Source organism: Chelonoidis abingdonii, chromosome 6 (assembly GCF_003597395.2).
Source record: "Chelonoidis abingdonii isolate Lonesome George chromosome 6, CheloAbing_2.0, whole genome shotgun sequence".
Classification (NCBI taxonomy): Eukaryota; Metazoa; Chordata; order Testudines; family Testudinidae; genus Chelonoidis; species Chelonoidis abingdonii.
This window is the reverse complement of record NC_133774.1, coordinates 67151500-67211473: the sequence shown is the minus strand read 5'-3', so window position 1 is coordinate 67211473 and position 59974 is coordinate 67151500. Positions and strand designations below refer to the sequence as shown.

The following is a 59974-nucleotide window of genomic DNA, read 5'->3' as shown; positions in this document are numbered from 1 at the left end:
AGTAGAAATAGCAACATTATTGTGGATCATGTATGTGCTTTTTAGGATTTACTTGCCAATTGTTTTCTGACCCCCAGGGATCGAACAGAGACAGAGTCCACAACTTTAATAAATAACAATTCACAAATGTAAAATGATAAATAAGCAAAGTCTTTAGCACAATGGGGTAGCTGTAACCAATCATCCTGATTACGTCACACAATGATTTAGCTTCCCTGTCAGGGAAAGAAGCCATCAAGACAATTTTAACCATCTGGGCCACCCAGAGCAGGACCCAAGCCTTAAATCACAAGCCAAAATCTCTAGCTTCATCATGAAGGAATTAGAGTTGCCATTAGGCCAAGCCATGGCAATCTCTACTGGTTGATACCGCTATTGCATGATGAAGCTTGAAAAATAGCTCAGAATAGAGTCCCTGTTTAGTGCACTATCCACTTGGCCACACTTCCTCCCTAGTAGTGATATTTGTTGAATTAAGCTTATACACCCAGAGCATAATACACCCAGACAGTGACACTTCCTGTAGGGAAAGATTTAGAAAAGTCTTCCCCCAAAAAACCCTGAAAGGACCTCGCAAATGAAACTTCTACATTGTAATGGAGCTGCACCCCGATGAATTGTGAGCAGCACTCTTTTTTGTTTGACACGCCAAACTAGCCTTAACTTGAAATCTAATCTTTCATTTAGCAAGTTTTACATCAGGAGAGGAGGTATTTCTATATATGTGCGCATAACTCGTATTCAACCTTTTGTTTTGTTTGAACTACAGAGCATCATATCCTTGTCTGGTAAAATGTTCATTAAAAAAAAAAAGAGGACTCTTTAAATAGCACATCAGACAAATGATATGGCTGAAATGCCCCATCAGAAAGCAATATATTCACTGCACAACTGCTTTCTAAAACTTAACTTGCATCATAAAATATTGTATTCCAGTGCTAATGTCAATACTTGCCCTAACAACCTCAAGTTTTTAACCAATATGTTTTCTAAGCCTTCCTACAAACCTCATCACTAAACAGTGGCTACCAGGCAGTATAAGCACCAACAACCACACTGGCAATTTACAAGGCCATACTTAAATCACATAGGATTTTAAATGTTGATAAATGCATTTATTGTTTGTTTATAGGGCACTCTTGATGTGCACAGCACTTTACAAAACACAGACAAAGTATGCTTTGAAGGCTGCAGGAGATGTTTCTATGGGAAGATGGGTACTGCTTCTCACAAGGGTTTTTAATTTGTTGGTGACTCAGTTGTGTGCTGTCTTATGTGACTAGACAAGGTGATCAGAGAGACAAGGTGGGTGAGGTAATATCTTTTATTAGACCAACTTCTGTTAGGGCTTGGCTACACTCGAAACTCCAAAGCGCTTCTGCAGGAGCGCTGCCGTGGCAGCGCTTCGAAGTACGAATGTGGTAGCAGCGCCAGCGCTGTGAGAGAGCTCTCCCAGTGCTGCATGTACTCCACCTCCCCGAGGGGATTAATTTACAGCATTGGGAGCCACGCTGGTCTGGGAAAAGTAGGGCTTCACAGCACAATGCAAGGTGTAGTTAGCACATATTTTAAAGGGTCATTCAAGGTAAAGTGGCTTGTTAACACCTCTGCAGTTATAGAACTAAAAGGGGATTACAGATTGTTTTAATAAGCCATAAATCCAGTGTGTCTGTTCAGTTTATGATTTTTTTAGTGTCTAGCAGAGCTCACAGGCTCGTCTTTTGAAAGTGTTGTGCAAGTTTCCTTTGAAGATGAGGATTAATGGGTCATATATGGAATGATCGCTTTGTGAAAAGTGTTCACCCACTGGTGATAGGATGTTTTTTTCTTTTATCATTTTCCTGTGTGAGTCCAAAAAGGGTTATAACTACACTGCATACGCACACGGTGATATAAGTTGTTCTCTTGTTCCCTTGCGTGGACTACCCACATTGTGGGTAGCAGCCTTTGTGGGAGAGCAGCCTCCTGTCTGGTCACCCTATTAGGGCAAGGAGTGGATGGAGCTTTGGCTCAGCCCTCCCACCTCCACTGCACCCCCAGCACTGATGAGGAAGTAAGCTGCATCAGGTATGAGGCTGTTGGGAGTTATTTCCACCACACATCCTAAAACAAGGAAGGAACCAGGTATCAGATTGTGACTTTGCCTCTGAAAATCCAACTAGGCCCTATCTGCATCCTTAGCATCTAATAGGGTGACCAGACAGCAAGTGTGAAAAATAGAGATGGGGTGGGGGATAATAAGAGCCTATATAAGAAAAAGACCCTAAAATTGGGACATCTGGTCACCCTAGTATCTAAATAGATTTGAAAATCTGGCCCTGAATGACCAAGTGAAACAGCTAGATGCTCAAGCTCCTGTTTCCAATTCAGAATTCCAGTCAGTGGACTTATGGACTCAGGAAGAGAAGCCAAGTTAGAGAACAGAAAGCAACCTTGCAGTTGAATAGGGAATAATTTTAATGATTCAGTGGTTTTTATTTTTATTTTTTCCCACCAAGGAGAGTAAAACTCTGGATGTCCTCAGGTTTCAGAAATGAGCAGAAAAAGAAGAAAAAGCTGCAAGGGCCGAAAAAGCTCAGATGTCAAAGAATGTAAGTTCATGAAATGGTTAGTTTGAATGTATAGCACAAGCGTCTCAGCTGGTCATTTTCCAGACATTTTCTAGAAATACTTGAGTTATAGCAACATAATTAAAACAAGATTAAAGACAGAATATCAGTACATCTCAGTTCCCTAAAACTATTTCCTGCCTGGGCTATTAGTTTTCTGCTTATGCCAAGACATCCATATTAAATAATTATAAACAGAGGTGATTGCTTCCTGAGACTTGATTTCTTGTTGTGTTGCTAACCTGTCTCTTTCTGGGAATGTACAGGCATAAGTGGTGGTGTTTAAATATCCCAAATTTATTTCAGACTTATTGTGTGTAGAAATTATAGTATGGACAAAAATGAGAACAATATATTTCTGAAAATTAATGAAGTATAATAGCTGAACTAATCCTGGTTAAGTAGATGTTACTATAATCTATTGTCCTTGCTATTTAAAATCTATTAGAAAAGGGCTCAAACAAGACAGATTTTCATGTAATTTACACATTAAATCTTGCACAGTACAACTTGCACAGTACAACTCCCATTGGGAAACAATATTATCTAATAGTTAGAACATTATAATGCCTGGTACTTTGCTACTGACTTGCTTGACTAAATTAATTAATCTCCTTGTTTGCTCATCTGTAAAAGGATTATAATAAGTACAACTCTCATGTAATGTACCCAGAATTGCAACCATGCAATAGGATATTGATTGTTCCAGTGTGTGCTGAGAAGAGGAACAAATATCCCAGGGGGAGAGAGAAAGAAAAGTAGATCTTTCTAAATAAGCATGTTATAGCATAGTACATTTGTACTGTGTAAAATCTCATGTTTGAGCATTTTAAAGACAAAATTGTATGGTTCTTACTAATTTCATGTGGGTAGGCTGATTCTTAGTGTGAGATACACTGTTTACTTGGCTTTATATTATAAAACAATTAACAGTTAAATAAAATGTGTAGTCAATCGATACTAAGAAGAAGAAATATAGGTCAGTTCTTATAGTGTATACAGTATTTCTAAAGTATAGTCTGTCAGTGACATAAACATTAAATATGAAAAACACTGTAAGGCCTTATAATGCATTTCAAGATGCTGCTTACATAAACCACTGCAAAAGCCTTTCTTCCTTTTTTCCAATTTAGATGAACATTTGCCAGCCATTTGTAAATGCCAGCAAAATGTAAAAGGCCTTAAAAATAAAGCAGATGAGGACCTAGTGGACATGGAGAGGTCCGAAGAAAACAGGAAAGATCACTCTTGTACACCAATGGCTGGGCAACAGAATAACTCAGGTGCATGTGAAGATAAAGAACAAGAAAATACAGATGACAGTGAAAAAGAAGGAGGGAAGGAAAAAGATTGCCCTCCACCAGCATTCTCTCATCAGCAGGAAGAGGTCCTAGCAGTGGTAACCTTCAGTGAATCAGAAGCCTTATCAACAGGAAAAATTACACTGAAGCACAACTCAAGCTCTGCAGCGCCCTTTGATTTGGCTAGTGAAGTAATTACTGCAGAATTAAAATGTAGTGATTTTAATATGAATGTAGAAATTAAGACGGGCTTATTTGATTCTGGAACAAGCCTTGTAATTGAGAAAAGGAAATGTCCAAAGAACAGAAAGTGGTATCGTGACAAGAAATATCAGAAAAGCCACTACTCTAAGTGCCATAAGTGTCAGGATCCATCAACTGACCATTCTATAGATGACAATGAGAATTACAAGGCATCTTCTAAACACAAAATACAAATTGCCAGCAACAAGAACACCTCATTGAAAGTAAGCATTGTAGGAAAGGAAATTAAAGTGAAATACAACAATAGAAAGCAGGATCCAATAATTCATATAGAACCAGGGGAACACACACAGTCACGTGGCAAAACTTGCAGCAGGAAATATGGAAACATTTATTCCAATGATACAGACTATTCTGTAACAGAGATATCTTGCAGCACTGATTATGAGTCAGATTTTAGCCTTCACGAAAAGGAAGAGTCGTTTACAAACTATACATGTCCAGACTGGTATCTACTTCTTCCTCCACCTGAAGAGTTTGCTGACAGCAAAGAAATATGTTTAGATACCACTACAGAGGTTGCATCCTTACTCCCAGTTAGTAATAGAAAAGAGCCTGACACCTTGACTGCAGTCTTACCAGCTTGGGAGGAAGGAAATCATATCTGTAAACAGAAGGAACCTGGGACTGAAGATCTTGCCAGTGAAAAGGAAGATTTCTGTAAAGACAAGATAATTTTCTCAGAATTTACTTATAATGGGGGTTGTCATTTAGATACTAATGGTTCAAGTGAAAAAAGCTTTGGTAAGGAACCTATTGATGAGACCAGTGAAGCAGGGCAAATAAGAAACAACAGTCTTGTTGACATAAGGAATACTATGTTAGCATCACACCTGGAGACAAAAGCAGTTAGAAGAAAGTCTTTTCCAGATGCCACCATTGATGTATTGTCACCAGTTGACCACAGAAGGGATTCTGGCTTTTATTCATTGCCATCTTTATCCTTAAAAGTACTGCCCAAGCAGGCCAAAGCAGTAGATGGTTACAGCAAGAATACTCAGATTCATACCAGCTGTACAGAACTTTATAAGTGTTCCAGCTTCACATCATTCAGCAGTCTGGGAGCTCTCAAATCTTATCAATATGCCTTCACCTCCTACAATCATGACATGACCATTTACCATTCTGAGCCAGAAGGAAGTATAGATGATGCTTTCTTCTTGACTCACTATGAAGACTATATAGGGGACTGTAAAGAAATAGAAGAGACATTAGTGGAAACATTTCATTCCAGCATCAATTCAAGTGTAGAACAGAAACTGGAGCATAGATACTCAGAGCCTCTGCAGAACCTTGCTCTATGTGATGAACACACTGAGTTTACAGAAAGTGGTTTTGATGAGGAGACACTAGAGAGTGATCATCACTTTGCTGTACAAGGCCATGTTGAAGTACAGAATAAAGCCCTGATATTTCAAGTCCCTTCTCCTTCCAGAAGTCCTTCAAATGACCATGTTAGTGACAAAAGCATGGCTAATACAGTAGCCATAGACTGTGTCCAAAGCCAACATTCAACTTTACAGCCAAGGAAGAATGTTCATCCAGCTACTACAGAGCCTGGGGTGACAATAAAGAAACGGAAAGGATCAGTGATGACTGTAATAACTGGAGAGCGAGAACGAAGGCTTATCATTCAAGGCAACAGTAAGGGGACAGCTGATTCCTGTGGCTCTGGGATAAAAAATGAGCCTAAGCTACCCTGCAACATACGAGAAAAATCATTTATGTCCCCTTTGTTGGATGCTGAGGAGTCAGATATAGATAATGAATTACAGAGTTTTTCTGAGATTCGAGACATATCCGGGAATATTCCTGATGAAGCCAATTTCCGTGATGATCCCACACATATTACTTCAATGTCCAGCTCCTCAATGCATCCTGAAGATAAGCAAGTTTTCACTGAGGGTACATTTACCAAAGAAACAAAAGAAAACCTTTGCAGTGAACAAGAGATAACAAGCCAATTATCTGATCATTTAAGAACAGAGCCTGTAGCATGTCAGATAGAGCAATTAGTTAAATCCAGCTCTGAAGAAATGGAGGAAAAATGTGAGACAAAGGATTGCTGCCAGAACACAGACACACCAATGTCACCAAGAAAGCAGATTAGTCAAAAAGGTAGGCATTCCAGAATTCTCTGCATAATTAATACTTTTGCATATGCTGCATATGCTAAGCCCTTTGTGTTTTGGTGACTGATAGCTTGGAAAAAACAGAGGTGAATTATTAATATACAAGGATCATCCTGCTTCTTAATCCCATTCTGTCATCTCCCTGGTGGTATGTTTAGTTATTTGATTGTACTCTGTTCACTACTCCCTTTTCTGTAGAATCAGGTAGGCCAGTAGTTTATTAAAAAAAAGACCCCTTTATAACAGCTTTGCTACACAGAGTTTGACATATCCTAACAAAACAGTGTACCAATGTGATCCTCCTAGTGAGTAAAGCAAATACCAGAGCAGGATTAATATAGGTGCCATGAGACATGTCCTCAGAGCTCTGTACTGTATTTAGAAACCATGTAAGTATGTTTAAGAATGCATGTGGTCTAGTGACCTCAGCAAAAGACTGAAAGCCAGGCACATCCTGGTTCTAATCTTGGCTGAGCCTTCAGCACATTAGATGACCTTAATCAAATCATTTGACTTCCCTTCTGCCTCTCTCTACCTAACTGAGAAAATGGGGTACAGAGAAATATTTTTTTAAACAAGATGCTGCATCTGTTCTGAAATTTCCTATTTATCTTCCTTTCTACCATCCATACATCCCATAAGAATACCTAGGTAACAATTAAACAATTTAAACATAGCAATGTAAAAGTGAGTTGTCTAGTTCCTTTCCTTAACAGTTTTGAGTTGTTACCAACTATATATAGAGCATCCTTAGGAAATTCAGCTGACATTTATTTTTGTTTAATTTTATAACTTCCAATGTGGTTACCATGGTCTCTCCTTAATTCTGTTTTAAATTTTTCTAGATATATATAACGTTACACACTTAAAATTAGATTTTCAAATGCTCAGCATTGGTCTAATTCTGTGCCCATTGAGAGTTTTACCATTAACTTCAATGGGAGCAGAGTTAGATCAGTGCAATGCACTGTTGAAAATAGTGCCCTATATAAAATTAACATTCCATTACAGACCAAAACAAGGGAGGGGGCCAAGCGATTGTTTGGTGACAAGGGTAAATCAGGGAGCTTGACTTTTCATAGGCTTATGTGTTCCAGCATGTCTTCCACCACCCTCCAACCCAGTCTCCCAACTTTGCAGGATACAATGTAATGTTCTATATGCTGACACAACTTTGCCCTCCCTTGAATTTGTTTGAAATAATGCCCCAGAAACACAGGCAAAATTGCCTCAGGGCCACACATTCGATTGTTAGAAGTCCTTTTGAATGGCCTGAAAAGCGTGACCTTTTCTTTCTTCTCTGAATCCAAAATAATTCTTAAGATCCTGATTCTACCACATACGTTTGCGAGGAATAGTATGCTAATCTGCAAGTGCTCCCATTGATTTTACTGTGGAGTAAGATACTATATAGCATAAATAATGGTCACAGAATCAGGCACTTAATCATGTTAGGATATGGCAACATCCTGCTCCATCCGGCAGCTGGCTAAGTGCAGCCATTTCATTGAACAGTCTGCAGATAGAGAGGCAGTATGTCGCCTGCCATACCCACAACAGAATGGTACTTGAAAGGGACACATATGGCAGTTTCAATTAAAAAAATTAGAAAAGAGGGAGGAGAAAAAAAAGTCCAGGCCATATAAAATTCCAGTAATATGTTTCCTCTAGTTTTATTAACTTTTCCTGGTAGCAGCAGGATTTTATTTATAGATCACCATTGAAACAAAGCAGCAGTTCCCATGTTTCCTGGCAAAACTTTGAATAGGTGAATTACTATATTTGTCCTTAAACCCATGGTGGCCTTCCAAAGTTAAAAAAAAAAAAAAAAAGAAACAGCCCCCCAACACCGTAATCTAGTGCTGTTGTACCTCCATGACATAGAAAAGATACCACCATCTAATGTTGTAATAAGCACTAATGAAGAGTAGCATGTGCAACAATGGCTAGGTAGAACAAGGTCTGGTTATGGGGAAATATCCTTGTTTGTTTGTTTAATATTAATATTTAATCTTTCGGCTTCCATTCTGTACATGAAAACCAAGTTGTATCAATTTTTATAACATAAATAATAAAGCTGCTTGTGAATGTTCCATTAGAAAAAATTTCAATGGAAATTATGGTTTCTGCAAAATCAAAATTTTCTGTAGGAAAATGACATTTTGTGCCTCCCAACCTTCTCCTCCAAAAAAATAAAAAAATTCCGTTGGAAAAATTGAAAGAAAATATTTAGTTTCAGATCAGATTATTCAAATCAAAAAATTTTTGTTTTGTCAAACTATATCAACACATTTCATTTTGGGTCAATTTAACATTAATCTGTGTCTGCCTGCCTCAACTGCCATGGTAACTCATACCCCTATTCTCCTTCTGGGGTGGGATCTCAGGTTGGAGATCATATGACGCAATGTAATCTTCCCTCTGAATGAGCTGCAACAATGTATCATGGGATATCAGTGATTTCAATTCATCATGGAACATATAGTCTGGCCAGGGAGACCAACTCAGAGAAGAGAATAGGGGTGTGAAGCACATAAAGTATAGCTGACATGACATACCACAATGGCTCAGGCAGACATAGTTTAATATTGAATCGATCCAACACTAAACATTTTGATTTGGTTCAACAAACCAAACCAGTTCAGTTCAGGAATATCAAATCATCCCATTTCAATTTAAAATGTTGAAATGAAATGATAGCTCTAACAAATATTTCTAGCGTCAGCGTTCCAGATAATATGTTATCTTTAAAGTATGCCACACAGAAAAAAGCTTTCTTAATTCGAATAGTTGTTTTCAAAATGTAATTGAAACTAAATTATCATTTTAAGGATATAAAATGTATGGAGGAAAAGTTTTTTCAAACATTAAATTATATCAAAAATATTCCCATCATTTGCCACTAAACAAGCTACCCTAGTAGAATTTAGTTTCCTGCCACTCAGCAGAATGTCTGTCTGGAATAGAGGCACAGTGGCATAAACCTTGATCATTCAGGGATTTAGAAGCGTGTAAAGAGGCTGTTGGGACAATGATACTTGGAAGAGGCACTCATTCAGCTCATCTCCAGTGGAGTTACAGCTAGATCAAGTCTCCCCAGTGCTACCCTCTCCTGGGTAATCCTACCTGCCCTCTCTGCTCAGGCATCTTTGTCCTCCCAGGTGTAAATGGATGCAGCTAGCACCCTTGCACTTATGGAAATGAATCTACCCAGGGTCTTTATTTCTAGATTTGTTTTTAATGTCTGAGATAGCAATAAAGTAGTACTACTACATTTATAATTTGCTTAGAAATAAATTAATTTGGAAGTATTTTAATGTCAGTTTTGTATCATCTTCCTAAATGCTTTTCCTCCTAGTTATATTTTTAAGGCCAAATTTTTAAATAAGGGCACCTGAGACGTGCTTTACACATACACATAAATGCAGAGATCTCTTTGCACGTGCAATTAACATGCTTGTATTTGCAAATTGAGGGATTATCCAGGCAGATGGCTATGTAGGTATTTAACTAGCTATCTGCATGCACAATCTGCTTTTACAAGCATGACAATTACGCACACACGTTTTTTTTCATATACACCTTGGATATCTTTTTTTAAATGTGGCCCATGACTATTTAAAATCCTATTTGCTATTTTTATTTTATGTCTCTCATATATTTGCAAATAGAGTATTGTTATATACATTATTTCATCATTTATAATGAGGAAAAGCTCAGTTTTTAAAAGGTATAATTGACGGAACATTTTGTAGAAGAACTGTCATATCTCACATATCTAGCTTTCAGATAAAATCTGATCTTAATTTAGATTTGAAGTCAGAAGTGAATAAGACCATAGAGCTACCCGGTGAACCAGTGCTAAAAGATACAAGAGCCAGTGACAGCTCCCAGGAAGAAGCAATTGACCGATGGGCCAGGCAACGGAAGCAATTCAAAGACAGTAAAAAGTGCAGTTCAACTGGAGGGAGCTCCATAAACAGCACTATCACTGAGATATCAAGTAAGTACATAATGGTCTTGCAATTGTACCTCTTCTCTTATATGACTGACACTGCCATCAGAACTGTCAGCCAAGGAGATTTCATCTTCAGATTGCACAGCCCATGTACCCCATGAGAGGTTCTGTTGTTCACTGCTGAAGAATACACTGCTGAGTGTATTGATACTGTCCTCAAAATTGAATTTTTCATTCATTTTGGATGTCTGTCTAATCCTTGGGTACACACTGTAAACCAGAAATAACTTCCTGATCCTGAGGCTTTTCTCTAGTTCTGTTTTGACTAGGATTATGACTGAGGTTACAAACATAAATCATATTAATAGACACAAGAAGTATGCCTTCCCAAACTTCTTGTGATTCCATCTGATTCAAATGAGCTATGTTTCCTTCTTCCCCTTCATATGAGGTAGGCGCCTCTGTCATTCCTCTGAATGACAGTGGAACAAAAAGCCTGTTTAAGGGCCAGATTTTTCCACCCTTTCTCACATTGAGTTGAAGTGTAAGTAGTCTTATTAAAAAGTCAGTGGGGCTTGCTCCACAAGGGGCATGGTAGTAGAGCTGGTCCTAAATGTATAACGTAGAATTCTTGCTCTTGTCCTCTTCCCATCACTATAATCCTTATATTCATTCATCAAGCCCTTTTTCCTAAGACCTGCTACCTGGATTGCCTTTCATTGACCCTCTGCTCTTGGAACAGCTATTCCTGTAACTGGGGGATATACCAACCCTACACTGGGGAACAGGGGAACAAGGAGCAGTTCTGGTCACAAGAGTCTTTGCCCAGCCGTGCCTGCTAGGTATGCTTTCAGTGAAGGCAGAGCTTAAAAGGGCACAGCACAGCCCAGTTAGGGCAGTCAGTCCAGGGGAGCAGACCTGCACTGGTAGGTCCTGCAGGAATCCAGTGGGAGACCCACACCTCCAGAAGCAGACCTCAACTCAGAACCACAAGCATGGCAAAAGAGACAGCAGAGTATCTCCTCATGAGAAGGGAACCTCCTGACTCCCCTCCTGGGAGGACAAGTTGTGGGCTGTAACCCAGAGATTAGTCTGGGTCATACCCTGGTCCAGGTTGCACACCTGAACTTGCATGCCCTAGGGCCTTGGGATGAAACCTGGAGGAACAGGAAGGCCTGGGTTCTCCTACCACCAACCCCTGGACTTAAACCCACAAAAGCGGTATGACTAACCAGTGCTCTGACCATTAGGAGATATGGTGTAGGAAGACAGTCTCCCATCACACTGTCTCATTAAGAAATTTGTCACCTTTTCACATGTTTCTGAGTACATCAAACTCATTGGCTCTTTGTTTCAGAATTTTCTTTGGGCAGAATTTTCAAATTGAGCTGTTTAATGAATTTATGCTTCATGCAGATGGATTCCGCAGCTAGGAAACAACATATGTTGTACTTCTCACACTACACTGGCTTTGCCTCTGTTTGTCATATTAGCTAATTTAAACAAACTGTCTTAACAGGTAAATGAACTTTTTATCCTTTTAAAGAACAGAGAATTTTATCCACGTGCAGAACACACTGCTCCACTTCCAGCAGAAATACTTGTCACTGGGGTTGTTTTGGTTGCTGGCTTACTACAATGAATTTACTGAAAGTACTCATAAAAGATTGATAGCCCTTGGACTGATGTCTTCAGTTTATTCACAGAATGATTACAATTCACTCTGTCACTGCTTATGTTGTATCTACAAATCTTGTACTGGAGGGATAATTGCTGGAGGTGAAAAGTCAGTGAGTCTTAGATATCTACTAAGAACTGGACTGAGATGACTAACTGATTTTACATAGACCACCAAAAGCTGTCACACAGAAGCAAGCTGCAAGCTGTTACCAACCTAAGCTAGATCCAAACTAGCTCTGAAGATACGTGAAGGTATCTATTACAAATCTCCTGAGTAAAAGAACCACAACCATCTATAAACACACATAGCAGGGCAAAATTTGCCAGCAGAACTTTCGTTGGTTTCAATGGGAATTGATCATTTGTATATTGTAATGTTCCATAGATCAAATACACTCCAATTTCAAGAGGAACAAACATCCAAAACTGCAACTTACTGGAGCCGGGGTTGCAGGAGCCTTGCACTACTGATGCTTCCCTCCAGGCTAATTTTTTGCCATCAAGTGTCCTGACCTTGGTTCTCCCTGCCTGTTGCCTGTGGAACCCATGAGTGACTCTGACCCACTTAATTATGAATTATGGTATTTTTAGACTGACTGTTGTCGGCTAGAGTCTATTAATCCCAAACTCTACTTGGTTCAGGAATAGATTTAGTGGGAGAAATGTGTCATTAAGCCATCATTGCACTTCACTGTATTCTTAGCCCATTCTCTGGTGTATGCACTCAGAACAATTCTAACTTGTACTTGTCTGTGATGTACCCCAGTGGCCGTTTCAGTAGTTAAGAGCCAAAGTGCAGCATGCTCTTGGATCAGCCCCGCCTCCTTCCTTAACCCACTCTTGGTATGCTGTGATGGAGAGTGGTGTAGATCCATTCCTGAATTTCTCCCAGGGCTGGTCCCCTCAGGTATATAGCCCATTTACTACCATCAGGGTAATGTGAGCGGGACAGGAATGGAACACAGAATATGGCCTTCGTCTTCACTATGTCTTCACTTGTGTTTGGAAAGTTTCTAGTGCACTTTGAACGCTACTACAATCTTAATAATTAAATATGAACTATTGTCAAAAATCTACATAACACATAAAATATCCAGTCCAGCAGGTAGGGCAGTTGTTTAGTGTGTGGCCTAAGTTATCCTTCATTTTTAGACAGGAAATGATAATAGCCTAAGATGTGCTTTAAAATGACAACTTTACAGTCCAGAGTTACATCTGGTGCTCTTCAAATTGTTAGTCTTGCTCAGCTCAAATTTGCTGCATAACAAGACGGTAGATATGATGCATTTACATCTGTAAACATAGTTAATCTATCTGTCAGAGCTAAAGAAAATGCTGAGTAACATACATCTGATAAATAACTTGCTGAACATGAACTGAGGAAGAAAAGTCTAACTTTTATATTTTCAATTCTGAAATGACAAGTGCATGTAATGCTGCCCTCAAATACATGCTAAACAAGGCAAACCCTGCCCTTATCTCTTAAATATGCCTGAATTACTTCAGCTGTTTTCTGCTGGATGGACAATGGCTCATTGTCATTTTACGTGGGACTATTCCATAATAACATCTTTAAATATACAGCCCAACATTGTATACAGTCAGTGAGACTGTTCTAGAATGCAAATTGTTTTGTGGCACTTTGTTATCTTACTGAAGAAATATGAAACAATCCTTCATACAGAAGCATTGGATATTAGCATGTCAGTGGTATTGGTGCAGATATGGGATATTGCCACTTGTTAAAAAGGTTCAGTGGACAAACTGCCTGGTATTTGAAAGAGTAAGGGTTGAGTGTTCTGCACATGACCTTTCTATGTGAAAACTTCCCAATGAAGTCCATAGACAATTGAATATTTGGGGGATAGTCAGTTTGTACAACATTTCTACTACCTCCTCTGATGGCTGTGCAGGTGTCTCTGAGAAATGAGTTAGTTGTCTCATTACCTAGTAGATAGATGTCCACTTCACAAAAATCACTATCACAGTTTGCACTAATTGGCAACTTTTTGGCAGGTTCAGTAGAGAAGCCAAAGATAGAATTAGCATGCTGATTATCCTTCCATCCTGTGGGAATACCCTCCAGGTCACAGCTAGCATTTTCACAGATGTATAAACTATCAGGCTAGAAGGGACCATTGGGATTGTTTAGTCTAACCTCCTATATAACACAGGCGACCAGACTTCCTTGAATTAATTCCTGCTTCAAGGCCAATAGTTGCGGTAAACTAGAGCATGGCTTTTAGAAAAACACCCAATATTGATTTTAAAATGTCCTGTGATGCATAATCCATCTCAGTCCTTGATAAATTGTTCCAATGCTTAATCAACATCACTGTTAAAAATTGCACCTTATTTCTAGGGTTAATTTTCTAGCCTCAACTTCCAGACATTGAAGAGTCCTCTATTATCAAATTTCTGATCCCCCTGTAAGTACTTCTAGGCTTTGATCAAGTCATCCTTCAACCATTTTTCTGTTGAACTAAACAAATTGAGCTCCTTAGTTCCTTCACAATAAGATATGTTTTCAAATCCTTTAATCATTCTTGTGGTTCTTCTCTGAAACTTCTACAGTTTTTCAACATCCTTCTTGAAGTGTGGACATAAATACTGGATATAGTATTCTCAAGCCAGATACACAAGTAATATAACTTCCCTAGTCCAGATTCCCTCATTTTGATGTAACAGTTTGGTAAAGATTGCTCTCTGCTGCCCATCTTCTCCCTGTTTTGTGACTAAAACTACAATTTTCAGAGCTGTCCCATTCTGGCATCTTTCACAAATACTGAATTCATTTTTTAATCCAGACCCCTAACACACACAACTCAAATCTATTCTGTAAAGCAGAGAGGCACAACTTACCCCACCTTGCTCTAGGCTGGCTCTTTGCAGACTGACTTCTGAAGCCCTGGTTCATACACTTCCCTACAGAGTCCCCTAGCCTGCAAGCAGGACCAGGAAACCTCCTGAGAATTTAAAGTGATAGTTTATGATTTTAACATTGTTTTCAATACACCACAATCAATAGTCCATATTCTACCATGTTAAAGAAGTTAAGCACAGTCCTGTGTATGCAGCTATGCCATATACATAAATAATATCTTGCTGGTTCATAAGACTTCAGCACAGATTTTATGTTGCAGCTTATGTAACAATATGCTGATTAGTGCTGTCTTTGTAACTGAATGACCAGTGAATCACTCATCCATATAATCAGATCTGTTCCTAAGAAACTCCCTATTTTAAACACATTATCCAGTGGAACATAAACAACGATCACTATGCTTTAAAGGCTCAGAATCTCAGGATTTTCACAGAGATAATGTACTGATTACACATGGGAAATCAGTGGTCAAGAGGAGAACACAAAGGTAAGTCGGTGTGTACTTGTGGGTCAATGTGTATTGTTATTTTTGGCATTCCACCGTCAAAGTAATGTTGTTGTGTATTACTTAAGAGAAGGCAACAAAAATCTGAAACAAGAAGACAGTCACAAAAAAAAATACTGTGTACTGTAATACGCCACTTACAATATATATTTATAAATCTGCGGTGTTTTTTAATAAGAAGGATCAGCAGAAGTCATCATAGAAATGTATTGACTTGGAGTGGGATATACTATGTTTGAGAGTCACTAATTATAATTTTATGAACCTGCACGAGTACAAATGTAACACTGAGTCCAATTAAAAACTTATTCAAATTTGGACTAAAGTGTAGCAGTCAGTAAATATACAGAGTATAAACCTATATGTATGGGACAAGTAAATATAATGATTTATCTGTGTAAAAGAGCCAAAATTATAATAGCAAGACAAGGTGAGTGATATATTTTTAAAATATCTTTTAATGGTCCAACTTCTGATGGTGAGGGAGACAAGCTTTTGCCCTTACACAGACCTCTTCTTCAGGTCTCGGAAACTGAGTACACCCTGAGTACATTTCCCAGACCTGAACAAAAGGTCTGTGTAAATTCAAAAGCTTGTCTTTTCCACTAACAGAAGTTGGTTCAATAAAATATATTACATCACCCATCTTGTCTCTCTAATATCGTGGGACCAACATGGCTACAACAGCACTAAAAATATAACAGGCAGTCAAACGTTTCAATCATTGTTTGAGTGATGTCACTTATTTTAGCTCCTGATTTTTTCCTTCCCACACACTCCTGCTGTTTTGCAGTTTCCAAGCACCTCCAGTACTGAATTATAATACCAAATTTCCAGAAACTATGCTCAGTTTCCTAACCAATAAGACTGCAGAGAAAGGTGTGCACATAATAGGCCAAATTAAGACCTGTTCTGTAAGCCAGCACAGTTTAAATGAATCATAGGACTGGAAGGGACTTTGAGAGGTCATCTAGTCCAGTCCCCTGCACTAAGGGCAGGACTAAGGATGTAGACCATCCCTGACAGGTGTTTGGAGATTTTTAAGAGTAGATTAGACGATGATGGAGATTCCACGTCCTCCTAGGCAATTGATTCCAGTGCTTACCACCCTCACATTTAGGAAGTTTTTCGTAATGTCCAACCTAAACCTCCTTTGCTGCAATTTAAGCCCATTGCTTCTTGTCCTATCCTCAGAGGTTAAGAAGAACATTTTTCCCCTCCTCCTTGTAACAACCTTTCATGTACTTGAAAACTGTTATCATGTCCCCTCTCAGTCTTCTCTTTTCCAGACTAAACAAACCCAATTTTTTAATTCTTCCCTCATATGTCATGTTCTCTAGACCTTTAATCATTTTTTTTGCTCTTCTCTGGACTTTCTCCAGTTTATCCACATCTTTCCTGAAATGTGGGGTCCAGAACTGGACACAATACTCCAGTTGAGGCCTAATCAGCGTGAGTAGAATAGAAGAATTACTTCTTGTGTTTTGCTTACAACACACCTGCTAATACATCCCAGAATGATGTTCACTTCTTTTTGTAACAGAGTTACACTGTTGACTCATATTTAGCTTGTGATCCACTATGATCCCCAGATCTCTTTCCACAGTACTCCTACCTAGGCAGTCATTTCGCAGCTAGGCAGTACTTTCTGCAGTACTCCTTCCTAGGCAGTCATTGGCTGGGAACAGCAAACCATGGCCACTGGGAGCTGTGGGGCGCTGTGCCTGAGGATGGTCAACGTGAACAAAATGTGTCACGGCCCGCCAGAGATTTACACTGATGGGCCATGTGCTGAAGGTTGCCGACCCCTGTTATAGGACATTTGGACATTCTTTCTCCTTTGCTGATTGTCTGTTTGCTCTAATTCCCTCTCCCACATCCTTCCACTCATAGTTAGCTTCGCTCTCTTTCTCATATATTCCCCTCCCCCCTGCCCAATTTCAATGTCCCCTGTCCCTTACTTTGTCTTTTCTATGAACTAATCCCATCCTGCCTGACACAAGAAAAAATAAAAACCTTTCAGAATGTCTTTGTACGTAAACAAAGAATCAAAAAAGAACACAGCCTTATTTTTTAAAATCCTTTTCCTTTTCCATCCTCATTCTCGCATGATAAAGTGTCAAGTATTCTCCATCCTTTGCTGTCACTCCTTTTAAACATATGGCATTTTTTTAATTTGGCAGTGAAACTAAATTATTCCCATTTGTATCTTCCCAGTAAACTCAGAGGAAGCCCATTCAGTGGATCTGAGTCTCCGTAGTGAAAATGAGGAGAGAGGTTTCTACACAGAGAACTTTCATTCAGCTTCGTGGGTTTTCAGAGGGGATGACAGCAGTCCGGATAATAGCCCTAGATGTCTCAGCAAAAGGCCTAGGCCAGTAGCAGGTAAGCATTCTAACCTTACAAGTACAAAGTGTCCTCACAGTGTGTCTAGGTGTTCTCTGGATGTATGGTCACGCTGAGAGAACTCCAGCTATGGGCACAGCCCCAAATACTGATGCTGAGGGCAGGAAATGGAGGAATCCAATAAGTTCAAATAGGCATAAACATTTAGAATTTCTCCCAAAGCGCACCATTTACAATATTTATTGCAGTGTCTACCCTCCTTTAACACACAGAGAGTCAATCTGCCTGAATGTAAAGTAACCTTTGAAGCTATCATAAATAATTTAATATGGGTTCCCATTAAACAAATACTTGGTGAAGGAATCAAGCTACTAAAAGCTGAAGTTCTAAGGAGTGCATTCTAGGATATTTTTAATCCACTCATCAGTATAACATTTTCCTAATGAATCAGACCTTCTGAGATGTGTAAGTTCCACTAAACGCTATCCCTTTTCAATTGCTATTGGGGAGACAGGTTTGGATTTGAATAGAAGTTTTAGATCCTGACCTCGCATTGAGGCTGGTTCCTGTATCAATGCTGAATTCCACTGACTTTAAAGGCAGTCCATATGGGTTTAGGGGTCTGTGCTGGCAGCTCCCAACGTAGGATCAAGGTCTTGGAGAGTCAGACTGGGGGTTATGGACGAGAAAGGAGGGGAAAAGAGGCCACAAAGAGGAAGAAGGGACACATCTCCAGAAGATAAATAGGTTTTCCGCATGAAAAAAGAATGATAGCCCTGGGAAGAGATGGAGTTATACTTGTTCAAGAATTCAGCCCATATTTTGCAGATGCAACTTCGATGGCAAGCTTTAAAAGTGTGTGTCTATTTGTTCAACTGAGTTTGATTCGCAAAGATAAAGGGAGTCTTTGAGGTCAATCCTTTTCCTTACTTTACAGTTCGTGAACGAACAGTGAGGATCGCAAAAGGAACTGGTGATTACCCCTGGGGATTCCGAATCCAGTTCTCAAAGCCCATCCTTGTGACTGAAGTGGATACCAGTAAGTGGTGCCTGTACATGTTAATTTCTATTATGAAAATATACCAAAGTGACTTACATAGTACTCAAGAAAACAAGCTAACAAGATCCATGAATTGATTGTGGCAAGCTATCTAAGGGATCTAGTCAGCTGGGAGCTCCACAAGTCTCACAGCACAGATGCTATCACCCTCCTTATTTGGAAGGAATTCTTCTCCTTTACAAGTGGCCAAATAAAGCCAGTTTCTGCTGTATGTAGTTGCCTGAATCAACCCTTTTCCCAAAGATGGGGTCTGAAACTCTGCTAGTCTGACTGCCATAAATGGCAACTAAACCCTTGGGACTGACATAGAAGATGCACTGATTATGATAAGAACATTCCCCCAATTTATAGCACGGGACAGATCTTCCCCAGTTGCCTTCCATTCAGGCAAGAATCCCAAAGAGGAGATGCACAAAAAAACAAGTCAAGGATCGGTGAAATCTAGCCTCAAAAGGCCTAACAAGGGACAGGAGAATTTCCTTTAATTGTGCAAGTCCTACCCACTGTGCTCGTAGCACAAACATCAGTTTGGCAGTGGGTAGCTCTTTACTGCACAAGAATGTAAGAGTTCCTCCAGCCACCAGACCAGGCACAAAAGAGGTTCCTTATTCCCACATAAAACAGCAGAAACTCAGGGAGGAAAAGAATGACCATCCAGTATCTGCTCCTGCTCCTCCTGCATGCAGGCAGAGCTACACGATAAATGTTATTCTAGCCCTGGGTATATTATCATCCCCTGTTTGTGTGGCCCCAGTAGCATGGAAGGAGACTATGGGCTTGGCTACACTTGCAAATTAGAGCGCATTAAAACAGCCCCGGGCACCCTAACTCCTGAGGTGTCCATACTGGCAAGGCACTTAGAGCGCCTGGACTACACAGCTGGAGCATCTCTGGTAATCCATGTCCACAAGAAGCATAGAGCTTGCTGCGCCCTGGCTGAAATGCCCAGGTGTCGGTGTGGACGACGTGTTGTATTACTGCGCTGTGATTGGCCTCCGGAAACATCCCATAATCCCTTGAAATCAAGTGGCCACTCTCGTGAATTCAGCTGCAGGCATGTAGATATCCCCTTTCAAAGCTCTGTTTCTGACAGCCGGTATGCTTATCTGCTCCAGGACACAAAGCAAACCATTACTGTGGAATGCTCCTGCTACAGAGGCGGGCGTTTGTGCTTGTGTATGAGAGAGAGAGAGAGAGAGGTGGAGGGTGGGGGCTGATGTCGAGGTTTCCCCTTTCCCCCTGCTGCTGTTTGAACTTACAAGACAGCATGCTGACACACTCTGTGCCCCTCAAAACACACTGTCTCTCCCCCCACATACACACAACACACTTCCTGTCACACTCCCCCCCGATTTGAAAAGCACGTTGCAGCCACTTGCACGCTGGGATAGCTACCGCAATGCACTGCTCTCTGTGGCGTTGCAAGAGCTGCTAATGTGGCCACACCACTGCGCTTGCAGCTGACAGTGTGAACACAAAGTAGCGCTTTCCCTGCTGCTGTCTCCAAGGGCTAGTTTAACTCCTGGAACTCTACATCTGCAAGTGTAGCCACAGCCTACATCTACACTAGAAACTTCAAAGCGCTGCCACGGGAGCACTTTGAAGTGTGAGTGTGGTCACGCTCTCCCAGCACTCCTGGTAATCCATCTCCATGAGGGGAATAGCGCTGAGTGCTGGGAGCACGGCTCCCAGTGCTCAGAACCTGTCCACACTAGCGCTTTTTCACCCCCTTGAACCAGCAAGTTAGAGCACTATAAAATGTAAGTGTAGACAAGCCCTTACCAAGAATAACTGTACAGCTGGGCTTTTTTTCTGGCCTTACATCCCAAACTGTCTTGTCTCCTGAATATGATGGCCCGACATGCAGCCAATTTATATAGACTTTAGAGTTTGAACCTCAGAGGGCTGCAAATCTGTTGACCATACAGAACCCTTAAAAAGTAAAATTCAAGTCAATCTGTGTAGTGCTACCAAACAGTATCATACTAAAACTGCACTGGAGAAAAAAATCAGGATTGCTAGAAAGAAATGGAGTATAGAGAAGCCGATGCACAGAACCATGAACATAGCAGAAAAGGTCAAAAACTTACCAGCTTTAAGACTTCAATCAGAAACCCAGACAAAGCCTTAAGGTCTGAATAGTTAGATTTATCTATCAGTCATGCTTTGTGCATGAAGCATCTGCTCAGTTCTAAAAGTCATTCTAGCCTGTTGCCTCAGAGTAAATGTTCTGCTTATTAAATGTTAAAAATAAAACCTTCAGAGTAGAAGAGCTTCCCATACAAAGGACAGGCTTATCCAGTGGGGAAAAAAGTAATATGTTAGAAATGGATAATTTATATTACACTTCCTTTGCAATATTGTCTAGAATTTATCCCATGATCTCCTAATGTAGTATGCAAGTAAATAAATGAATTTTTCAGTATACCTCCTAGAAAATCATAGCTTTGTTTATCTATATGTTATATATACAATTAATATGTCCTGTCAGTGGTCAAATGCTAGACAACATTGCAAGCCTAGGAAAACTTGACTTTTGAATCACATACGCACAGGACCCGATATATAATATGATTATACGGTGGTTGAAATGGCCCCATAATTGCCCTATTTCCAGAAATTGCCATGTAATTTTACTCCAGAGCTAAGCTTCCATTCTTTTTAAAAATGAAATCACTAGCTGTGATTGTTGTGAAGATTATCTTGACAGTATTAATCAGGTGTAAAATGACACTGATGTCATTTTGAAACAGTCATTTTGAGAGAACTGTAAGCTGCTTACACTTCTATCAAGGGGGTGTTAACTCTGAACCAGAATGATGACAAAACTAAATGTCAGAATTGCTAATAATTTCACTACTGATAATTTTAGCAGAAATGTCAAGTTACCACTTGCGCCTATCATTGCTAGAAATAGTGAAAATGTGGTGAAATAGTGAAAATGTGGTAACATCAGCTAGTTGCCATAAAGGGTTGCAAGGTGTCATGATCTGTGGGTCTCAGACTTGGGTCTGCAGGGTTTAAAAGAGCAGCCATGGTCCCACACACCATCTGGTAGCCTGCAGGTACTTGCTTACCTGGGCCCCATGAACCCAGCCCCACTATGAGGCTCTGCCCCTGCAGACCTATTGATGGAGCCCCAGAGCATCTGGTTGGTCTGTTGGCCCTACTTAGGACAGCAGCAGGAAGGAACAGGAAGCTGTTCAAACATCTGTGCTCCACCCTGTTCTAGGCTATGTGCCCTGTGTTTCCTGCTCCAGCTCCCCTAGCATCCTGACCCAGCTGACTCCTGACTCCTGTTTTGTGACTGCAGACTCTGGCTCTAATGGCTTGGTCTCTCTGACCACACATGACCCAGCTGTGACACTAGGCTGGGAAACAAAGAATTCATGTCACCACACATGCAAAGTTAATCACCTCTGCTCTTACCCAACAGGGGGATAATAAGAGGAGATGCTGCTTCTCTCTGGTACTAAATAGCTCTGCCTGCTTCTGCTCTGCAGAAACATTCCTCCTGGCCTCTTCCATCAGTGAATGTAACCCATAATAAGAGTTTATGTAAGGTATCTGGGGCTAGGATTAGGGGACAGTTTTGGCCTGAAGAACACATACATCATGGATAATACATAGAGAAGTAACACTAATACTGTGTATGGCAAAAGCCACTGAAAAATTAAATAGCTACTGTAAATTATCTATCTCTGCTATTAAGTTGGTTTTTTTAAACACTTTTGTTGTTTGCAAAAAAAAAAAAAAAAGTGACTAGTCTTTAAGGCCAGATTGCTTTATAATTCTGTTTCTTCAAAATGTGACTAATTGTATTAAGGAATAGCATGTGAAACCCTTATGATTTTTTTTTAACATTTGAAATAGAAGACTGATGGAGACAGGTGGGCTTAAATGACCTTTCAACTGGTAAAATCTTGTATGGCATCTTCTAGCCTGATACAACTCAAAATGGCTGAGTTGCCATTTTATACACAGCTGATCTATAATCTGAGTTTATTTTTCTGAAATTGGTAGAGACTCATGCTACTGCTGTGTCTACTACTTGCCATTAACCTTCTAATTTGCTCCCCACTGCTTATAAACAGCCTCTGAAATATATTGTAGGCTCACATTTACTAAATGATGGTGCTTGGGTAATTTAAAATTATACGTATTTTCAACAATAAGAGCATAGAGTGATTTTTCTGAAGAACCTTTTTGCATGGTACATTTGGGAATGCTTAATTACACGGTGAAAAGAAGAAAAATGAGTCTGAGGCACAAGTAGGTAGAATTTAAGTGATCGTGCATTAGTGTACCTAAGTGAAGCATATTTTCTGCTTATATAACTTATCCTATATTCCTAGCTGGCATTTGCACGAGCCTTTTGTACATGTGGTGTTCAGGAACTAATGTATAAACAAATAAGTAATCCCATAACAGTTCTGAAGCAGCCACAATTTTACTGTCCATGTGTCAGTTGCTTTTTCTCTTAAAGGAAAAAGAGTTTTAAAATATTTAGGGCAGAATCCTGTTAGCCTTCCTCACATAAGTAGTCCCCAAAAAAGGGGTAATGACAGAAATAAGGCAAGCAGGATTTAGCCCTTGGCATACAGAGTACAATTTTGAAGCCTGATCCAGTGCCCGTTGCAGTCAATGGGAGCCTGTCGTTTGAGTACACTCAGCCCATTTGTGCTGGAACTACGGGTGCTGGGGATGCTGCTGTGCCTGGCATGAAGTGGTTTCCATTACACAGAGGATTTACAGTTTGGTTCACTGGCCAACACCCCCACTATAAAAGTTGTTCCAGCACCCCTGCCTCAGCCCTGTGTTAGATGTATAGTACCACAGAACCTTATTTATTCCAATCTAGTACGGGAGATGATCTTTATTCTGATGGTTGGGATTTCAGGTAAGAGTGTGAATGTTTATGTAAATGTTTCGTGGCAAAGGATATAACCCTATTTTGGACAATGAAGATTTTATCTAAAAGAAGTTCCACTGTATTAAAAATGATAATATTTTTAAAACCATTTTTGGCTTGCTCAAATGGAAGTGTTTGCACAGCATGATATTTTTCATCTGAAAGTGAATTAAAAATCCCCCCTTTCACTTCTTGATTCTGAAGTGTTTCATATAGTTTCATGCCCACAGGACAAGGTACAATAATTAAAAATTAAAAAAAGATGGAGGAAAAAAAATCTCTGTGAGAAGATGCATCATCTTAGGCTAAGCATGGGCTTGCTTTGAGGTTTATTTTTTATTGAATGTTTACTAAACAGTCCTATACTCTGTCTTGTAAAGGGAGAGATGCTGTAAAATATTGTGTGTGTGTGTGTGTACGTGTGTACGCGCTTTCAAAAGGGCCTTAAAATTTGTGTACCCAAGATTTTATGCCCAAGATTTTCCACGTGTAAACTTACAAATTAGCATATGCAGATAGCTTTCATGCATATATATCAGAGAGACAGGCGTTGGACTTTAGGGGTACAAAGTTAGGCTCTCCAAGGAACTCAGCACAGATAGATCCCCGCATCTTCACAGAGTCCTTTGCATAATAAAAACCTTACAGACCAAGTATAGTCCACTTAAAAAAATCTGACTCTACATGTTCATGAACTCAGTGAACACATGACAAAAGAATTGTGTTGAAGAGTGGCTGAACTTACTGCAATATATATCTGCAGGAACAGGGAGTCAAGTCCCCTCATATTTAAGAGAAACAAGATTTCTGTTAAATATTAGAGAAGTTTATAATTCAAAATACAAACAATATTTCTAATGTAACAGAATTATATGCATTGTGGTACCTTCCCTAAATAAAATCATTTTTTCCTATTTGCTTCTAGACAGTGCGGCTGAGGAAGCAGGGCTTCAGGTGGGGGATATTGTGTTGGCTGTCAATGGAACGGATGTCACCAGCATGCCACATTCACAAGCTGCAAATCTGGCAAGAAAGGGTAAGCTTGACCTCATCACTAATTCCATGAGACAGGATAATTGTACAGTGCTGAGAGCAATTGGACATGATGGTGAATAGACACTATAGAAAACTTAATTAGCAATTTAAGATGTCGACCCTCTAAATTGAGTGTAGAGTCGCTTGTTTTTCTAGGCCTTGCCAAAACATATGGGGAAATGGACAAACAGGCAAAATTATTCTCATTTACTCAGTTTACCAAACAAATTCTCTACAGTTAAAGAATGAGAGAAAAGGGAAGCTGATTTTAAAAACTATTTTAAAAATTTGCTTCAGAATATTGCTGCTATGACATATTTTGGACTTTTCTGGAATAGACTATAATATTTGTTTGAAAACAGATAATTTTGTTTAAACAAATAAAATATTGGGATAAAAGATAAATGGCACAAGTTAAGGATTTGTCTGAGGAGGTAGTATGCTGTCAAAGGGATCTCACAAAACCTGGTGACTGAGCAACAAAATGGCAGACAAAATTTAGAGTTAATAAATGCAAAGTAATGCACATTGGAAAACATAATCCCTACTATATACACAAAATGAAGGAGTCTATATTAGCTGTCATCACTGAAGAAAGAGAACTTGAAGTGATTGTGGATAGTTCTCTGAAAACATCCATTCGATGTGCAGCAGCAATTAAAAAAGCGAACAGAATATTAGGAACCATTAGGAAAGGGACAGATAATAAGACAGAAAATATCACCATGTCACTATATAAATCCATGGTACACCCATACCTTGAATACTGTGTGCAGTTCTGATCACTCTATCTCAAAAAAGATATATTAGTATTAGAAAAAGTACAAAGACGGGTAACAAAAATGACGAGTGGTATAGAACAGCTTCCATACAAGGAAAGATTAAAAAGACTGAGGCTGTTCAGCTTGGAAAAGAGACTACTGAACAGAGATATGAGAGAGGTCTATAAAATCATGACGGGTGTGAAGAAAGTGAATCAGAAAGTGTTATTTACCCCTTCACATGATACAAGAACCAAGTGTCACCCAATGAAATTAATAAGTAGCAGGTTTAAAACAAACAAAAGGAAGTATTTCTTCATGTAACACACAGTCAACCTGTGGAACTTGTTGCCAGGGGATGTTGTGAAGGCCAAAAGTATAACTGGGTTTAAAAAAGAATTAGATAAATTCATTAAGGATAGGTCCATCAATGGCTGTTACGGTCAGGGACATAACCCTATGCTCTGGGGGTTCATAAATCTCTGATTGCCAAAAGCTGAGGCTGGATGACAGCGGATGGATCACTCAGTAACTGCCCTAGTGCTGTTTGTTCCCTCTGGAGCCTCTGGCACCAGCTACTGTCATAAAATAGATACTGGACTAGATAGACCATTGGTCTGACCCAATATAGTCATTCTTATGTTCTTATGTCTGCATTGTTTATGCCCTTCAGAAGAATGTTTTGCAAATGTCTCATTGTTAGTGAGTGCATTCTGTAATTAAAAGGAGAGAGAGAGAGGTAGCAAATCACAGAAAGGAACTCAGACAAGTGTTAAAATTTCCACTCCTGTGATGTTTGAAAACACTGCAAGCTTGATTCCTCCTAATATTTAGAAAGAAGACAAACTTTGTATTCTATCTCTGCTTTCTTTGGGTGTCTGAGTTTGACATCAGGGGTGTGATATGAGTGGAGTTGGAACCTGATGATACAATAAAGATATCCTGATGACAGGATAAAGATATGGTTTAGATAAAAGACCCCAATTTTATCCTTGCTCTAGATGCTAATATTATCTACTTCTGCTATCATTAAAACCTGAGCTAAAATGTCATGTGACAAAGAGCACATTCTGTGATATGGCTTTTGGGACTCATGCCTCAAAGAGAGATGTCTGCTGACAGGGGCCTCTGAGACACCAATATGCTATTTATGTCTGATGTTTCCTCACGGGGAAAATTCACAGTCTGGATCTATGCACCCATTAGCAATATCTTTGTTACTGGGGACCCATATCTAGTATGGACAGCAGAAAGGTTACTTCAGGGCACAGCATTTTGCAGAAACAAATTGTCAGTGATAATAATCATTCATATTTTTCCTGTAGCAGTAGTGACTAAAATCAAAATACATCCATGTTTGCATGTTGAGAGTCAATCTGCTGTAGTCTTTTTAATTCTCCCACATAAGATTTTTATAGGGGCTCAAGGAAAATTCAGTAAATTGAAATGTTTTCACAAAACAGTGTCAAAATTATCTTGACGCATAGCAAGTTCTTTAAATATAGAGGACTGATTCATACTGTTAAATTTAAATGTGCACCAGTTGTTTCCTGGATAAATTCCTGTTCATGAGGTGGAGGGGTGTTTAACTCACCCAAGAAAATTCCCCATGGTCTGAATTTTGACTTAACAGCAGCATTTCCAACATCAGCTGTCACCATAAAAAGATGCAGCCTTAACAGCAAACATTTTGCAAATGAAAATGTTTCATAGTCATAGCTTTCAAGGTTTTTTTAGGGATTACTGTCTGTCCTGGTGCTGCTTAGAATTTCCATCTGTGTAATAAGGATTTCAGGTCTTCGGGGGGTAAATACATGCATGTGCTGATAGCATCAAGGTATTGTATGGCTATTGTAAAATAGTATCATAGCATAGCATAGGAGAATCTGATCATGAAAATGTATTTTCTGTTAGCCTAGCAGTCTAACATCACTTTTGAGCAATTCCCATCTGCCAATTAAGGAGCAGGTGGGAGGGCAGGGACAATGCACATGGGGCACATATCCAGTACTGCATAGCCTGGAGGATGGTTGAGACAGAAGTTGTGGCAATCCAGGAGGACCCCTACATGCAAAGAAAGAATTCCCAAGGAACATATTTAAGAGATTAAAAGCTAAAGTTTCACAGGAGCTTCCTAAGCTGCACCCACAACATTTTTGTGTGAACTAACATTTCTGCACACAAATCTGGTTTGGATTGTGTCTCCTTCAGGTATATATGCAGTTACCAGCTTTTCCCCTCAAATGTAGGTTTTGCAACCTCATTGAGTACACGTGAAAAATGCGCAGGCCTAACTTCAGGGGCTTCTTTAGAAACTGGGTCCTGAAGGTACAGTGCTGTCTCCAGTACAAAATGAGTTCAGATTTTTTTTCTGTTCATTCCTTGTTTTATATTTCTACAAGGAAGGAGGATACACTTTTTACTTTAGTTTAATTGTTATTTCCATTTCTTCTACACTCTCAAATATTTGTAATGAAAAATTTCAGGCCCTGATATCTTGACCCTCTTGGTTGGATCAGACATTAGCCGCTGCCCCAACACTCCCAGGCCAACATGTCGAGGATATTTGCACAAGCAAACTCACTCAGGGATACTGAAGGGCTGGAGGAAGAGATGGTTTGTGCTGAAACATGATGGCTGCCTTCACTACTACAGACACAAGAAGGTAAGGAGAAGAGGGTGTGATGAGAAAGCAAACAGTGCCATAGTTGACAGCGGAGAGGTGCAGCAGTGTTGTACTCAAACATGTAATGGAAGTGTGCTCAGATATATTGACATCTAATGCCTAGGACTGCTATCACCTGGATGGGTATTTTCTGCATAGAGGTTAACAGGAGGCTCCCTCACTTCAAGCTCATGGCCAAATTCTACCTTCATTTACACCCATGCAACTCCTTTGAAGACATTACTTCAAGAATAGCAATGTTAGGCTTTGCTGGATTCTAATTCTATCTTGTGGTTAGGGTTCTACAGTGCATTATGAACAAAGACAGAACACAGGCTCAGAGAGACATTAAGTGAGGTGGTAATTTTAGAAGTGCAGGAGCTCTAGACCCACCTACTGAGATAAATATTTTTAAAATTAGCCATGAGCATGGGACTTCTGCACACAAGTGCAAAACTGTTGAGGGGCCAGCCACAGCAAGGCTGAGATGTACAGGTACTGCACAAGATTTATGTCACAGTTAGCACTAGGATCCCCCAAAAGAAAGCCAGATGGTGCCCCATAAGGGATAATGTTTGAACTGGCCAAAACTTCTCTCAAGACTTCCACCACAATGTGGACCTCTGTACGCACTCTTACATGCTGTCTCTTAATGGCGTAATCTAAGCGTAAGTCAGCAGACTGGCAAGATGGTGGCTTACTGTTTGTGTCAAATATAAATATATGAGTGCTTCTAAGTTTCTTCTTCTTTGTAATTATATGAAGAGATTCAAAAATCTTTAACATGAATTACAGTTTTCCTTTAAATCTGCTTACCCTGAGCACCACCGTAACAGAAGTTCTATATTTTAAATACTGCTGGACAGTTCCTAAAGGTTCCAATGGTTGCATTTCAACCTGTATCCAGCAGATGGAGTATTTTGATAACGGATATTTTTCAGAGTTGCTATGCCTAGAAGAGCAGCTGAATTCATCTGTTACACAATCCTATTATAGCACAATTTGCAAGGCGCTTTAGTAGGTGTTGCATATAATGACAAGTTACCAGTCCCTTCCCTTATGTAACTTGCAACAAAGTTACTCAAGCAGAAAGTTATGCTTCCAAAATTCAATATACCGATTTCTAAGTGTGTCTATTTTTGGTCTTTTATAGTAAAACACTTTATAACTTATAAAAAGATACACCTCAATGAGCTCAAGCATTAGTTTCCCCACTTTTAAAGCAAAATTAAATGCAGGAAGATATGAGGGTCAAATTCAGGGCTAGAGCCTTAGCTCTGTGGAGCTATGCTGAGTTACACCAGCTGAGAATCTATCCATCCCTCACTCTGGAGTAAACCCAACTTTCAGAGCGGTCTCTAGGCCAAATAACATAAATGATGGTGTCAGCTGGCCAGCAAATATTTGTAAGTAGATGCAAGGGATAAATTAGAGTAATTTGCAGTGATTTGGCAGTCAATGGATGTGCAATGTAAGTGTAATGTATACAGTAAGGGATGCAATGAGAGGCATAGCAGGCAGAAAATAATAGGAAGATGCAATATACAGCAAGCCTCACTCTCTAACATACATCCTCCCTTCAGTTGCTTTTCCTATTACTACCATTTCTCCTCCTCTCCAGTGCATCCTCTCTCGGATGTATGTTACACACCTCCTGAATGATAAATCACTGGAGACTACTGACATAAAACTGGAATGAAGCAGGGATGAATTCAATTCTTCATGTTCTCGGTTATTCCTAATGTTCTCAAATATTTTATAAAATGTCCTTTACATAGAACTAATATGTCAACTTCAGACAGATAAGCAATCACCCAGAAACTGTGGTCCCTTTTGCAGCATTCTAACTTGTGCCCACGGTATAGAACTTTTAGGAACAGGAAAAAGTCTACTGTTCCAAACACATATATGCTTTTAATTGGTCTATCGCAATTGTGCCTTCTTGTGTAGGTGGTTTTTTCTCTTGCATAATTGCAACCCTTAATCCCATTTTTCTAAGGAAACAAATCTAGCTCCATTTTGTACTAATTTATGCTTTAGGCTTCAACAGTCTTCTCTGGGAACTTATTCTAGGGCCTGTGCCAGCTTCCACCAACATAGTCCTGGCATAGGCCCCTGTAATGGAAAGTCAATTCATGGAAGTAGGAATGCAGCAGCACATAGCACCAGAACCCCTCAGCCACCAGCCAAAATATGTACATTGCAGGCCAGGAAAGGCGTATTGCCAAAGCAGTTGGGGATGGAGAGATGCTGTGAATCAGCACATCTCCTCAGCTGCCTCCACTAGCTAGCAGAACTCCCATAGAGCCCCAAGTGGAAGAAATACCACCTACGTTGAATTCTCCTGGTGGGCATTGGTCCCAATGCAGTTTGCACCTTCATGTGGCAACATCTGACAGCAGATATTTATTATGCTTTTACATAAAGAATTTGAATTACTCCTACGTAAACTGGTGTGACTCAGAACAGATTTTGGTACTGTATATCTAGGCTTATAATGGAGTTTGTGCACTGGACTAAAATGCCCCTTTACAGTAGTTGTAACATTTAGTTAGCACTCAGGAGATAGATTGGTCAGAAAGGGGCACATCACTTCTATTAACTATATGAGCTGTCATCTCAGCTTGACTCTGCTCAGGCCTCTGTTGGGCATGCTTAACACAAGTATTAGCATATTAACTCTACATTATCTTATTTGCATAGCCACAGCTACAATTAGGGTTGCCAACTTGCTACTCACACAAACCTGAACATCCTTGCCCTGCCCCCTGCCCTGCCTCTCCTCTGAGGCACCGCCCTGCCCCACCCCTTCTCCTAGACCTTGCTCACTCCATCACCCCCTCACTCACTCACTCATTTTCACCGGGCTGGCTCAGGGGCCTGAGGGTGCAGGCTCTGGAGTGGGGCCAGAAATGAGGCAGTTCAGAGTGCAGGAATGGGCTCCAAGCTGAAGCAGTGGGCCGGGATGCGAGAGGGGGTGAGGGCTCTGGTTGGGGGTGTGGGCTATTTGATGGGGCCAGGGATGAGGGATTTGGGGTCTAGGAGGGGGCTCTGGGCTGGGGGTGGAGCCAAGGGGTTTGGAGTATGGGAGAGAGCTCCAGACTGAGGCAGGGAGTTGGGGTGTGGGAGGAGGTACAGGATCTGGGCTGGGGGTGTGGGTTTTGGGGTGGAGCCAGAAATGAGGGGTTCAGGGTGCAGGAGAGGTCTCTGGGCTGGGGCAGGGGTTGGGATGCAGTGGTGTGAGGGTGCTGGGTGGGAGTGCAGGCTCTGATGTGGGGCTAGGGATGAGGGGTGTGGGGTAAAGAAGGGTTCCGGGCTGGGATCGAGGGGTTTGGAGGGTGGAAGGGAGATTAGGGCTGGGGCAGGGGGTTGGGGTGCCAGGGGACTCAGAGGTGCAGGCTCCAGATGGTGCTTTCCATGTCACCCCTCTGATTCCTACATGGAGGCAGGGCCAGGCAGCTCTGCACGCTGCCCTCTCCACAGGTGCTGCTCCCACAGCTCCCATTGGCTGCAGGTCCCAGCCAATGGGAGCTCTAGGGGTGGCGCTTGGGGCGGAGGCAGCGTGCAGAGCCCCCTGGCTGACTCTATGCCTAGGAGCTGGAGTGGGGACATGGCGGCTGCTTCCTGGGAGCCGCACAGCATAGATGCTAGCAGGGAGCCTGCTACCGGACAGTCAACGGCCCAGTCAATGGTGCTGACCGGAGCCACCAAGATCCCTTTTTAACCAGGTGTTCCGAACACCTAGTCACCCTAGTTACAATAGTAACTTGATACCTGTTCTTGCAGTAGCAGAAGATGTTGCATGTCTACTTTATTGTTTAGCCATTTTTTACATTAATATTTTAGGCCTAGATAGAAAATGGAAGTGATTTCTGTGGAAATTTCTCCTTTTTGAGGGGTAGGGGGAAATCAAAATATTTTGATTCAGAAATGCTGTGGTACCTCTGCTTCCATTTGAATAGGTTAGGCTTCAGGATTGGACTACATCTCCCATAATGCACCACAGTCTCTCCTCTTGTTGAGCAGAGGCAATATATAACCTGAGTCCCTGGCTATGGTGCATAATGGAACATATAGTTCAGCTGAGGAGCACAGCCCATAGAGGAGAATGAAGACGTGAGGAAACCAAATGACAACTCTCATGAGGTACTATGGTAGCATATTCAAACTGAAATATTTTGGTGTTCAGGTATTCTTTTTTTGACAAAAAAATAAAAAAAAAATCCATGGAAAGCAGGCACTTTTTGCAAAAAAAATTCATTTTTCAAAATTTTCACCATAGATACAAGATCTCACATTCAAAACACGAGTATAAGATTATGAGAAGATTTAGTTGAGGATGTTCCTGCTTTGAGCAGGGGGTTGGACTAGATGACCTCCTGAGGTCTCTTCCAACCATAATCTTCTGTGATTCTATGCTTCTAAGAAAAAAGGATGGGCTTTCAGAAATATCTGGAGCAGAGTTTATTTTTATTTTCACTGAAAATTCATATTTGAAACTGATCAGATTCAGAGTCAACCACCCACTCTTTGCTACCACCACTCTAAAAAGGATTCATTTCTCTATTCAGGACTGATTAACTTCTCGTAGTTACACTAAGGAAGCAACAACCTTCAGTCACCATCCTTATGAAGTTTGCATATAAAGTAGGGTTCTCGGTGTAGAAAGTTGAACAAACCTCACAGAGAGTGAGGGGGAAAACTTCAAAAAAGGGTCTGAGTCCAGGTTTATTTTTTGTAGTTTGGATAATCATTTGAATAATCCCATCCTTGACAGATCCTGCAAACCTCCTCCCCACAAAACTCTTTTCCCCAAGAGGCCATGGCTCCTCCTATGTGATCCTGCTTTCTTGGTCGTGAGCTATAGCAGCCTGCTACCCCCTCGGACAATTGCAGGGAGAGCCTGCTGTACCTTCTTTCTCCTGGCATTGTCAGTAGGCAACCTGATACGCCTTTTTCTCTGCCTCCACTGAGATTCTTATCAAACACTAACCAACTAGTAATGGTTACACTAGAGGGCAATTAGAGCTAGCAGACTTTATTTAATTATTAATAAAACAAAAACTTCTAAATGATTCAAACCCATCAAACTGTACACATAGCTCACCTATGCAACTGCATAATCTTATTTTGTTAACCCTCTCATGAGCCCCTGTTCTTTTGTTATCCTTGCTTCTTGCATAATAGATTTTTACCTCGTGGGGGAAGGGTGTCAAGCTTGTGTTTGTACAACTACTAGCACAATGGGGCCTCTCTCCTGACTGGGGTCTCCAGAAGCCATCACTATACAAATACTAATAATAATAATCTAGCAGGGAACAGCATGGTAGGCCCTCTCTAGCTCTTGAGAGAGGGAGGATGTCTTCCCTCCCCATTGCTCTGTCAGTCAATGACCTGTCGGCCAGAAGGGACAATTATGATCATCTTATCAGACCCCCAGTGTAACACAACCCATAGAACTTCCCCAAAATAATCTCTAGAGCATATTTTTTAGAAAAATATCCAAACTTGATTTAAAAATTTTCAGTGACGGATAATCCACTACAACCATTGTAAATGGTTTGAATGATTAATTACCCTCAGTCAAAAATTGATGCCTTATTGTCAGTCTGAATTTGTCTGGCTTCAATTTACAGCCATTAGCTCACATTATACTCTGCAAGACTGAAGAGTTCATTATTAAATATTTCTTTCCCATGTAGATATTTTGAGACTGTAATCAAGTCACCTCTTAACCTGCTCTTTGTTAAGATAAATAGATTGAGTTCCTTGAGTCTATCAGTATAAGGCAGGTTTTCTAATCCTTTAATCATTCCAGAGGCTCTTCTCTGAACCCTCTCCAATTTATCAACATCCTTCTTGAACTGTGACTCTTGAACAGTATTCCACACCAGTGCCAAATACAGCAGTAAAATAACCTCTCTACTCCTACTTGAGATTCCCCTGTTTATGCATCCCAGGATCACTTTAGCACTTTTGGCCACAGAATCACATTGGGAGTTCATGTTCAGCTGATTATCCACCACAACTACCAAACCTTTTTCAGAGTCACTGCTTTCCAGTGCTCCCACCCTGCTTCCAGGAATGGCTAGTAGGCCAGCTAAGGAGAATCCAGAAATATCTCAGCCTTCTTCCAATTATTTCTTCTGGCCTCAAACAAAGAAAGTATCAAACCATGTCAAAACCTTCACCAGGATTGAACTGAGTTAAGTATTATTATTGGGTTACAGTTGTTTTTTTTTTATATGTGGAGAGTTTCTTATTTCATCAAAACCAGTTCACTCATCTCTATCCTTTGGAACTAAAGAAACTGTAGTCATGCCTTCTATACAATCTTCTTTTCTCACTCAACCAGCTACTCAGTACTCCTTGGGAGCTCCATCAGGTAGATTTCTAACTAACATGAGCTAGTGACAAGAAAGTGTACCTCATTGTTACTGTCATTTGTATTTGACCACATAAAGACTCCATATTTTTCCTCTAAATACCTGATTTATTTTAAAGAATGTTGCTTTTTTCACAACCTTCCCTGCCTTGTTTATTGCCTCAAAGAAAACTCTTATCTGAATAATCCAAACCTTATGTTTAGATGGTAGGCTCTTTGGGACAGGAAACATGCTTTTACCTGTGTTAGGAAAGGGTGTGTAAATCTAGAGTACCACATGAATGTTTTGTATTAATTATTATTATTAATCTTCCCTAAGCAGTCTTTGTACCATAGCGACACATGGTGCATCAGTTCATACAGTTCTTGACAACCATCAGCTCTCCCTCTTTTTCTTTACTCCAAAGAACACCTTAAAGTACAATGTTGCAATACTTATTTATTTAAACTATTTTTAAACACCTAAAAAACATGAATCCCTCTCAACTGCTTCTTGTGGTCTGATGGTCCTTTGAAGAGCTCTTAACATAGGTACCTTTTCAATCTGGTCTTCCTAATAATGCACTTCTTCACTTTTTGATAGATCCAGTTTCTAAATGAAGTCAGTGGGATCTGAATCAGGCCTTTTGGCAGTGTAATTTCTTCTGGGTACGATTTCTGCCAGGAGAAGGGAAGAACAATAGATAAGTCTGGCTCATTCCTCTCTCTTTTCCAAGAGAATTACAAATTATGCTCTCATTTTTACTAAAGAGTTATATGTCTATGTCAACTATAAGATAAAGCATGAAACATTATGTCCTCAGCCTCAGCTCACTGATGAAGACAGATTCTTCTCCTTAGTGGATGTAAGAATTCTTTAAAATAATACACAGAGGACAAAAGTACTTTCTGGGGTCCGTTTGCATATCTCCTTCCAACAAATTAGTTGGATTTACCAATTTCTAAGTATAGTTAGGGCCAGGTTCTGATCACAAAAATATAAGTTTTACATTGATGTAATTCCTCTGACCTCAACTAGTTTACTCCAGATTTACAGCAGGGTAAGTGAGAAAAGAATCGGATCTTCTGTTTACACCAGGTGGGGTACAGATTGCATTTTTGAGCTCAACTCTTGTTTTAGTTCATATCAGCAAACACTGAGAGGTGGAGGATGTCCTCCTTCAGCTCTATTTTACAGGCATGTGGGTCAAATACTGAAGTTATCCAACCTGAAATTTGCTTTTCCATCCTACAGAATTTTTTTTTAAAAACAGTTAAACTAATTGCCCTGATGTTCATGCAGTTTGTTTATTTAATAATTCGCCCATATCGTTGTTGTTGAAGATTTATTCTCACCTATCACACATTTGTGAAATGATATGTATTGCAATAGATTTCAGTCACATTGCCTGCAAGGCCATTTTGTCTTCCCTTCAGAGAGATGTCACTGGCCTACAGCAAGCAATTATGTATATGAGTAGCTTTATACAAGTGGTGATCTCATTGGATTCAGTAGGGTCTATTCATGGGCATGTTTGCAGTATCAGGGTCAGAGTAGGAACATTGGGCCAGATACTCAGCATAAATTGCTGCAGCTCCATTGGCTTCAATGGAGTTATAATTATTAATGCTGAGAACCTGATCCATTGCTTCCAGGTCCTTCTCCTGGGAAGTTAAGCACCTGGGTGCTTTTTAAAATCTCTCTGGGCTCCTACCTGCATCTTTAGGCATCTAAAAACCTCTACAAATCTGACCCTTAAACTCTCTCTTCCCCCACTGTACTAGGGTCAAATTAACCCACACATATCCCAAAGGATGTTAAGTCTGTGGAATCTGTATTCCTCTAATTATAGCTGGTATATTTTTGTTAATGAGCTACATACACAGTATTTTTGATTCCCTGGGTAAGTAATGGGATGCAATTCTTCTTCCTCATCATGGAAATGTGTTTGGTTTCTACCAACAATAGAGTACATATCTCACAGATTTGAAGAAGTCATTCCAATTATTTATTATACAAGAAGCTCAACACACTGGAGTTGAATACAAACAAAATGTTGATGGAGGATCATACAAGAATTTACCAAACTACTGAAAATAACTTCCAAATTCAAGACTTTGACAATTTGGGTTTATAATCAATTTGTCACAGAATAAAAAAGATTAAAAGAAAATAGAGCATGTGACGCCATGATTCTAGAAAGAAAAAGAGTGGACTTTATAGGATTTCGAAAAACCAACAGAAAACATGTATTTAAAAAAATGGAGAACTTAAAACACTAATCTATAGTGTCTTGATATGTCCTTAATATCTACTGCCTAGAGTTTTACCATCAGCACATGTAGGAAAAGAGGAAGGGGAGAGAGAGAGACAGGCAGGTAATTGAAATGGAGACTGAACTAAAACAAATTCAAACTGCAATATACTGGGAGATACAAAGATGACCATCCTCAAATGTGAAAATGTGGCATTTATATATGTCTCCAGAAGAAACTAATTGGCATTTCCAGAAATTACAGACCACTTGAATTATAGTCCAGAGCGAGTTAGTGCCCTTCACTTGCTCATACTGTATTACCTTTTCATTTATTCCATCTGCTTTCTCAGTGCCACCAGTTCAGAATGGTGTGGAACTTTGTAATCAGACTTTCTAAAATACGGAAGATGATCTTGATGGGAACATTTTGGATGGACAGGAGGTGGGGAAATTGACAGAATGGACGGTGGAGAGAAGGAGGCTTTGGTAATTAGGCTAGGAAATTACCAAAACACAGATTAATTAAAGAGACAAATTTTGGAGATGATTTAAAGACAAGTGACGTGGGTAGGAAAAGAGGTAATTGGCTTAGTTTGCAGCAAGGGCAATTTAGATTTGATATTAAGAAAAAAATGTAACTATAAGGATAGTTCAGGTTACCTAGGGAAGTTGTGGAATCTCTGTCACTGGAGATTTTTAAGAACAGGTTGGACGGACACCTGTTAGGCTGGGGTGCTGGAACAATTTTTATAGTGAAGGTGCTGAAAGCCATTGAACCAAATTGTAAACCCTGTATATGATGGAAACCATTTCAAGACAGGCGGTGCTGCACCCATACTGTTAGGGTATGGTCTAAGTATATTTGATCCTGCCTCAGCGTGGGGGTTTGGACTAGATGACTTCTTGATCCCTACATACATTTCTATAATTCTATGATCTAGGAAGGGCCAAGACATGAGTAAAGATGAAAACAGAGGAATAAAAACTGATACCACTGTTCCATTTAAATACTCTGGCACTTAAAGCCCAAATCTCACAATTCTGGCCTCCATATATTTTTTTCAAAGTTGTAATATTCTGAAACGTGCTACAGAGAAACCTGCAGTAGGCACACTGCTGCCTTCACTAAGGAGTCTCTCTGAACTCCCAGTATCTCGGGGAAGACAATGCACTTTGTATCAGTCACCTTGGCTATATATAGCACAGTTTTTTAAAAAATTGCATTTTGTAGGCTCCCAGATTTAGTGCCCATAGGAAGCCCTGAGGCACAAGGTGACTGAGTGACAGCTTGAGTATTGGGTGGGGGGGAGCAGAAAGAGTGGATTGTGCATTTCACAACAACAGAATCTCCTTCCAGCCAATAAAGGTGATTAGAGCCCAGTCTAATAAACAAGTATTACATCACCTTGCCTGAGTGAAAGATGTATCATGTGTCTCTATTACAAAGCCTATGTCAATCCGTCTCAATCTTTATCTTCTTTTCCCTATGTAAGATATATTTAATGCATTGAACTCTGTGGTAGCTAGATGCCATATAGATAGTTATAAAGCACCTGTTCCAACCGAGAGGACCCTAATCTAGGTCTCCCCCTCATTCATTGTGGTTTCTTCAGTGGAATGGTTTTGCTTTGTTTCTTGGATGGTTGTTGCTAGCCAGTGTGCAGCTGTCTTTATTACAGGATGCCTGCATTAGTAGATTTACCCTCCCAACATCTTTCTTGTTCAGAATACCTTGAAAGCATCCAATTCTGTTTCTTTATGGTCTGAACAGTGCTCAATATCAGCAATATTTATATACAGACAGACACATGCCTCTGACCAGATGAATGCAGGTCTCCTTTCTTCTGCTTTATTTATATCTGAGTCATTCCCAGGCTGTACAGAACAGGGGAAAATTACGCAGTTAGGAATAATAACGCTAAAGTGAAATCACTTCCTAATTGGACAGAGCAATTTTCACGTAGCTTTAACATAGGTAGCCCTCTACTTTCCAAAATGCCAAAGCAGCCTCCACCTCGCCTCTCCATTTTGGGACTGTGCATTACAGAGATGACAGGTTTGTACAACTGTAGAAATCTGAAAATCCGACAATATGGTACATGCTCTCTGTTGATTGCACATACACTCAATACAGCATCAGAATGAGAGAAAGAGTCCTTTAAATTATCCTAATTTTTTGGTGATGGGGGGGGATATATTCAGATTCCAATTATTGTAACAAGAAAGAAATCTTCTGCCTACTGTGTGTGGACCTTTCACAGCATTTCAGTCTGACAAACATCCAGTCCTTTGTTCTCTTATACAGGCCTGGGGTATTCATTGCTAAACATAAGCTCTTTATATAAAAGGCTTAGCTATAAATAGATTTAGGTCTGAGCCATTGCTTGTAGAGATACCACTTGTATTTGTTCTTCGTTCTTGCTCAGAGCTTTATCATCACAGTCAGGGAGCTGCCACATTATTTACAGACAGCATACAATCTGATTCCTTCTGTGCACCTTTCATGCCTCCCACTGCTACAGGACATATTTATCAATTTATGTTTAAAAAGCTACTGACTCCTGGGTCTCCTCCGTTTCCTCTAAATTCCTCTCATTGATAAATAAAAAAAAAATACTGTTCACTGATGTGATGCATAAGTTGCATTTGGCAGACCAGCAGGTTGCATGCTCTTACCCAGAGACTAGTCTCACTCACACGAATCCATAACTTGTCCTGATTCAGACTATCCCAAATGCTGTCCGTTGATTGTTCCTCCTATGGAGCCTGATCTTGTAAAATGCTGATTACTTCTTATGAGGTAATGCATCCTGCAGTTGATCCTTACAGGAAATCTAAACAATCAACAGTTAACTTTTGCTGATGCTACACAGAGACCTCATGAAAAATAGCAGCAAAAGGACACAAACTGGAGTTGAAGATTAATCGTATTAGTGTTTATATGACAGTAACAAAACTGTCTGTCTGTATCCATGGATGGCAGCACCTATGGATCATATGTCGTATACATGGGAGATTGAAAACCGAAGTCACTTTTTCACCTTTTTTTTTTCTCCTGCCCTGCCTCAGGTATTTTTCCTCTCACTCAGATTTATTATCTTTTTAGATGTCCATTGTTTTCAAAAAATAAGTATTTTTACGTTAAATTAATATTTGTGAAAGGTGCCACGCGTACAGCTCTCGAGACTAAAGTCTTTTATTTATTAACAGAAAACGTAGGTCTCATGCTCTCCCAGCAAGTGTGCCCCACCCTATAGAGGAGAGAGAAAAGGAGGTGAGAGAGGAGGAGTCTACAGCCAAGAAATTATTGAGATGCAAATCCAAATTTTAGGCAGCAAAAGCAAAGAAGAAGGGACTGATTTTAGAGATGTTATACAGGGAGCAGCAACAGGAGTCAGCAAGAGACTCTGGAAGTTGGAGAAAAATAGGGAGAAGTCAAAGCTGACCCCAAGGTGGAGAACTAGGTGGGAACTATCAGCTATAATGGGAAAGAGGGGAAGGGTAATGGTTGAGGAAGAAAGAAGAGTTCCGTTTCTGACATGTTGAGTTTCAGAAAACAGGAGGACACTTAGGAAGAGATGACAGGCAAAGGTACTTTCCAATTGCCACTAAGCCAAATCTGATCCAATGACCTGGAGATGACTGCCTACGTTTCTCATTGCTAGTCTTCTGAGCCACCCAGTCCCTCACTTTCCCTTTTTCTACTGCTGTTTAATTTTTTAACTGCATTTCAGGTTCCCTTTCATATTTTCTTTTCTAGGACTCAATTTCTTTCTCTGTAAAGTTATTTTTGCATCATCTCCTCAGGATTTGCCTTCTCTTGAATAGCTTATTTTTAATCTTTTCTTTTTTATCCCTTTTGTTGATTTTGAGTTCACTTGCTGCAGATGGAATGAAATGTGCTCATATAGCTCTCCAATTCCTTCCTTTTCTTACACAAAGCAGCTTAACTAGAATAGTAAATTTGACTCTATTCAAACAAAATCCTTTGATCACAGCAAATCACTTGGAAAATGCCCTGCATGTCATTTACTCACTGGATGTATTTACACCAAATAAAATAGGGCTAGTTGGAGAACATGTAGCTGTGCACTCTATATTACTGACCAATTAATTCCATGAAGTGTTAGATACCACATCCATCTTTTTTTACTGGTCTTTTTCTAAGACTCAAATAAGCCTTTGCTTTTACTGACTGATACATTTTGCTAAATGCTTTCATTTTTTGGTGAAATGGTTCCCTCGAAACTCAGGCCAATTAAGAAAAAATAACCACGAGGGTTATTTCACCTGCGTCATGGAATACACATTCTGCCCTATACCAGAGGACTCCAAGCTATGTCCTATGGAGGATTAGTGGTCCATGGAACATTTGCTGGTGGTCTGCAGAGAGCTGTTTCCAAGTCTTGGGTACTTAATGGAATGAACATAAATCTCAGCCCCATACAATTTCCCCCCTCCACAAACTCAAGGAAACACAAACAGTAGAACCTTTAACTTCCACCTCTACCTACCAGTAGAGTTATGTTAATGTGTCATAACCACAGTTATGTTTGTGTCACAGCTGCAGTAAGCACCAGTGGGGTCAATTCCAGGCCCAGGTATGGTCAATGTCTGATATCAAGATATTTTTCTAAGAATAAGCCATTGGTGCCTTCAGTGGCAAAATACGTTTGCCCCAAAAGAGGCATAGTCATGCTACAGTTACTGTTGAAGGAAACCATCACAGTAAAACTTGTGTGCTGCAGGACTAGGCTAATCAAAAACAGAATTAGGAGGTAACAAAGGACATTTGATCCTACTTTGAAGTGTAAACCCCAGATCTGACCCACCCGCTTTATAGGCACATAAGTCTAAAAGGGAGTGAAAATGATTGCTTGGGAGCCAGCCATCGAGGTTCCATAAAAGGGAGCATACACCTGAGAGCGAGAAGGATTTCTGCATGGGCTCACTATGATAGCACAGAAAAGGAGTTGGAGGAGGGATGGTGTGAATCTGCCCCTGTATGGGTCCTATAGCCTATCCCCCACTACGACAGCAGTTGTAGAGACCATTAGCCTGTGGGCTGAAACAGGGGACACAAACCACGAGCTGAAGTCAGAATTCCGTCACCCTGACTCCTGTGGAACTCCTTGTGCAAAGTCTGCTTATTCAGGGGTGAGGTTTGGAGCCTGAACATATCGTTCAGTTATGCTGATATTTCAGTGTGTTTTTTGTGATTGAAAGTATTATTTATAAAGTAGATCACACAGCACTGACTATTGGGAATGCCTTTCAGATATTGTATTGGCTTTCCCTTTGGATGCTATGAAAGAGAGGGAAAAAAGCACAAGGATTTGGGAAATGTCCTTACGAGTGTGCTTTTAGATTCTACTTTTCAAAATTAGGTGGTTATTTTACTCCTGCAGAAAAAGGTATGCACAGATACAAATGAGTAATCACATGTGCCCAGAGATTATTACATGCACAAATATTCATTTTACACACATAGCTGGGTATTTTGCGCATACCAGAATTTGTTTGAGTGTATATTTTTCAGATGCAACATCAGCACTTTCTGTGGTTTTTGAATAATTATCCCTTATTGATAAAGGTCATGCAATTTCATCATAATTCATGCATTCTTAGTTTATAAAATCCCATTATTTGAGCATTATGCTAATAGCACTAATGCTGCCCATGTTTCCCAAAAGTAAGTGTCAGCTTCCATTTTGCTGCTGGCAAATCTGATCCAATTGCCAGTACTCCAGTAATAGTTAAAAAGCAAAGCAGTTTAAAACACTCTCCAAAAGACTTTGAAATGGGCTCTCTTGAAAATTGTCTGATGCTAATGGGGAAAACTACTGACTTAGAGACTGACATTAAGGGCCACATTTTCAAAAGCACGGCAATCTACCCTTTTAATTTATGCACACGATTTTGAGAGCGCAAGAATTTGGTACCTCAGATCTGCACAGTTAAAGTTTCAAAGATGCAGAAATAACGTAAGGGGACTCAAAGAGCCTTGTGCTCCTAAATTACCTATGAAGATGCTTTTTAAAATTACTGTGGTGCCCCCAAAAGTTGGAAGATGTGCAAACACATTTTGCTGAAGCAAAAATGGTTGCGAGAGTAAAATTGCAGGGGCAAACTTAGAGGGCATGTCTGAAAATTTTGTCTTGAGTGAATCTACAGGAAGGTTTTTTGGAGCCTCCAGCTGCCACAATATATGAAAATTAGGGGAATATTTTCAGAGGCACAAATGTCAGTTTGACACCAAACTTCTATATGGAAATATCTCCGTTAGTTTATCCCAGGCCCTGGGAAAGTGACAGTTTTCATATTTCTGGAAACAGTTCAATTCCCCAAGATTGTGCTCTGCAGACATGGCAAAACTTCCTTCACCTTTATCTCATCAATTACAGGATGAAGGAAAGTGCAAACCTCTAGATGTAACAAAGTTAGAAGGTGCAGAAATTGGTGTTGACAGCAGCCTGGGTAAACCATTTGTGTTTAAATGCGTGCCTCAAACCGGAAACAAGATTTTCTACTTTTGTGCAACTTCAAACCAAGAGATGAAGAGGTAAGCAATCTGTTTATGTAACTCTTTTTTCTAGAGCTTGTGGGGATGTTTTGTGCAAAATTTTCTCTAAAAGACACCTGTCACACCTCTAGGAGTGAGGGTTTGATTTTGAAAGGTCCCAAAAATTATTTTTCAGCTTTCTCACTTTCTAAAGGTTTTCAGAACAAATAATGTCCTCATGCCATTCAGGATTTCCCTGGGTGAAAACATGCCTGAGTTTTGTGACCTTAAGAGAGAATCACCCGCCTCCCCCACACACACACATTCTTACCCCCATATTGTTATCCCACTACTTCAATGTAATTGTAAATTCTCTCATGGATTTGTACTTGTTTATACATCATTTCACACCCAAGTATAATGTCACTCAATTTCTGGCCAGCAGAGCACTGAAAAAGAGCACAGTCCCTTTCTTACCCTCTCCTCTGCTTGCCCTGTCGCATTCATGTTTTTTACCCCCGTTTAAAACTTTTAACCCACCACAAGAGTCTGTTGGGTCTCACTGCCCATAGCACTGGTTTTGTCTCTCAGTTAGGGAATATTGTCTACACAGTAGCTGGGAGAGTGCTTCCCACCTCAAGTAGACAGACACATGCTAGTTCTGCTCAAGGTCGTGCACTAAATATCGCAGTGAGGCTGGGGGTAGCAAGGGCAGCAGCTCAGGCTCACCCACCCAGTCTCCCCCAGGGATGTACTCGGATGGCTAGCCAAGTGGCTGTCCATGCTATCCCTGTCCACGTTGCATTTTTAGTGCACTAGCTCAGAGCTAGCGTGTGTCTGTCTGCCTGAGCTTGGACTCATAGACTTTAAGGTCAGAAGGGACCAATATGATCATCTAGTCTGACCTCCTGCGCAAAGCAGGCCACAGAATCCTACCCATCCCCTTCTATAACAAACCCCTAACCTATGTCTGAGTTATTGAAGTCTTCAAATTGTGGTTTGAAGACCTCAAGCTGCAGAGAATCCACCAGCAAGTGACCCCCATTGCCCACCACTGCAAAGGAAGGGAGGCGAAAAAACCTCCAGGGCCCCTGCCAATCTGCCCCGGAGGAAAATTCCTTCCCAAAACCCCAAATATGGGATCAGCTAAACCCTGAGCATGTGGGCAAGACTCACCAGCCAGCACTCAGGAAAGAATTCTCTGCAGTAACTCAGATCCCATCCCATCTAACATCCCATCACAGACCACTGGGCATACTTACCTGCTGATAATCAAAGATCAATTGTCAAAATTAAGCACACTTCCAGCTGCAGTATAGATATAATCTTAGGGAGCTTTTGAAATCTACTGCTTTCCTTCTGCTGCCACCCAGGGTTTAAAACTATTTTAAAAAAGCAGCATGTAGGTAATGTTTCTTTTAAGCAACACTTTCAAACAGCCTGACTCATTTTAGGCCAATCTAGCATCTATTGTCAGAGCAGTTAGGATGTGTTTAAAAGCAGTTTTCCTTGCTTTTTGCTTTCTTCTGTACTTCCAGAAATATAAAGAGATGAAGGATGAATTATTTGATACACTCTATCTCATCTATCTATCTATCCATCCATCGATTTATAGCTCTGTACTTACATAGAAGCTATTATCATAGTTAGGGTGACCAGATGTCCTGATTTTATAGGGACAGTCCAGATTTGTGAGTCTTTTTCTTATATAGGCTCCTGTTACCCCCCGCTCCATCCCGATTTTTCACACTTGCTGTCTGGTCACCCTAATCGTAGTATCTGAGCACCTCCCAAGTAGATAAATCTAGAAATAACAACAATATGTGGTGTGCATAGCATAGCATACCAAACAATTGCAAAACCTTGTCAGGAAATCAGTTTCTTTTGTTTTAAAATACCCAGCTTGTTGTAGTATTTTAAGTTTACTTCCAACTCCTACCCAGCCTAGTAACAAAGAAACAGAAAGTATTGTTAATTTGTCTACAGATAAACTGTATTAAAAAAAATCTATTGTCTGTAATATTGCTGCACTTATAATAAGCCAAGTCTGTTGCTGGCAAATTATTTCTGCTGCTAGTTTGAAATGCCATCTTGTAAATAATGCTCAAAGCCCGTGCATGTATATATATATTTGGAAGCCTTAAGATGGTCCTCAGTGTTGCATATGTCTTTGAAAGATGTCCGTATCAGCAAACTAAAAGACTCCGTGAAGGATATTTATTCCATTGTACCAAGCCATGCTATTCTTTTTTCTTTTTTTTTAATTTTTCTGGCATTTTGTAGGTGGCTGGAGGCTATGGATAAAGCTGTGCATCCTGTCCATCAGGTAATGCTTTATTATTTGGGTAGCAAGCTAATTTAGTGAATTCAGCACAAGATTAGGAAACAGAAACTCCTGAGTGATACTGCTATCTCTGACATAATGGGGGCTGCAGGCAACTCAATCTCTCTGGGTTTCAAGTATCAAGACATTCACCCACGAAAGCTCATGCTCCAATACGTCCGTTAGTCTATAAGGTGCCACAGGACTCTTTGCTCCTTTTTCTGGGTTTCAGTTTCCCCACCTGTGGAATGGTGTCCATTACCCTTCTCTACCTCACAGAGTTGTATAGAATTGGATGTAGTAAATGTCAGTTAAAATGAGGTAGGATCAAGAGAGGCTAAAATAGGGAAAGAACAAGTTAAAGATTACTTGGACAAATTAGATTTCTTCAGGTCACCAAGGCCTGATGAAATGCATCCTAGAATATTTAAGTTGCTGACTGAGGAGGTTCCTGAGCCATTAGCCATTATCTTTGAGAAGTCATGTAAGACAGGAGAGATTCCAGAAGACTGGAAAAGGGCAAATATAGTGCCCATCTATAAAGAGGGAAATAAGGACAACCCAGGGAATTACAGCCCAGTCAGTTTAACTTCTGTACTCGGAAAGATAATGGAGCAAATAGTTAAGCAATCAATTTGCAAACATCTAGAAGACAATAAGGTGATAAGTAACAGTCAGCATGAATTTGTCAAAAACAAATCATGTCAAACCAACCTGACAGCTTTCTTTGATAGAGGAACAAGCCTTGTGGATGGGGGGGAGTGGTAGACATGGTATATCTTGATTTTTGTAAAGCTTTTGATACTGTCCCACATGACCTTCTCATTAATAAACTAAGGAAATGCAACCTAGATTAAGCTACCATAAGGTGGGTGCAAAACTGACTGGAAAACCATTCCCAGAGAGTAGTTATCAGTGGTTCAAAGTCATGCTGGAAGGCCATAATAAGTGGGATCCCTCAGGGATCAGGTCTGGGTCCGATTCTGTTCACTTCATCAATGATTTAGATAATGGCATAGAGAGTACACTTATAAAGTTTGCGGATGATACCAAGCTGGGAGGGGTTGCAAGTGCTTTGGAGGACAGGATTAAAATTCAAAATGATCTGGACAAATTGGAGAAATGTTCTGAAGTAAATAGTATGAAATTCAAAAAGGACAAATGCAAAGTACTTCATTTAGGAAGGAATAATCAGTTGCACACATACAAAATGGGAAATGACTGCCTAGGAAGGAGTACTGCAGAAAGGGATCTGGGGTCATAGTGGACCACAAGTTGGGGGTTAAGCCTAGGGTAAAAATCTAAATGTCTTTAAAAGGACACTGTCAAGAAAATAAATAAAAAATTTAAAACAATTTTCTTATTTAGGTTAAAAATTACATCCCAGATCAGTAAAAAGGGAAGAATTTTAAAAAATCTAATTTACTTTTCAACATTTATGCTGTTTGTTTATTTTTCACAGTTTAAATTAGTTAGTTAGGCTTTAGATTATAGTCCATTTCTCCATATGAGTCATTTCTCCAATCAGTGTGCTACAGGGATGGCTTTGCAAACATTAAAGGGAAATGTTTAGTTGTTTCTTTTTAAATTATCTCCATTAGAATAAAATCAATAATAGAAACATTTCTATTGGTTTCAGGTTTTATAGAAGCTTATCATTACAAAACCTACATTTGGGGCCAAATAAATCTGACCAGAGAGTGTGAATGCAAATTAATCTACAGGGCCTGAAAACAAAGTCAATTAAATAAATACAAAAAGTTATAATTATGCACCCAAAGCCAAAGAAATAAAAAATAAATATAGCTTAGAAAACAAGCCATAGAAGCAAAAGGAAAAAAATCTTACTTTAGTTTGATAGGAAACATCATAATAATAAAAAAGCCCTTAAGCTATCAATGTTCATCTTACCTCTTGCAATCGAAAGACCTTACTTTGATTCAGCCACTAACAGCATAATTAGCCATTTATTAGACTTGTTTTCTAAGTTACTGGGTGCTTATTTTGACTGATTTGACTTTTTAGCATTGTCTCTGAGCAGACAATAACGCTTTTTGAGTAGGAGGGTTATATACTGATTTCATCGCAGAACTTGTTTCATTAGTAAGTATTCTTTTCAGCTAATTGCTTTCTTCCATTTTTTAAAATGAACTTTGCATTCATTTTTCAATTTCGCAGAGAAGCTTTTTTTGCATTGTCTGAAATGCTATCCAAGGTGCTGTACCTGAATTTTTAGAACCACCATCAAAAACATATTACAGGGCTGTAATACTTCATCTCAAATGCAATGGCTCAACACACTAATACACCAACACTATGTCCTCCTAATGAACCTAGATAGCAATATCTATTCCACTAATGCAGGGTGTAAGACTACATTTATCTATTGCACTCGCTGCAGTAAGTCCCAGCAGGTTTCCAGTTCACAGTAAAGAATATAGCTAGCTATATAGCATCAACTCTTTTCTCTCTTTCTGGCTTGTCAAGGATGAGAAAGAAATAACAACTGAGTGAAAAAGAAAACCCTTATAGAAACAGAGCAGGATGCTACTGATATTGCAGACACTCTCCCCAAGGAATTTAGATGACAATGACATAGGTTGATGCATCATTAGATATTGCAGCTAAACAAAGCATGTTAGGTTTAGATGTAGAAGTTGGATCCAGATGTCCTTTAGAAGTTAAAAATAAAAAAAAGAGGGAGGGAAATTACATGGTTCCTGTTTAAACTCATTTTAGGCAGTTCAGCCTATTAAATAACTTTTTCTATATTTCCTCCTAATTTTTACTAGCTCTGCTATCTTTCTTTGGCCTGTTCTATAATATTAGCACCTGGACATTTACATCTTCTAGAAATGTCACAGACATCTAACACATGGTCATGCATTCATCCAAGTCTCATTGCCGTATTCTGTTCTCAGATACTTCTGTGAAACTCCTGTTGATGTGCAAGTATCTGAGGACAGGATGTGATCCATAGTGCCAGCTTTGGCAACAGTGAGAACTGAAGTAATAAATAAGAAGAAATGAAATCAGGCAACTTCCAAAACAGCTAGCATGATAGTCCTCTTAGTACAACTTTGGTCCATTCTTGTTAGTACCAGCAAAACTTGAAGTGCAGAAAAAGACAAATAATTCCTGTAAGAAGGAATGAGAAGGAAATGAGTAGTTGCTATAAAATATATGCTTGTTAATTGCATTTCCAGAACCCTTGACATTCCAAATCACTGTGGCAATAAAAGCTAATTTTAGAATAGGGGATTTGGGGCTAACGTCTTTGCAGAATAAAAGCACGCTCCTCATGAAACTGTTTTGTGTTAACTTTATAGAATCATGTATGGGTAGATGTCACCCTGCACAACACAAGCCTTCCACCCCTCGCTATCAAAAACCCAGAGTGCCTGGGTCTCCTCCACCAACTGGATAAAACCAAGGACGTGTGGACTCAGCACTACTGCATTCTGAAGGATGCCTGTTTGTATTTTTATGCCGGCATTCGCTCCACACATGCCATAGGTAGGTGATACTCTTTGTTTTTAAATGATTCATATTAAGATGAAAGATGTACACTATTTTAATGCAAGTATTTTATTATTCTAAAGTGAAATAGTGCCTTTGCTGGCAGAAAGCATATTGGGGTTGGCAGGTTGGAGAGTGAAGCAGCATTGACTGAATGTTAGTGACAAGAGCCACTCTGCCAGAGCAGGTCAAAAATTGCTCAAGTTCCTTAACTTCATTGCACTGACGGCATGCTCTGCTGCAAATTGCCCTGAGTTATTGCTTGGAGCAGGTTTCCCTGTGATTATGGTATTTCCCAGTTATGTAGGCAGGGAAACACCTCTATCCACTGGAGGAGTGGAACTTCCATCTTTAGCATTTATATAGCACTCTTTAGCTTCAAAGGGTTGTACAACAATGAAATAACTAGTGCTTACAACATCTCTCTGAGGTTGAAAACAGAGACAGAAACTTGCCCAAAGTCATACAGTGAATCAATAGCACAACTAGAATTAGTTATCAGGTATTTTGGGAGGTTAGTTCTGTGTTCTAAATCCTCAGCATCATGCCCTTCTGGTCTTTAAATACACTATTGTTTAAAATAAACCAAACTTGCTTTCTTTGACATTGTAGTGGATCTTCTGTTGCTACCCTAACTCCTTTTCTGAACTGCTCCACTCTTGTTGCAGATAGTACCTTACAAACACAGTGTCCACTGTCGCTGTAATAACTGGTGTCTCCTTGATACTTGATACGATGTCAGTAGGACTATTAATATAGGACTCACAATTTGGAAGACAAACTTTGATAAACTTTGGATCAGCTTCCTGGGACATTTAAGTAGAGTTGTGTAAACAGCATATGTTTTAGTTCAGTAGCTGAACAGTTCAGGTTGACCTGAAACAAAAACTTTTTAAATTTTCCAGCAAATTGAAAATCTCAAAATTTCCTTTTGAGTTGAACAAAACATTTCATTTTTGAGGATTTTTAAAAATCTTTTAAAATAAAATTAAAGTAAAATTTGAAATGAAAAGTCCTTTTAAATCAACAAATTGAAATTGTTAGTTTAAAAAACTGTCAAAATGAAAGGTTTTCATTTTGGGAAGAAATGTTTGGGTTTGGTATTTCAGCTGGAAAAAACAATTTGGTGAATTCAACATGTATTTGAAAAATGTCACCAGGTAATAAGTATTTGAAAGCAGGTAAAATGATGTGTCTAAAGTGCTTGACAAAATGAGCCACATTTGCAAAAGCAACTTCTAAATTCTCACGACCAAAATTACTCACGCACATTTTGAAGTTTGCCCAAACCTATGTGTTCAGAAGGCTGGCTACATGATTTTCTGTGTATGAGTGTAGAACTTGGGTTGAGGCTATTCTGAGTATTTGAACTCATAATCATTTTAAGTCTTAACTTTATATCTCTATTATTGACACTTCAAGTCAGAGCCCTAGTGCCCAGTTTCACTTTGAAAAGTAGCTATGTAAAAATGGCATTTTGTTACTCAAAGGAACAGCTATCTGTGTATTCATATCTGCTGACCTAAGTGACGTAAGTACCTTTCTAATGCTTTTTATTTCCATTATCCCTGTAGAGTCAATACAGCCAGAAGGGACTGAGCTGAGTTTCAATACTTTTCATGTAGCAACAAAATTATTTACTAAGTTCCAATAAGTGACAGATCAATTTAATCTGTGCAACACCATGGAGAGCACAGGTGTAACAGAGGGCAAAATTTGGACTATAATAATAAAAATATTGAGCAGTTGTATAGTCTTTTTCATCCAAAGATTTGTAGAACCTTCATTGATGATGATGATGTGAAAAATTAAAAGAACTCAATTTGACTCTCATATCTCAGGTTGAATTGCAGGGCTGGCATATAAGAAAAACAAATATTTGTTTTACTTGTAAACTGAATACATTTGATCTGAAAATCATTGCATTTGAGGAACTGCCATTTCTCCAGTCACTTTTCAAAGTAAAAATGGGTATTAATGGTTTTTCACAAACTATTTATGTATGTGTATTTTAATTCTCTGTTGCATGATTTTTGGAAGCATCACTGCCTAGATCTCTGAAAAGAGAATGTAAAAACCTTTCCGCTGCTAAGTAGAAGGAAAGAACTTGTCACATATGCAGTTTATAGTAGACCAACAAGTGGTTCATGCTACTCTCTATTTGTGCTGTTTCCCTTTCTCTAGGTGGGATTTACCTGCAAGGTTACACTGTAAGCGAACAGTCACTTGGCTCCAGAAGATCTGTAATTGAAATGAAACCCCCATCCGAAGAGTTTCAAACCTTCTACCTATGTGCAGAGAATGTAAATGAAAACAAACGGTAAATTGAGATCTTTGTTTCACTTCTCTTTCCCAAACTCTTAAAGCAAGTAAGAACACTGCGGTTCAAGAACGTTTGCTAACATCTTTCCATTTTGTTTTCACCTGTGTGCTTTCATCTCTCCGTAACACTAGTTTTAGTCGCACTGCAGCAAAATATGCTGGCATCTGTGAGGCATGAGTTCTGTTATTGTCATCACTGGAGTTATAGCAAGGCTGAATTGCGGCAGTTCAAGAAGGAACCTTGTCATGGTATCTCTCATAAGGATGTGTGGGTGACCATACTAAATGGAAGCACCTGAGTGCCTTTCATGATAGGTCAGACTAAGTGAAAAGTAGGTACTTCTAGTTCTCACAGATGAATTACTTCCAACACTGATCATCATAATTAAAAAAAATAGCCTATGAAGTCATTTTCTAAAGGCTACATTCTGTAGTCTTGGTTCAGAAAAAAAGCTCACAATGATGTCCCTAAGACTAAAAGTTGTAGGATTTGACTTATAACGAGAAGCTATTAAATAATTTGGAAACTTGTGCCCAGTTATGTTGCTCTTACAGCCAATTGTTCCCTTCCCACCTCTCCAGTCCACTTATTATTAGCACTTTTAGTGACATGACAGTACAACAGATTTATAAAAACCAATTTCAGGAGAAGTTTATCTTCCAAGTGAACCTATGACACCCATTCAGTGGCAGTTGTTGGTCTTTCCTTTCTTTCAGATGGATTACTGCTTTGAAAACCTCAGTTAATAAATGGGTAACCCTACACCAGGCCATTCAAGACTTCATGAACCGACCCCTGGAAGAGACAAAGATGTGAAAAAAAATCTAGTTTTTCTTCATACTTTTCTTTATAATACATTTCAAGACAATATCTCCCACACAGATGATATTTTAGCAGCAGGTGAACTTTAGCAGTGGTATGTACCACACATCTTTTGTAAACATTAGTAAATAAAAGATAATTTATGTTACCTGCATTGTGGATGGTCTTTTTATGTTTCTATTTGTGGTCCATGGTTCCCTAACTTAAGCAGAGTCACTTTGGATTTATATCAGTGAACAGGGATTTTGCCTTAATTGATAAACTACACTTCTTGCTGCATCATAGTACAGTAGAACCTCAGATACAAACACCTCAGGAACTGAGGTTATTTGTAACTCTGAAATGTTTGTAACTCTGAACAAAACATTATGGTGTGTTTTTCAAAAGTTTGCAACTGAACATTGACTTAATACAGTTTTGAAACTTTACTATGCAGAAGAAAAATGCTGCTTTCAACCATCTTAATTTAAATGAAACAAGCACAGAAACAGTTTCCTTACCTTGTCAAATATTATTTTTTAAAGTTTTCCTTTTTTTTTTTTTAGTAGTTAACGTTTAACACAGTAATACAGTATATTTGCTTTTCCTTTTTGGTTTCTGCTGCTGCCTGATTGCATACTTCCCATTCCAAATGAGGTGTGTGGTTGACTGGTCAGTTCATAACTCTGAGGTTCTGTTGTATTTATCTCAAGGGAGAAAGCACTGACTTTCAGTATACATTTTACTCTGTTTTTTTTAATTCATATGTTGTTATTATCATGCAAACGTAATCCTTGTGAAGATTTATTTTTATAAGATGATCTCTCAGTTGGGTTTTCTCTGAAATATATGGACTGTCTAACTCAAAGTTGGGGCCGGTGCCAGAAAAGATTGAAATTGAGCATGCAGTGAAGTTGTAATCAAGTTGCTCCCAGGATATTAGAAAGACAACATAGGTGAGGTAATATCTTCTAATGGACCAACTTCTATTGGTGAAAGAGAGAAGCTCAAAATACCATTTTGAGGCATTTTGACTGACGTCAGAGGAATTTGACAGAGAGGACTGATAGGGCAATGCTGTGTATATGGAATTGAATGTATATTATTTTGTTGTTGTTCATGTTCACTCTATATTAATGTAAATTTTAATTGTAAAGTATTTTTGGTCTGGCCAACTGCTATCACAGCTCACCACATTTATGGAGAGGAATGGATTTGAGGCTGAGAAGAATATTTCCTCTGAACCTACGGATGAGAGAGAGCACCATAACCCTACATCAAGTGAGTCAAAAATAGTCATCTAATAATTTATTCAATGATGTAATATTCTAAATTCTAATTTTTACAGAAGTATGATTATAGTTAATTTTTTGTATTAACATAGCACCTAAGAGCCCCAGTCACGAACCAGCACCACGTTGGTGCTGCACAGACACAGAACAAACAGACTGTGAGCTCTTTGCAGTGCAGGCTAAGACAAGAGACAATAGATGGATACAGACGGAAGAGGGAGACAAGGAAACAATGAGTCAGTACTGGACAACATGATAGGCAGTGGTCTCAGCACACCAGTGGCATAACCACTGTCAAGTTTTTGGTAGGCGTCACTGAAAAGGAGAACTTTAAAGAGGGTTCTGGAGGATAATTAGGTCACTTAGTGGATGTTTATGGGATGTCCCTCTCAACTGTGAGAGGAAAGCATGAGAGAAAGCACAATGGTGCTTGTTCAAAAATTTTAAAAGTTGGTAATGGAAGCTGGCATCATGGGCTGATCAGAGGCAAGATTCAGCCTCTCAGTACTGAATGAGAGATGATAGACAGGGTGAGTAAGGCTGTGAAGGGCCTTTAAAGTGAAGTAAATGGCTTATGTTTGGTGCAATACAGAAGGGGGAGCCGGGGAAAACAGTGGAAGGGATGCAAACAGAGGAGTGATGTAGTCAAAGTGAAGGGCTAGGAAAGTGATCATTGCAGCTGTATGCTGAATGGATACGAGCAGGCTGACTGCATTAATCAAGACCTAAGTAAAGGATGTTGCATTTACCAAGGTGCAAGATGATGAAAGCCTGGATGAAAGTTTTAGCTAGAGTGACCAAATGTCCCATTTTAATAGGGACAGTCCCATTTTTGGGGACTTTTTCTTATATAGCTGCCTATTATCCTCCACTCCCATCACATTTTTTCACAGTTACTATCTGGTCACCCTAGTTTTAGCTGTGTAGAGAAACAGAAAAGGCCATAATACAGAGATGTTATGCAGAAAGAATCTGCTAGGTTTTATTGTAGTTCGGATGTAAGGACCTATAGAGAAGTCTGAATCAATCACTCTTCCAGTGTATAGAGCTAGCCAATTAATTTATGATTTTTCACAAATATAAGATTTTTTACAGTTATTCACTCAGTTCTAGTGGTGACTTTACCTCTAATTTAGGCAGGAGCCTTGCAATTTGCAGCTGTTGTAAAAACAAAAGTATAAGTGTGAATTGGATGTGGGTACACACATATAACTGTTACATTCACTTAACTGAAAGAAGAACAGTTGCAAAGTTACCAACACTTGAGATTTCATTGCAAGTCTTGTGATATTTGGTCTTTTTCTCAAAGGCTTTAGACCTTGGGATCATCTGAATACATCAGGAGCTCAGCTTTAATTTTAAAGCAAAAGTAAGTTTCTAGCCCTCGGATTGTGGATAATAAATTAAAAAACATAAAGCCTAGACAAGGCAAAGCCAGAAGGCATGTGACAAAAGCTCCGAATGTTTTGCTTTAAAATAATGATTTTTGGGTGGATCTAGCTCCTGATATTTGAATGCTTGAGGTAGCTAGTTTGCAGTTCACCCAGGAAGGAAAGTTGTTGAACATTCCAAATGGGTTGCTACAATGGTTTGAACAGTTGAATACAGAAATCACCATGTTTAATGAAATATTACACTCAATCCACTGTATGATCCATTTTCTTGCACCAATCTTTTGCACCATCTACTGCTCATGCTAACAAATTTCTTCCACAGAGCATAGTTTATATAAAAGTAAATGGTACAAGTGTTTTTGAAAACAAATGAACTCTGAGGAAATGGTCATGTCTAGTGATAATGTTGTGCTCCTTTGATGCACAGCCATGGAATTTATATTTCTGTTACAACTTTTAGAGCAGGTAATGGAAAGATCATAAGTTATTCCTTTTTGTTATTGTTTTCTACATAGAAATCAAAATAGCACTTCTAGGCATTGCCTTACTTGGGTCAGTGCAACTGGCTTGAGACTGACAACTGCAAATACTTCCTGAGAACTAGCATTGAGATCTAGCAAGCAGAGAAGCTGCAATGAAAAATCACGAAGGAAAAAATTGCACCATATTAATAAGCAGAAAAACTAAACAGAAATTCAAAAACAATTACAAAAAAAATTGATATGTGAGACGGCAGGGCACGAGGGTCCTCACAATCCTGATCATCTTATGCCTGGTTTGGTCCCGGTTCTTCCTTCAACACTTACTCCGGTTGAATACTCCCTTCTTGTGTAAATATTGCAACTGTAGTGATTCACTGGTGTAAGTGATGTCAGAATCAGATTTCGTGGTTGTATAAACCACTTAAGTCACATATGAAAGTAATAATGCTAGGCCACGGGGCACAGAGAGTTGATATAAAGGTCACAAGACATGGGGCTCAATGACTTCAATACAAATACTTCCATGAGTATGTGCTACTCAGTCTGAGTGAGGGGTCACAGAATGGGGCCTTTTCTCTTATGACCTTACCAGACTTTGCCCCTGAATAGATGCCTTACAAATTAGACACATCGCTTTTCCTCCACACTTGACATCATCTCTGAAGCATACTAGTGTTACCTTACTATGTTTTTTATTTATTTTCACTTACGTTCTACTGCAAATATATCAGAACTCAAAAAATAGTCTCACTCAGCATAAGTCAACGGAGTTACACTGGTATAAAACCTGTGTAAATGAAAGAAAAATCTGGCTCACTAGTTTTATTGTTGAGATTTACAGTTCCATGCTGTAGAATCAAGACTGGATTCTTAGCTGGTGTAAATAAGCATAGCTTCAGGATCTGGCTTTTTATATTTTGTGATTCTGATGCTTCGAAATGGAAGCAAAATCAATAACAAATTGAAGGGAAAAGTATCACCATTTTATTTTTCTCCCAGTGATCATAAATACAAATCATCTCTCAAAAAATATGTCACTGCTTTTAAAAGTAACAAGCCAGCTCTCAGCTGCAGCCAGGTTCTACAGGACACAAAGGAAGAGGATCCAAAAGATGGCTTGTCACGTTTCTCTGAGTCAGAGCTGGTTCTATCTCAGCACTAATACCTGCATAGATCACAGAATTCTGGGAGTTGTTCTAATTTATTACAAGTGGCAAATGGAAGCATTGCCTGAGTGGCAATTTGCCAGCCAGGAATTGTCATAGAGCAATGCACACACCTTCCCATTCCTAATACTGCTGAGGACAATGGTGTTTGGATCGAGAGGGCTAGCATAGGAAGGAACTCTCTATGCCAACTGGTGACCCCATGCCAGAGAGGTTTAGTCAGTGGGTCAGGGTCATACTTAACTGTCATCAATGTAGCTGATTTTATTTTCATTTTTTAAAGTATTCACAACACTCTTATCTGATATATATTTTGTTTGAGTGGTTTCTCCTGGGACTTTTTCCCGGTCCCCTTGCAGATGTCCAAAAGGAATTTTTCTGAATAAATGTTCCGTAAACACACACAAATTTCTCAATCTGACTTTTCACCTTCGTCTGGAGTTGTAATTACATGTGTAATCTAATTCTAATTGGACAACTGTAATTATAAATAGCAGTATATAATTCTACATTCATTCATTTGAGTCAGCTTAATTATGAGTTCCTTTTGTCACTAAAATGTATTGATCATACTTGTCAAGTTGTGTTTATTACATTTTTCTCTCAAGAGCTTTTTCCCAGATACCTGAAGGGGAGATTAAGGATTTTTCAGTGTTTCTCTCTGGCTGTAGAGGTTAATTTTGGTTTGTTTTGGTATTTTTTTTAATATGCCTCATCATTTTAATTATATTTGAAAAGTGGGGGGAGGTTGAAAAAAATCCATTTATATTATTGCAAGTGTGTGTGTGTTTTCTGCATTAGTTTGACATTATTGCAGCTCGCTCACTAAAAGAAATTAACACATAATTAGAAGCATGGGATTTATCAGACCTTTCATTCATCAAGTCCAGAATCCTGCTTGTGTTGCTTCAGAGAAAGGGGGAAAAAATTGTATCCTGTCAATTGTGCACTGCTTCACGCAGCAAAAAAACAAAACAAACAAAAGAAAAAAACGCTCACCCTTGTAGCAATCAACTTACACCTTGAATCATGAGATATGATTCCCTTAGTTTAGCATACATAGAACTGTAACATAAAATGTTAGTCATGATCATGAAGTTAGCCAATCCTTTTAGAAATCCAGCTAAAGTAGTTAACTCTCTAACCTCCTGTGGCAGTGAAGTCCACAGATTGCATGTTGTTGGAGGAAGCATTTCTGTTTAAATTTTCTAGTTTTAATGGCCATTTATTTAATAAAAAGACCACGCTTCTTGAGTTAGGAAGACAGAATAACATAGGGAGGGCCTAGTAACTTTTTAGTCTCCCCTTCAGAATCCTGAATACTTCAGTTTAGTCCCCTCTGAGCCTTCTCCTTTCCCTGCTAAATAGTCGAAGTTGTTATTTCTCATCATACTGTTACCCTTTTTCGACCCAAGTAGCTAGTCAAAGTTCAGGGCCTTGTAGATGTTCCAGCTGGGAGAAGAAATTGATGGAGCCTGGTATTTTCTTTGATGCACTCTTGTTAATTTACAAAGAATGTACAAAGTCCTGCTTCTCTGAACACAGGAAGAACTAAGAAGCAGAGGTAGCTTCTTTGCCTAACATCAGACTCAAAATACTCCCTTGCGGGTTCACCCAGCATACAGCTTTCTTCAGGCTGTCTCTATTGCTCTTTGTGCCTGCGTTCTTCCTTCTCTCTCTCTCACCTCCACACACTTTTCTAAAACAATACTCAGACCAAAAAAAACCCCAAAATCAACCCTCTACCCACACAATCAAAAATATCTGTGTGGGTTCACGTACTCCTTTTGTCTAAGGTGGGGGCTTGCGATTAACTCAACTTTACAGTTATGTGAAGCGTACATTCACACCAGACACCTCTCAAGCTCCACAAGTTTTTAACTCCATCCATCAAGTTTAAGCCAGCTCACACCACCACATTAACTTTCCCATTTACCTAAGACGTCCTCATTGCCTTCCTCTGGACATTTTCAGCATCCACTACACTTTCCCTAATGCAAGGGGGGGGTGGTTTCACCACTAGAGACAGTGGTCCAGATGAGGGCAGACACTTGTTCAATATAGGAAACATTATGCTTATGCCTGTTCTTGAGCAGCACTTGCACTTGCATTGAAGCCATTGTGGGTAGGAGGCCAGAAGACTTGATTAGCTGTGGAATGCATTATTATTTTATTAATTTAGCAGGTAGGCATTTGATTACATTATATAGTCTATTAATATGTAATATTTTAGTACTGTATAGTGTGCAAAGTGACTGAAGCCTTGGATAGGCACTCATAGACATTGAAATGAATAAATTAGCTACCCCTCCTGCCATATCTTGCTTTTCTGTTACATGATCTACTACTCATGAACCAATTCTCTAATTTGGTGATAAATAAGTTAAACTTGTACTAATAAACTTGTTAGTGGTTGTCAACCATACATTTGGAATTAGAAACTTCATGAATATATCAGTCCAAGTCAACAACAGTAACAACATTGAGCTAAGAAGTTTTAAAATGTAAGCAAGGTCTGACAGAGTTCTCCCCTGACAGCCATCTTGAGGGGGCGGGGGGGGGGAGATTTCAGGAGCAAATTGTATTTATATGAACTCATCTACTCTGCCAAGATATCCAGCAGATAGAGCAGAGTTGCTCAAAGTGATCAACTTTGGCTGGTGGTGTTACCAGTCACTTTAGTACTGAATGTAGGGGTAGTAAATGTTGTTGTCTTTATTGTATAAATAAAGGGGAACAGACCTGTGCTTCACCTGTCCCAAATGAGGGGCTCACCCTCAGCTGAAAGGACCTCTTTAAACCAGGGGCTCTAATGTCAGACTCCTGTAAAAGTAAGTAGGGTGGGGGGGGAGACAGATGTACTAGTCAGGCAATGTGGACTCTTCCTAAAGGTCCCCAGTGTGGTTGAGCCTGGTCATCCCCATGGTTCAAAGAGAGAGATAAATAGGCTTAATTAGGAGGCCTTTGTTATCCTAAGTACTCAGTAAGAGCTGAAATCACTGTGGTGGGGCAGTGTTTCTGCCCAGTCTGCTGAGATCTAAAAATCACTAAGAGACTGACCTACAGAAGTCGCAGCAGAGAGACAGGTGGCAGCAGGAGGTTACTGATGGGTGGCCATCTGGAGAGTGGCAAGCAGTTGGCTAAGGAACAGTGGCTGGCAGAGAGACCAGCCCAAGCAAATGCTCAGATTGCCCATCAAGCAAGGTGCCTTCTTCCCCAGATGGAAAGTGAACTCACAGAGAGTTGGGTCCTCACTGTCCAAGGGCAACCACCATGAGTGGGGTATAGTGAGGGAGCAGAGAGGGACACAGTAATGGAACTTTTGGTTGTAGAACTCAAGAACATGAGGCAGAAGGCGCTGCTCCACGCACTGTGGCGTAGGTGTCCTGTTCATAGTTTTTATGATTATGAAGCCTGCTTGTGACATTTTCCCTAATT

At 39.6% G+C, this 59974-nt stretch overlaps 1 protein-coding gene across 1 annotated transcript; it reads left to right on the top strand.

The window, feature by feature from the left end:
* Positions 1-2508: 2508 nt before the first annotated feature.
* On the top strand, positions 2509-52313 carry LOC116815271 (uncharacterized). The gene is made up of 12 exons (XM_032763479.2): positions 2509-2591; positions 3743-6292; positions 10118-10309; positions 17551-17718; positions 18617-18718; positions 24577-24687; positions 27934-28112; positions 43139-43296; positions 45520-45562; positions 48889-49075; positions 51263-51398; positions 52118-52313. Exons 1-12 carry the CDS (start codon positions 2534-2536, stop codon positions 52215-52217), a joined length of 3984 nt encoding a protein of 1327 aa, XP_032619370.1. The 5' UTR covers positions 2509-2533; the 3' UTR covers positions 52218-52313.
* Positions 52314-59974: the final 7661 nt, after the last annotated feature.

What these genes read in the sequence shown, in the direction of transcription:
- LOC116815271 (XM_032763479.2), top strand. Translation starts at nt 2,534, where the DNA reads ATGAGCAGAAAAAGAAGAAAAAGCTGCAAGGGCCGAAAAAGCTCAGAT. An exon ending in AAGCTCAGATGTCAAAGAAT is followed by an intron (nt 2,592 to 3,742) that starts GTAAGTTCATGA and finishes TTTCCAATTTAG; the next exon opens with ATGAACATTTGCCAGCCATT. An exon ending in AAAGCAGATTAGTCAAAAAG is followed by an intron (nt 6,293 to 10,117) that starts GTAGGCATTCCA and finishes ATCTTAATTTAG; the next exon opens with ATTTGAAGTCAGAAGTGAAT.